The sequence below is a fragment of the Odocoileus virginianus genome, chromosome 9 (assembly GCF_023699985.2).
Source record: "Odocoileus virginianus isolate 20LAN1187 ecotype Illinois chromosome 9, Ovbor_1.2, whole genome shotgun sequence".
Lineage (NCBI taxonomy): Eukaryota > Metazoa > Chordata > Mammalia > Artiodactyla > Cervidae > Odocoileus > Odocoileus virginianus.
Genome location: NC_069682.1, coordinates 56,445,644 through 56,517,732, shown reverse-complemented (window position 1 = coordinate 56,517,732; position 72,089 = coordinate 56,445,644). Strand labels below are relative to the sequence as shown.

The window sequence follows — 72,089 nt, the reverse complement described above, 5'->3', positions numbered from 1 at the left end:
AATTAGAGAAGAAACAGAAAAAAAGGAATCTAAATAGGATAATAAAAAGTAAAACTGTTACTGTCTACAGATGACATGACACTAATACATAGAACATCCTAAAGATGCTGTGAGAAAACTCCTAGAGCTCACCAGTGACTACAGTAAAGTTGCAGGAATACACAGAATATAGACAGAAATATACAGATGTTTTTCACATTCCTATACACAAACTAGCAAAGATCAGAAAGAGAACAGTAACTACAAAGAAGAAGAGACAGTAACTACAAAGTTACTGTCATTAAGACAGTATGGTACTGGCACAAAGACAGAAATATAGATCAATGGAACAAAATAGAAAGCCCAGAGATAAATCCACGTACCTATGGACACCTTATCTTTGACAAAGGAGGCAAAAATATGCAATGGAGAAAAGGCAATCTCTTTAACAAGTGGTGCTGGGAAAACTGGTCAACCACCTGAAGAAGAATGAAACTAGAACACTTTCTAACACCATACACAAAAATAAACTCAAAATGGATTAAAGATCTAAATGTAAGACCAGAAACTATAAAACTCCTAGAGGAGAACATAGGAAAAACACTCTCTGACATAAATCACAGTAGGATCCTCTATGACCCACCTCCCAGAATATTAGAAATAAAAGCAAAAATAAACAAATGGGGCCTAATTAAACCTAAAAGCTTTTGCACAACAAAGGAAACTATATGCAAGGAAAAAAGACAGTCTTCAGAATGGGAGAAAATAAGAGTAAATGAAGCAACAGAAGAAGAATTAATCTCAAAAATATAAAAGCAGCTCATGCAGCTCAATACCAGAAAAATAAATGACCCAATAAAAAAATGAGCCAAGAGCTAAACAGACATTTCTCCAAAGAAGACATACAGATGGCTAACAAACACATGAAAAGATGCTCAACATCACTCATTATCAGAGAAATGTAAATCAAAACCAGAATGAGGTACCATCTCACACCAGTCAGAATACTGCTATCAAAAAATCTACAAACAAGAAAAACTGGAGAGGGTGTGGAGAAAACGGCACCCTCTTACACTGTTGGTGGGAATGCAAACTAGTACAGCCACTATGGAGAACAGTGTGGAGATTCCTTAAAAAACTGGAAATAGAACTTCCATACAACTCAGCAATCCCACTGCTGGGCATACACATTGAGGAAACCAGAATTGAAAGAGACATGTGTACCCCAATGTTCATCGCAGCACTGTTTACAATAGCCAGGACATGGAAGCAACCTAGATGTTCATTGGCAGATGAATGGATAAGAAAGCTGTGGTACATATACACAATGGAATATTACTCAACTATTAAAAAGAATGCATTTGAATCCGTTCTAATGAGGTGGATGAAACTGGAGCCTATTATACAGAGTGAAGTAAGTCAGAAAGAAAAACACGAATACAGTATACTAACACGTATGAAATTTAGAAAGATAACAATGACCCTATATGTGAGACAGCACAAGAGACACAGAGATAAAAAACAGACTTTTGGACTCTGTGGGAGAAGGCTAGGGTGGGATGATTTGAGAGAATAGCATTGAAACATGTATATTACCATATGTGAAAAAGATGACCAGTCCAGGTTCGATGCATAAAACAGGGCACTCAAAGCTGGTGCACTGGGACAACCCAGAGGGATGGGATGGGGAGGGAGGTAGAAGCGGGGTTCAGGACACATGTACACCCATGGCTGATTCATGTCAACGTATGGCAAAAACCACCACAATATTGTAAAGTAATTAGCCTCCAATTAAAATAAATAAATCAATTTTTAAATTTTTTAAAATAAATATATATATATAATTTTTAATGAGTAGAAGATATAAATAGACATTTCTTCAAAGACATAGAGATGACCAAAAACACATGAAAATATGCTAACATCACTAATTATTAGAGGAAGACAAACCAAAACTACAATGAGACATCACCTCACACTGATCAGAATGGCCATCATCAAAAAATCTGCAAACAATAAATGCTGGAGACGGTGTGAAGAAAAAGAAACCCTCCTACACTGTTGGTGGGAAAGTAAACTGGTATGGGTCCTATGGAAAACAGTATGGTGTTTCCTTAAAAAACTAAAAATAAAGCTGCCATATCATCCTACAATCCCACTCCTGGGCATACCCAGGAAAAAAACAACAACACATAATTCAAAAAGATACATGTATCCCAATGTTCATTGCAGTACTGTTTACAATAGCCAGAATATGGAAATATCCTAAATGTCCATCACCAGAGGAATGGATAAAGAAGTGGTACATATATACAATAGAATATTACTCAGCGATAGAAAAGAATGAAATAATGCCAATTGCAACAACATGGATGGACCTAGAGACTGTCATACTGCGTGAATGAGTGAGTCCACCTGGCTTCTCTGTCGATGGGGATTCTCCAGGCAAAAATACTGGAGTGAGTTGCCATGCCCTCCTCCAGGGGATATTCCCAACCCAGGGATCAAACCCAGGTTCCCAGCATTGCAGATGGATTCTTTACGGTCTGAGCCACCAGAGAAATCCAGGAATACTGGAGTGGGTAGCCTATCCCTTCTCCAGGGGAACTTCCTGACCCAAGAATCAAACTGGGGTCTCCTGCTTTTGCAGACAGATTCTTTACTAGCTGAGCTACCAGGGAAGCCCTCAAAAGAGCTGAGGAGAGGGTAAATGGGGCATTACTAATCAATAGGCATAAAGTTTCAGTTAAGTGAGATGAATCAGTTGTAAAGATCTACTGTATGACATTGTACCTGTACTATATTATACTGTACACTTTTGTAACAATATAATAAGCACACACACATATTTGCTAACAGGGTAGGTAAATGCTAAGTATGGCTTCCCTAGTAGCTCAGATGGTAAAGAATCTGCCTGCAATGCAGGAGACCTGGATTCAGTCCCTGGGTTGGGAAGATCCCCTGTAGAAGGAAATGGCAACCCACTCCAGTGTTCTTGCCTGGAAATCCCATGGGCAGAGGAGCCTAGGAGGCTACAGTCCGTAGGATTGACAGAGTCTGACAGGATTGAAGTGACTTAGCACAGCACATTCTTACCACAATAAAATAATTTAAAAAAATAAAGATGTGTTAAATATTTAAATAGAAGAAATCAAATAAGTTTAGATTAAAAATTCAAAAGTCCTGCATGTAAAAATCATAAATAATGAGCTGCTGTTGGTTTAGGAGTAGAAAAGTAGAATCATGAGAATAGATGAGGGAGTCAAGAAACAGACCCAAATGTACATGGGAATCTAATAAATGACCGAGACGGCATATTAAGTGAATGGATTATTTGGTTGAAAAACACTTAATGGAAAATCAATAAACTTTGATCCATACCTTATATCCTATGTACAAACAAGTTGAATTGGACTAAATGTTTATTTACGTAATAAATTTTGTGAGGGATAGGAGGTAGGAGGAAGAAACAGAATAGCTCAATTCCTACTAATCTCCCTGTACTTTTTAAAAAATAAATTTATTTTATTTTATTTGGCTGCACTGGGTCTTAGTTGCAACATGTGAGATCTTTAGTTGCAGCATGCAAACTCTTAGTTGCAGCATGTGGGAATCTAGATTCTTGATCAGAGATAGAACCCAGTGCCCCTACACTGGAAGCATGGAGTCTTAGCCACTGGACCACTAAGGAAGTCCTGGGATCAAATATTTAAATGTGAAAAATATCATAGAAGCACTAGGTCCCAAAAAGCTATAATAATAAAGAAATTATGATGGTTTTTTAATAGAAATGTTAGGTAGATATGCATATATACATCAGAATAGAGAGTACAGAAACAAACCCACCCATTCAATAGAAAAAGGATACTATTATCAACAATCATACTGAGACGACTGGACAGTCATAAATGAAAAAATAAAGATACCTGACTCCTACCTCACATCTTCTAAAAATTAACTCGAAAACTGAACAGTGATTTAAAAGAAAGAGAAAAAACTTCTTTCTAAAGTTTCCTTCTGAAAATCTAGATAATGTATGTGACCGTGGGTTTAGCAACAATTTCATAACAATAACACAAAGAGGGCCAAAACTATAAAACTAAAAATTAATAAATTGGATTTCATCAAAATAAAAATAATTATTAAAATATAGTACTGATATGAAAATGACAACACAAGTCACAGACTGGGAAAAAATATTTACATATTATATAATCCAACAAAATTCTTCTATCTAAAATAAACAGGACACTTGGAATTTAATAATAATGAGAATTAAAACCTAAGCAAAATTTGGGGAAAAGATATAAACAGAATTCACCAAGGAAGATATGTGGATGATAAACATTACATGAAAACCTAGTAAATATTTTCATCACTGACTGCATACTCACTAAATGGCTAAAATTTAAAAAAAAAAGAAGCTACATGTGCCAAGTGTTGATGAAAAATGGATTCTCATATACTTTTGGTGGAAATGTAAAATAGCACAGCTATTTGGAAAACAATTAGGTAGTTTAGCAAGTAAAATATGTACCTACCCAGTGAGTCTGTCACTCCACGTCTAGGTATTTACCAAAAAGTAATAAAAGCACTTGTCCACTGAATGACTTGCACAAAAATGATCAATAGTAGCTTTATTTGCAACAGTTAGTAGCTGGAAACAATCAAAATGTCCACTAAGAGATGGCAAACAGATTGTTATAAAATTGCTATAAAAAGGAATATTAACAATAAAAAGGAAAGAGCTATTAATACACACAACGGTGAGAATGAATCTCAAAAAGATTACCTTGGATGAAAGAATCCAGGCACGAAAAGATGCGTACTGTATGACTTCATTTATATAATAGTCTAGAAAATGTAAACAAAGCTATAAAGACAGAGAGTAGATCAGAGGGGACTAGGTGTCATGGAGCTGAGAGGAGAAATAGGTAGAGGAAGGGGTGAATATCTAAGGGACATAATGAAACTTTTTAGGATGAGTGTATGTATTATGTTGATTCTGGTGTTGATTTAAGAGTGCATAATTTGTTAAACTCATCAAACTGTACACCTTAAATAATTCAGTTCAATGTACACCAATTATATCTCAGTAATTTTTAAAAGGAAAAATAAAAACCACAAAAAGAATAAAATCTCTAGGACTTTATGTCTTCCAGTCACAATCCACTGGGCAACCCCTGCTCCTAAAAAAATTCTAACACAAATAAAATCCTCTTTGAATGCCTGCCTTAAACTCAGTCAGAAAACAACTATTATTAGAATATCTGCTTTGCACTCTAGTTAAAGCATTTACTAATACAACGGATACTTTTTCACATAAATTTTTTCACATAACTTTTTCACATAAATTGAATCATGACTATGCATGTTGTACAATATTGCTTTTTCATCCAGAAATATATAGAGATAAAACCTGCTGCACTTGTGTTAAGACATACACAGCATTATATCATATGGATGCACTTCAATTTATGATGCTCTGTCGCTAGATCCAAGTGGGGATCTAAAGAAATCTTAGAATATAATCTTTGAGTATTGTTTATTTCTTTAAAAAATAGAACACTTTAAAAATAAATAAATAAATAAAACACTTTATAAATTGCCAGATTATCAACAAAACATCAATTTTTTCATTCCTCAGAGAATGACTTAGATACTTCTCTATTGCCCAGAACTAATATATAGGAAATAATAATATGTAGTCAGTGTTCAAAAATACATTGCATTTTGGGGAGAGAGACAGACAGATGATGAGATTGTCACAGTGTGCTAAGGTAAATACTCTGGCAGAAACAACACAGGAGACTGTAAAAAAATAAAAAGCAGATAGGGGTACCCAGCCTTAGGGTATCCACATAAATTCTTCCTCTAAGTATCTTTCTCTCCTGTCACACATTTCAGCAGGGAGTGCGCCTTCTCTTCTAAGTCTTTCTCTTTCCCCCAAGGCATGCCTGGAACTGGACTCTTGAATAGTGATGCCTCAATTACAGCTGCTGGCCAGTGGACTGAGGTTATGTTTGGCACAATATCCTATATCCTTCTGGTACACTGGTTGAGCCCAACTCCACCTGGGGAGGACAATTAAGACCTGTGTTCAGAGTCACACTATATAGAGTGTTCTGGATTCCGCAGCACCCACTGCCTACTGTCTTTCGGAAGTAATGAAGTCTCTATTGTTCACACTTACACTCTTTATCCTTCTGGTCCAGTTGGTCTCAGGTAAAAGAGATTCTGTTTGAATCTTGGGGAAGTAGAAATGTTAGTCTGAACTAGGGTCCTGCATGTGGAGTCCCTATTACCAAACATGCATGGGAGTGAGGCAGGCCTTCCACTGAAAGGGGGAGGTGGGCTGAGATTTGCCTTACTTCTTCAGAACACCTATTATAAGAGACCTCAAGACTCTCATGATAGAACAGTGACTGTAATGGAAGCTGAAGGAGGGAAGAATGAAACCTGTAAAGTTGCCTCCAAAGACTAACATTCCAAACTTCCCTTTATTCTATCACTTAAGGCCAGCTCGGTCCAGCCCTGTCTCACTTCATTTTGTATGACAACCTCCCAAAGTTAAAATTCTATAATATTACTTCTCTCAATTTTCTTGGTCTTATAAAGAAGATTTCTCTCTCTCTCTCTTTTTTTTCTTTTTGTTCTTGGATTTGATTAGAACAGGGAAGTTTACTCCTAAATATCTATAGGAATATAATGTGGAAAAGGGAAAAAAAATATTCTGAGTGAACATGGGGAAAGAATTCAAGACTGTTGGAAATTGTATGTCTGATTTTAGTTCTGTTTGTGTAAGCATTTCTTCTTGTTAAGTTCTAGAGTTTATATTTACAAAATTAAGAACACTGAAGGCATTTTAGAAATAAATGCCACCATTTCTTCATTGTTTATATTTTAAAAATTGGGACCAACTGATGTGTAAGTTTAGAACCTGCCCTTTTTTAACTTAATGTTTTATCAGGGAAATTTTCACAGATCTTTAAATATTTCTTCAAAGTACAACTGGTAGTAGAAGCCTATTATTGTATCATTTTTCTGTACCAATATTAACTTGGAGAATCCATTATTGTTTGTCATTTGGATTATTTTTTTCCAATGTGTCACTATTATAGATGATGTTGTTAATATATCATTGTGAGATTCTCTGGTTATATGGGTAAATTTTAGAAGTTCCATTGCTTGATCAAAAGGTATCTAAATGAATCCTAGGAAACTAGCATGTATTTCCAAGTCTTACTAGTGTATGAGTATTTTCAGTATTTCTATTTCATATTTCTTCCAAATATTTAGCAATATACTGATTATCTCTAAAAAAAATTTTATTGATTTCTTTAAGGAACAAGTTTTTTATTTTCATGTTGTTGAATCTTCTGGCACTTTTTTGCATTCTCCTATTAGCTTAGGAGAATTCTCCTCTCCTTCATGTTGAGAAGAGTTTATTCACTCGTGTTTACTGCTGTTTTTTTGAGATTTACTTATTTAGTTATTATTATTATTTTGACTGTGGCGGGTCTATTGTTGCTGCTGTGGGCTTGCTCTCGTTGTGGCAAGCGGGGGGCTGCTCCTTCCTGCTCTGTGTGGGCTTCTCGCTGCAGTAGCTTCTCTTGTTGCTGAGCACAGGCTCCAGGCACTCAGGTTTCAGGAGTCGCAGTGCGTGGGCTCACTGGTTGCGGCCCGCAGGCTCTAGAGCACTGGCTCAGCAGTTGTGATGCACAGGCTTTCTTGTTCCATGACATGTGGGATCTTCCTGAACCAGGGATGGAACCGGCAGATTCTTAACTGCTAGACCACCAAGGAAGCTCCACCACTGGTGTTTTTTTTTGGGGGGGGGGGAGGGGGATTTCCCAGGCAAGACTATTTGAGTGGGTTGCCATTTCCTTCTCCAGGGGATCTTCCCAACCCAGGGAACCCATGTCTCCTGCATTGCAAGCAGATTCTTTACCATCTGAGCCACCAGGGAAGTCTACAGGTGGTCTATTTATATGAAATTTTAGGAAAGGCAAAACTATAGTGACAGAAGCAAACCAGTGGTTGCCAGGGCCCTAAAAAGGGATTAACTGCAAAGAAACACAAAATAACTTCAACCATTGGTTTTTTATTCTGTGTTTTACATTGGACTCAACCCCACATTTTAATTATGACATAAAGTGGGAAACTAACTTTTTTGAGGTAGAATTGACTAGAAGGTAGAAAGTTGTATAACTCTACAGCCTGCCTCTAGAGATAGTGGTTTATGTCCTCTAGATTTTTGCCAAACTATTCAAACTGATGACAGATAAGAGAAAATTAAGGGTTTCTCAGAAGATGGTTCAGATTTATGGAATCCTTGAAATTCTGGGTTTAGATTGCATGCTTTCTCCTTCTGTCTCTGGGATTTTGATTATGTACAATACATGGTCGCACGGTGTCCTCTTTCTAAACAAACAGCCTAAGAGAATTCCTCAGTTCCCTTTCTGTTAACAGACAAACACAACAATTCAGGACTATTCTGTAAAAGTATGCAAGTCTAATCCAAAATCTGAAGGCATTAGAAAGGCAACTCTTAGGATGTTTGGAAGAAAAATCAACAAACATCAGGGCCCAAAGAAAATCAGGATGGAAAGGAAGGAGACTTGTTCAGAGGTCTCCATCCACAAGTCCTAGCTGAAGGAAGCTAAAGAAAAACATTTCCATGGAGATGTTTGGGAGAGTGAGACAGAAGGGGATCACAGAGGGAATGACTAGAGAGGAAGCTCAAAGCCAAGGACTATTATGGAGAGACACTGCAGAAGACAAAAGATAAAAAGAGGAGACAGTAAGAAAAACCATGAAAACAAAATAAATCAATCAATCTTTCTGTTTCTCAGAAATATCAAGTTCTTACCTGGCTCATGGCTTTCACATTTGTTATTTCTTCTTCTGCTTTAAATACTCTTCCTCTAGCTCTTCATATAGCTGGAAACTTGATCCTTTACATCTGGGTTTGAAACATCATTTCTTGAGGTATAGTTTCCTTAGTGACTGTACATAGAATTCTGATTTTAGGCGTCAGAGGCCCATGCATGCATCTGTACGTCTATGGATATAAATGTATGTATGTAAATATCATGCATGAGAATCTCATTTAATTCTCAGAGGAAGATGAAGCAGCAGTTAAGAGATAATGGTATCAGCAGTAGCACTCAAAAATGATTACTCTATTCATTTACCCTCTGTTACACAGCATTATTGTTTTCATTTGCTGCACTTATCACAATCTGTAGTTATTTTCTTTATTAATGTGCTTATTTATTTTCTTTCTCACCCTCTCTAATATAATCTTCTTGACCTTGTCTCCCTGTTCATTATTTTATTCTCATCATCTTGCCAAGTTCTTGACATGGTGAAGGTGAAAAGGAAAGTCACTCAGTTGTGTCCGACTCTTTGTGACCCCATGGACTATACAGTCCATGGAATTATCCAGGCAGAATACTGGAGTGGGTAGCCTTTTCCTTCTCCAGGGGAATCTTCCCAACCCAGGGATCAAACCCAGGTCTTCTGCATTGCAAGTGAATTCTTTACCAGCTGAGCCACCAGGGAAGACTTAGGCATGCATTATATATTTGTTGGTTGACTATAGGAATGACAACTAATTTATAAATAAGGAAAGAAATGATTCAACTATCCCTTCAGGGCTTTCTCTGTGTTATACCTTGTGATGAGATAATTTTTATCTATGTATATAATATGTACAAATATACAGGAACATCCTACAGAATGCCTTCCTATTGAATATATTTGGTTTTTTATTCCCAAAAATTTTCAGAATATATTTACATCTTAATATTATATAGATATATAGATGTCTATATACATAGATATATGCGAAATTTTTATATTTATATTTAAGAAGACAATATATAAGGCAAATCTAGAGTTATATTTCACATACAGTTTGTAGGACCTCAGAAACATGTAAAGATATTTTTAAAATCTCACCGAACATCAACAAAATCCAGGTACATTAGGTAGTAAATAGAAACATTACAGCAATAATTTGAGCATTTATTTTAAAATTGTAGTTTTTTTACTTCTATTTAGGTGTTTATGTGTGTTTAGGTACATCTTATGAAACTGGTTAGAGGTTTTGTATTCATGAGTAATCATGTGTTATATATTTTCCATTTAAAATAATGGGAAATAGACACCTGGTGAGTGTTTATATGCAGAATTTTATCTCTTAAAGGCTCATAATTTACATATTTAAAACTCTACATATACATATTTATAAAATCCCATGTAACTCTCAGAGCAGGACTTTATGATTTGGAAAAATATAACAAAACAACTTAAGGGACTTGAATAATCAAAGTTCAAAGAACTATGCTTTCAAACTGTGGTGTTGGAGAAGACTCTTGAGAGTCTCTTGGACTGCAAGGAGATCAAACCAGTCAATCCTAAAGGAAATCAGTCCTGAATATTCATTGGAAGGACTTATGCTGAAGCTGAAGCTCCAATACTTTGTCCACCTGATGCAAAGAACTGACTCTTTGGAAAAGACCCTGATGATGGGAAAGACTGAGGCAGGAAGAGAAGGAGGCAACAGAGGATGAGTTGGTTGGATAAAATCACCAACTCGATGGACATGAGTCTGAGCAAGCTCCAGGAGATGATGAAGGACAGGGAAGCCTGACGAGCTACAGTCCATAGGGTCACGAAGTCAGACACGACTGAGCGAGTGAACTGAACTGAATTGATTGTTATTTTAATCTTTTTGTGATAGATCTCTGGCTTAAACTATCTATATTTGCAGGTAATTGGTATGTGAGAAAGTGTGCAAACAAAACTGGAAATTGCAGGAGCACATGCAGAAATGGAGAGAAAGTGATAAACCCTCCTACCGGGAAGTGCAGCAAAGAAAAATCATGCTGTGTTCTGGATGATGGCTGTTCTGAGCATTTGATGAAACCCACTCCCAGTGATGGTAGTAGTAGGACATCTGCAGCTACAGGAGGATCTATAACAGGCAGTCTTTGAACATTTCAGCCTCTGTCTCCTGACCTAGGATCCTTGATTTATTAAAGCACAGGGCCTTATTTTGGTGTCAGTCTATTCACTATACCTGCCTTCCACTACCCCTGAGCTCAGCCCTGTTTGGAAGGGCGTCACATCTCTGTAGTGCCAACAATTCCATGGTAGGGATGAAAATAAGATAGAAGCCAGGCACAAATTAGTATAAAACCCTCATTCTGTCTGACTGATGGACAGAAATGGTGTCATCCTCGAAAACAGTTCCCAGCCCATAGGCCCACAAGCTGCCTTACCAGTAATTATCAAACTTTAAAAGGCATCAGAAATATCTGTAGGGCATGCTGAAACACAAATTTATGATTCTCACTTCCAGTTTCTAATTCTGTGATGGAGCCTGAGACTTAGCACTACTCTCAAGTTCCCAGGTGATGCTGATGTTGGTGGCCAAAGGACCACACTTTGAAAACCACTGTTCTGTAATATGGAACAACTGAAGGCCTTCTCCTACAGATTGAAGGCATTTGCTACATACTTTTGAAGTGGTTAATCATACAAAATCATTTCTATAGAGTGCTTTCCTATTTATTTTCTAATTGGGTTTCCCACAACATTTTTGGGATGTAGGTATTGTGACCTCACTTAAGAGAAAAAAAAAATACTGATTTGTAGCTCTTACAACTGAGACAGACTCAATTGTCTACTAAGATAACTTTGATATTATGCAATTCTCTTCTCTCCCTGAAAATCTACATTCACATAAATTGCCAACTTAGGATAGAAGGGAGATCAAGAGCTCTGTACTGAGCGAAATAAGCCAGAAAGATAAAGACCATTACAGTATACTAACACATATATATGGACTTTAGAAAGATGGTAACGATAATCCTATATGCAAAACAGAAAAAGAGACTCAGATGTATAGAACAGACTTGTGGACTCTGGGAGAAGGCGAGGATGGGATGTTTCAAGAGAACAGCATTGAAACATGTATATTATCTAGGGTGAAACAGATCACCAGCCCAGGTTGGGTGCATGAGACAAGTACTCGGGCCTGGTGGACTGGGAAGACCCAGAGGGATCGGGTGGAGAGGGAGGTGGGAGGGGGGACTGGGATAGGGAATACATGTAAATCCATGGCTAATTCATTTCAATGTATGACAAAAACTACTGTAATGATGTAAAGTAATTAGCCTCCAACTAATAAAAATAAATGGAAAAAAATAAATAAATTTAAAAAAAATAAAATAAAAGATGGTATCAGGATGCTAAAAAAAAAAATAAAATAAAGGGAGATACAAATCAGGGCAATGTATTAAGTCTGTTTACCAAGAGAAAGCAAAATCTTGTGGGTTTTAATATGATTTGGAGCATTTTTTTAAGTTAAATCTGTGACTAAATTACTGAACTCTATTTTTTCAAATTAAAAGCTCTGAAACGGTAAAAAAAAAAAAAAAAAAAAGAGCTCTGTACTGTAACTTAAATACTGGGATAGGCACTTGTATTTAGCCATAGGACTTTTCCCATAAGAGTTCTGCACAGACAAGTCAGAGAAGGTAATCAGAATGAAACACCACCTTCATTTATTCTCATCACCAGGAAACAGGCCTCTGCCTCCTTCAAGAGATAAATCATGATTTGTCATTATCTAGTAAAAGATACTTGAGAGATGAATTGTCCCAACTAGTAGAACATCATGGTCTTATATACTCATGGCTATCACTGTAGCTAGAAGTCTTGAACTCACTTTGGAAAGTAGGAGGACAGAGGCAGATCATTGTAGCAGAGAAGGATAGTAGAAAAAATAATGAATTTTATGGTCAAAAATGCATTGAGTCTTTCATGTTCCCACCATGAGTGTATACAGTCTTGGACTATGGACAAATGATTTTCCATCTTTGAGCCTCAGTTTACAAGAACAGAAAAACATTTACTCCTCCTCAGAGTACTTTGAAGGTGGCTAGAATAGTATCTTCAAATTTACTCACATTATATGGACAGCTGTAGCAGGTTGCTGATTCCTGGGTGAACAGAAAGGCACGTTGCCTGAGGGCCCTGCCCACTGGACCTTGGCAACTCTGTGTGGTTATGGGTTATAAGCCATGTTTCACCTGGGGGGAAAGTTCATTACTATGCAGAGAAGAGTGTGACAGAATTTAGGCTCATAGAATCTCTTTGAACAGCCAGGTGGGGTTTAAAGGCTTGTGGTAGAACTCACTGTGCTTTCTCCTCAATAATCACCTTGATCGCTACCTTGACAACCTCATAAAGCTGTGATCACTGAGATTACAGATAGGGAATATAATCTTAGAGCTGCAACATAAACTCCTGTCTCATGCCTTCAGTCCATTCCCTCTTCATCTCATGCTTGAAATAAAGTGGTAAATAATCTTTAGCTGCTTTAGGGTTTGAGGGAGAAAAGGCATCTTCATGGTATGAGAACTCAAAACATGCCAAGCATGTTGATATAGTCTCATTAAACAAAAGCATTTTATAATAATTATGATAACATGATTAAAGCTGAATAAACTGGAATAAAATATATCTAGGGTTATATCTAGGTTTGCTCACATTGCTTTTACTCATCACGTGACACCTGCCTCAGTTTTGACTGGTAATACAGGTATAATCCTACACCTATCCTAAAATCACTCTGAAAACTAAAATAGTTAAGACATATAGAACACCACGGTCTCTTGCACCTGTGGAACTGTAAGACTTATACTAGTGAGATATATTATTCCCATTTAAAATATGAAGAGTCTGAGATTCATGGAGGAAGAAAATCTTTCACAAACACAATCACATATTGAAGGCATCTCTGCCTGCTTTCAAGACTACAACATCTCTAAGCCATTTCATTCCAATTCTGAAGATACCCTCAAAGGTTTACCTTGATATTCTGCATAGCCACACAGTTCTCAAGTATGATCTCTGCAGAAGGCAGGGGAAGTGGGTTTGACCCCTGGTTGGAGAATTAAGATCCCACATGCCTGGGGGCAACTAAGCCCACACACCCCAACTACTAAGCCCATGTGCCTTAACTAGAGAAGCATACATGTGGCAACAAAGACTTAATGCAGAAAAAAAAACTCTATAGGTTATTTGTATTTGTGAAATATATTATAGAAACTTATACAATGGGAAAGACCTTCAAGATGGCAGAGGAATAAGACAGGGAGATCACCTCCCCCACCCTGACAACAAATACATCAAAAACCCATCCGCACTGTGGAACAGCTCCTTTAGAACATCTTCAGAACACTGCCAGAAGACCCCAGATTTCCAAAAAGGCAAGCCAGTCTCCTCAGAATGAGGTAGGGCAGAAGAGAAAGATCTTAAAAAGAGACAACGCATTTCAAGACAAGGACCTGTGCCCCAAGGAGGGAGCAAACGCAGATCATGGGCAGGGTCAGGGGGGAGCTTCAGAGCCTTAGAGGGGAGCTTCAGAGCTTCAGAGGGGAAGGCAGCAACAGGTGATCAGATGGTAAAGTGGAGAGAGTTCACCGCAGGGATCAATGCCCAACAGCACTTCCCAGCCAAGAAGTGGCTTGCAAGCTCTTCGCAGCAAGTAGAGGCTGGCTGCTGAGGCTCAGGCTTCGGGGGTTGGACCCCAGGGAGAGGACTGAAATTGACTGCTATGAAGATACCCTGAGGGGGCTAGTATGACACAGCTGAGAGAGTCCAGGGAAAAGTCTGGGTCCGCCAGAAAGGCAAGAGATCATTGTGCCAGGAACACTGTAACTCTGAGTGCTTGCAGAACATAGGACCCTGCCTTCACAAGCACCCTAAGCGAATTCTCGCAATCTGAAAGGAGTGAGAACCACACAGTCAATATATCCCATGTTTATGGGTTGTAAGAGTTAGCCTTATTAAAATGTCTGTAACAAAGCAATCTACAGATTCACTGCAAACCCTAACAAAATCCCAAGGACATTTTTCACAAAAACAGATGAAAAATTCTAAAATGTATATGCCAGCCAAAGCAATCTTGAAAAAAAAGAACAAAGCTGAAGGTATCCCACTCCCTGTTTTAAAACTCCTATATTACAAAGCTCTAATAATCAAAACAACACAGTATTGGCAGAAAAAAAAATAGACACATAAATCGATGGAAGAGTTGATATCCCAGGAATAAACACATGAATATATGGACAATTTATTTATGACAAAGGAGCATAGAACATACAATGGAGAAAGAAGTGTCTTCAACAAATGATATTGGGAAAACTGGACAGTCATATGAGAAAAATTGTAAACTGTAGAAACACTATCACACACCGTATTTTAAAGATGTACTCAAAATGGATTGAAGACTTGAATGTAAAACCTAAAACTCTAAAACTCAGGCCTTGGAGGCTGGACCCCAGGGGGAGGACCAAGATTGACTGCTATGAAATTACTCTGAGGGGGCTAGTATGACACAGCTGAGGGTGTCCAGGGAAAAGCCTGGATCATAGGAAAATATAGGCAGTACTTTCTTTGATGTTGGTCTTGGCAGTACTTTCTGGATATGTCTTATCAGGCAAAAGAAACAAAAGCAAAAATAAAAGATGAGATTACATCAAACTGAAAAACTCCTACACAGCAAACTGTAACAAAAATGAAAAGACAATCTACCCAATGGGAGAAGATATTTGCAAATCATGTATCTAATATGATTAATATTCAACATGTATAAAGAAGTCATACAACTCAACAACAAAAAAATCTAATAACCTGATTTAAAAAGGGGCAGAGGACCTAAATAGACATTTTTCTGAAGAAAATGTACAGATGACAAATAGACACAAGAAAAGATATTCAACTTCAGAACATCGTGGAATTGCAGATCAAAACCACAATTAGCAACCCAGAGGGATCGGATGCGGAGGGAGGTGGGAGTGGGGTTCGGGACAGGGAGACACATGTACACCCATGGCTGATTCATGTCAACATATGGCAAAAACCACCACAATATTGTAAAGTAATTAGCCTCCAATTAAAATAAATAATTTTTTAATCTTAAAAAAAAAACCCACAATGAGATACCAGACATCAGAAAGATTACCAAACAGACAAAAAATAACAAGAATTGGTCAAGATATGGAGAAAAGGGAACCCTTGTACACTGTTGGTGAGAATGTAAACTGGTGTAACCACTACGAAAAACAGTATGGGAGATCTCTCAAAAAATTAAAAACAGAACTACTGTACAATCCAACAATTCCACTTCTGGGCATTTTTAAAAGGAAAAACATCCACTAGTTTGAAAACATATATGCACCCCAAGTTTGTTATTTATAGCATTATTTGCAATATTACTTACAGTAGCCAAGATATGGAAGCAACATAAGTATTCATCAATAAATGGATGGATAAAGAAGATGTGGCATATCTAGGCAAAGGAATATTGCTCAGTCATAATAAAGAATCAGAGAAAGACATATTATTTCACTAATATGTGGAATCTAAAAAGCAAAACAAATGAACAATCGGAACAGAAACAGACTCAGGTACAGAAAACGAATTCCCAAAGGGGAGAGGTTTGGGGGGACTAGAGAAATTGATGAGGGAGAATAAGAGGTACAAACTTTCTGTTATAAAATAAATAAGTGATGCAATGTACATTCTAGGGAATAGTATGGTGATAACTTTGGTGACAAATGGTAAGGAAAATTATCACAGTGATCATTTTTTATTGTATAAAAATCTCAAAATTTTTTTGAGCTGTTGAACACCTGAAACTAATATAATCCTGTAATCGACTATACTTCAGTAAGAAGGAAGGAAGCAAAGAAAGAGGGAGGGAGGGAGGAAAAGAGAGAGGAAGGAAGAAAGGAAAGAAAGATCGAGCTCCATAAAATTTTTTAATTAAAAAATAGCAATAAAATTGTCAGGTTAAAAAAACAAGAAGTTCAATGATGTCTTCCATTCTATAGAAAGTTATTGATGTAAAAAAAAAAAAGAAAGAAAGTTACTGATGTTACTGCCAAGTAATTACCTTCTCAGTAGCTCTTCTTCTCAGTCTTGTATAAATTCTGCTAAATTCCAAACTGCTTAGTATGTGTGATTTTATTTTTGCTAGAAGTTAAAGAGGTTTACAGAAAGGAGGGTGGATATAGTGCAGGTCAGAGTTAACATGAAGACAGAGAATTCTGAAGGCCAGTGTATCCCTGATAAAGTAAACATCTCTGGAACGAGCAGAGGTCTGAAACTAGCAGAGGCTTTCAAAAGTCAGGCAATTGGTGGAAGTTTGAGACAGTTTTATTGTATCTTTCCTATTAATCAGGAAAATCCCATAAACTGATATTTAGGTTAAACAATAAAGCAATTTTAGTTCAACTAAAGAAAAATTTAGAATGATATACAGTATATTCCCAGGTGTTTCCTTTAGATAGTAGTAATGGTGCTAGTTGTTTTCTTTCTTCTCTTTGTCTTTATATTTCCAGATTCTTGCTAATAATGTATGTTACACAATAAAACTCTTTAAATACTATTTTAATTGACATAAGAAGAAAAATAAAACAAAACTTTCAAACATGCCTCCTGGCTGACCCACTTAAACAGTCAAATGTGCTCTCTTAACTCCTAACTCAGTAAAGCTTGGTGGATGAGTTATCCAGAAATTTATTACACTCATGTCCTTTTTAAAGTAGTATATTGAAACAATCTGTACTTTTAAACCCCCCAGTGGACTTTAAGGTCTTTAGATTTAGTACTGATTAGTGATGTCTTCCTCTTTAAGAATCGTCATGTTCTTCATTCCTCCGCCTCACTCATGGGAACAACTACTCCCTACTTTATGGGATCGATCTAGGAGATTTTCCAGGTGCATAGACTGTCTGGCAGTAGGGACTAGAACAGATGTACACATACATATGTGCATGTACACATGCAAGCACACACATACATTATTGAAGTGAGAGTAAAGAGACATCATTTTTTCTAAGATGCTCATATAATGTTACCTGTGGGACAAAGAGATATGAGTTTTCTAATCAAAAAGTTGGTGAAGAAGACAAAGCAAGTTAGATATAGAATGTTCTCTCCATTGTAGAGGCAATATATTTTATTAACATAAATAATCTCTTTCACCTTCAAATCTCAAAGATCATTTTTCAGCCCCTCCCTCTTTATATTCTCTCCCTATCTAGAATAGAGTACATTATTTACTTCAATAACTCTTTAGCTAATAACTAGAACTCTTTTGTTCCTCTTCTTTTAGTCGTTTGAGTCTTTGGCATACTACAAACCTGTATTGACCCAACTCTCTGTTGTGTACATTTCTGTGTTTAGATAGACAATTGTTGCTGAGGGTATTACACAGAAGAATGTGTTGATACTACTTAAATTAATGATAATCAATCTCAGCTAGTTCATCTACACTGTCCAGAAGCTATTAATTGTATCTGCTCACAGACAGAGCCTGAATGAGAGATTGTTAGGGGTGTTAGGGGTATAATCTCAAAAAGCTTATTCTATAGATGATATTAGTGTCCTGGTTGGGATCTAAAATGAGCTGCCATTATTCAAAAAGATTTCTGAGTTGGTCTTAGACATGAAAATGACTGAAAGCAATTGAAAGGAAAGTCTGTTAACTTTCTGCTAATCTTTCCAAAGAGTTATAATGTCATAGAAGTCAAAGCCTGAATAACAAAATCATTCACATAGTTTCCTTAGTTCAGTTCAGTTCAGTTCAGTCACTCAGTTGTGTCCGACTCTTTGTGATCCCGTGAACTGCAGCACGCCAGGTCTCCTTGTCCATCACCAACTCCCAGAGTTTACTCAAACTCATGCCCATCGAGTCGGTGATGCCATTCAGCCATCTCATCCTCTGTCGTCCCCTTCTCCTCCTGCCCTCAATCTTTCCCAGCATCAGGGTCTTTTCCAATGAGTCAGTTCTTTGCATCAGGTGGAGTTTCAGCTTTGCATCATTGGAGTTTCAGCTTCAGCATCAGTCCTTCCAATGAACACCCAGGACTGATCTCCTTTAGGATGGACTGGTTGGATCTCCTTGCAGTCCAAGTGACTCTCAAGAGTCTTCTCCAACACCACAGTTCAAAAGCATCAATTTTTCGGTGCTCAGCTTTCTTCACAGTCCAACTCTCACATCCATACATGACCACTGGAAAAACCATAGCCTTGACCAGATGGACCTTTGTTGGCAAAGTAATGTCTCTGCTTTTTTAACATTGTTTCCTAAACCTGCATTAATAAGAACTGTGTTGTTAAAGTAGAACAATCCCCAGAAGAATTCTCTCCCAACCTCCTCCAAGATACCTCCACAGAGATCAATGGACAGGGAAGTCTTCCCAGAAGATAGAACAGGCAAGATTACTGCAATGGGTTGCCATTTCCTGCTCCAGGGGATCTACTTGACCCAGGGATCAAACCTGCATCTCCTGCACGGCATTGGCAGGTGGATTCTTTGTCATTGAACCACCTAGGAAGCCCATATTGCTTGTCTGTGAGTAATTAAATTTAGCTAGGATATAGGAATAAAAATTGGCTACCATTTGGACTGGCTAAAGTGTTAGACACAATAGTTAGAGACTTAGACTTAGATGAATGCAGTCAGTCAACAGAATAGGCTTCATTTATTTTATGTCCTTATTCATTCTTAGAAGTAAGTATAGGTCTACCTGTCTATCTAGGCAGACAGCCAAAGTAGAAAAAGCACAGACTTTTCTCACCAGCAGTCTACAGCCTACAGAATGGCATCAGGTGTGATGAGATGGAACACACTGTGTCTCTGAATCCCATGTGTGGGTTAAGTGAGTAACCAAATTTCCTGTGTCTGCCCACATGTTGCAAAATCCGCAATTCAGAAATTGCAGGGCATACTTCATATCATACCATCTGTTCTGGTTCATTGCATAAGAATCTAAGGCTCTGAGGAAGGTGACATAGTGGACCAAGAGACCTGGTTGTCACCTCCCCTGGGAAGGTTGGCCATGAGGACCCTCCTGATCATTGCAATTCTGCTGTTCCAGAAGTTCACAGGTAATCCAGAGATTTTCAGGGGCTCACTCAAACCACATTGATGGTATAGTGGTGAGTGTAGCTGCTTTCCAGGGGTTCACTCAAATCAATAATGGATAGAGTACTTTCAAGAACTCAAGGGAATTTTATAACTCATAGTAGGAAAAGACAAGGCCCTAGGAATAGCTGAAGTCTCTCAAATGTCATCAAAAATTCCCTCTTCCTGAGTGCTTCTACTATGGTAGTATTCTTAAAAGGAGTATTCATAGAGCTAAAAAGAGGTCATAATTTCCTCTGAGAAAGACTCACTACAGAAAGACATAAGAGCAATAACTGGGAATACCCTTATTTCTTTGGATACAGTTTTCACTCTAGCACCCAGCCTTATTTTCTTCCACTCTGGTACTGTATATATATTTTTTAATCTATCAATATTATACTATATACTATAGTATACTATATAGTATATAGTATACTATATACTATATTATATACTATAATACTATCAATATTATATGTGTGAATAGTGAAAGAAGAAACTTTGGATTCAGTCTTAAGAAACATGCCTTCAACATCTACTACTTTATCAACTTTGGATAAAAGGTGAAGACTCACAGAACCTTAGTTTCCCCATTTGTGGAGATAATGACACCTCGATCATGGTAGGTAGGTTTGGTCGCTCAGACCACCATGGACTATAGCCCACCAGGCTCTTCTGTCCTTGGGATTCTCCAGGCAAGAATACTAGAGTAGGTTGCCATTTCCTCCTCTGGGAGATCTCCCTGACCCAGGGATCAAACTCAGATCTCCTGCATTGCAGGCAGGGTCTTTACCGACTGAGTTACCAGGGAAGCCCCTTGGTTCATGGGGAATTTATTAAGTGATAAAAACATCCAGCATAAGGCTTGGCACACACTAAGAATTTAAAAATTAGCTTCCTTTCCTCTTTCACAACCAGATCTCTTGTATTTGCTTGTTGTTATAGAGTAAAAATGGCCTACTTCTAGCCCCTTAAATTTCTAACAGTCAAAGGAACTCTGGAACCTGGTGTTGGAGGCAGCATCTTTGTTCTCAGCCTTCATCCTCTGGGGCTAGTACCCAGAGGATAGTACAAGCCTTAAAGCCAAAATATGAACATCCTAAACTCTTAGATTATTGAAAATATTTAGGATCACTGAAGGATACAAGACATATCATGGTGAGCAAAGGTCTGGAGGAATTCCTTCCTCTGGAAGTAGAAAGAGAATGGGGAGTCATAGAGGAATAAAACAAATCTAAAATTATTATGATGACATAGAAGCCAAAGGAAGATATGCACTGATACAAATGTACAATACTAAGAAGCAACAGGGGAGGAAGAATGTTGAGGGGGGAAAACATCTAACTGTACCAAAAAAAAAGTCATTCTTTATCATTGTATCAAGTATGAACCCAAGAGCAGAGTCTAAGTCAGACATAAATACACAGTAACAAATTATTGTATTCTGAGCAGTGGTAAAGAAGTGGTACACTGTTATGTTAATGTTAAGTCACTTCAGTAGTGTCAGACTCTTTGCGACTCTATGGACTGTAGCTTGCCAGGTTCCTCTGTCCATGGGATTCTCCAGCCAAGCATATGGAAGTGGGTTACCATTTCCTCCTCCAGGAAGTAGTACCTTAGAAGCATTCAAATAGAGGCAGCTTTACTGAGGTTCTCAGATGGAGCATAGCATAGTTCCATAGCCTGAACTCAAGGATTCGACTTCTTTATTTCCGTAAATAAGACCCACTGCTCTTGGCGAAGTCCATCAGATGTTGGGTGGAAGCCCAGCACTCTAGAGGAACAAAATACGAGTGATCAGCTAGACATAAACATTGAGGTTCACCCTCTTGGAGGGTAATACCTGTGGGACGTTACTGATATATGCTCTGTGAGTCTCCCATATACGTTATCCTTACAAACATCCCCTGTCTTCCCCATAACCAAAATTGTCTTTTGTCTCAAATTCTGACCTTGCCCTATTGTTCTTTATGTGAACAGTAACCGAACAACTTAAGAGATGCTGGAATCAATATATACATGGATACTGCAGGAAAATATGCAGAAAAACAGAAGTACGTGAAGTACTATGTGAAAATGGAAGATATTGTTGCCTCAGTATTGTGGAACTAGAAGAACGTAAAAAAATTACCAAACCACCTCGTCCAAAGCCAGTGACAGTGGCACTTACTTTGCCTCAAGATTATTTCCTAGAACAGAATTCTACACACGTCCACAGAAAGCCTACATAAATCAAACACAATTTTCTGTTCGTTTCTCAACCTATTTCATTGATCTAAGATGAAGTAGTCCACATCCTCTCCTTTCTTGTCCCTAGATTCCCATAATGATCTTAAAGAATAGTCTAATAAAGCTCATTGCCAGTTTTCTGACTCATTGTTCTTTAACCAGGGATTAAAAACTCAATAATATATCAAATTATGAATTGATAAGGACAACAGAGAACTTACCCTTGAAAGGGGGATATAATCAATACACTAAAAAGTCTACAACATGGAAGACTGGAAGGAGACAGGTGGACATGTAATTCAGGAGAAGAAATATGAAGCTGAGGATTCAAGAGAATTTGTGAGTGAATTTAGGATTAAAGTGGTGCCTTGTGAAATATGTAGGATTTCAACATCTGAGTGTTAGTAAAGAAGATAATTTGAGTGAACAAAATGAAATCAACAAATAGAAGGAAATTAGAAAGGACAGGACATTTTAGGAGAATATACGTGCACTTTGTTTGGTTTAAGAATAGAGTACCCAAATTTGAACTATGGGTAAGTCTAGTTTCTCTAGTGTGTAACAGCAATGAACTAGGAAGATGGAAATGAGTAAGTTTCCACTATTATGAAGCCCACTACATAAAGAGGAGACAGACACAAGTATATAACTATAAGACTAAAGTTTATATTTTCTTTGCTGTTGTCGTTGTTTAATGTGTTACCACTAGTAATGCATCCTTTCTGTGACTGGGGGCCCTTACGAGTTCGGAGGAAATGTAAAGGACCTAGGAACTGGTCTGAATTGCACTATTGTATGAGACCTTACCGATGTCTCGATATGCAAAGTGACATAATGACGATTCATTTATACATTCCACCTAATTCTTAAAGATATACATTTTGGATAAGATTAACATGAGTAGTCATGTATGGATGTGAGAGTTGGACTATAAAGAAAGCTGAGCGCTGAAGAATTGATGCTTTTGAACTGTGGTGTTGGAGAAGACTCTTGAGAGTCCCTTGGACTGCAAGGAGATCCAACCAGTCCATCCTAAAGGAGATCAGTCCTGGGTGTTCATTGGAAGGACTGATGTTGATGTGAAACTCCAATACGTTGGCCACCTGATGCGAAGAGCTGACTCATTGGAAAAGACCCTGCTGATGGGAAAGACTGAAGGCAGGAAGAGAAGGGGGCAATAGAGGATGAGATAGTTGGATGGCATCACCAACTCAATGGACATGGGTTTGGGTAGACTCTGGCAGTTGGTGATGGATAGGGAAGCCTGGCGTGCTGCAGTTCACAGGGTATCAAAGAGTTGGACACGACTGAGCGACTGAAGTGAACTGAACACGAAAAATTTCCTTTCCAACTCCTTTCCACACTATTTTCCCGTTTTGTTTCTTATTTCACCGCTGTAATATTCATCATGAATCTGTGGTATATGTTCTCTCAGTTATCCTCTTCTCTCCTGTTCTAGGACTGGAGCACAGAGTATACAAGATGCCCCCAAAGTATTTTGTGGTGCCAGAAAGTAAGGACATGCTATAAAAATCAGAAGGATGAGGCATGTAAATGGGACATAGGAGCCACTTTGAAACAGTTTTAAATGACCAAAATTGGGACAATTTGAGTAATAAAATAAATAACATAACATTGGATTATAAATACAATGCAGAAGTTAACATCCATGAGTCCATGAATAAATAGATGAGAAGAAACAGATTTTTCTGTACAGAAGAATTCCAAGTAATTAATGTAAATACTTCCTCCCTGAGGAGGTAGAGCTTCACCTCCCTCTCCTTTGAATATGGGCTGTTTTTAGTGAGTTGCTTCCAAAGTATAGAGAATGAAAAGGAGCAAAAAGTCACTTTACAGTGGGTAAACCGAATGAAATCATGCTGTAGGTTTTATGGGGAAAGCATGATAGCATGAACATATGATGTGATGAAAATGGCACTTCACCTTTGCTGTCTTCCTCCCAAAAACCCATAACTCTGGTCTAACAGTGAGAAAAACATCAGAAAAACCCAAATTGAGTGGCAATCTGCAAAATATTCAACCAGTACTCATCAAAACTGTGAAATTCATCAAAAACAAAAAATTTCTGAGAAACTGTAACAGACCAGAGGAGGATCAAGGAGACATGACAGCTAAAGGTAATGTGATATCCTGTGTGGGCTCCTAAAACAAGAAAAGAATGTTAAAGAAAAACTATTGAAGTTATAAGAGCAGAGCTTAGTCAATGTACTTAACTGTGACAAAAGCATCAGGGTCATGTAAGATGTTAACAACGGGGAAAACCGGGTGAGGAGTATCCAGAAGCTCCCTATACTGTCTTTGCATTGCTTTTCTATAAATAGAAAATTGGTCTAAAATTAAAAGTGTATTTCAATTAAAAAACTAAACACAAAATCAATCTGACAGTAGTTTCTCTTTTCCTACTTATCTAAGAGCCTCTCATGTTATATCTTCATTAAACATTTCATAGAATCAACTAAGATTCAACTCTGATAGGAAGTGTATAAATCATAGGTTGTTTCTTGATGACTTAAAGGATAATTCCCATTGTCTACTTCTGTCAATCATCTTTTGTATTTTTGCTTTGTTGTTTTTCCTATGTTTTAAGATTTTCAAATGTATTTACCTAAAATAACTTGCAATGTTTTTTTTTTCTTTTTAACATCTGTAAGATATATGGTGACTGACATTTGCTTTGTGACCATTGTTTGTGTCTTTGCTTTTCTCATGTCTCATTATTCACTTATTAAACAAATTTTCTTCATTAATTTTAGTTGAGTTTTCACTTCTTCAATGTCTTTACTTATGTTCTTACTTTCACTTGTTTTTCAAACAACTTCACATGCAATAAAATCACCTGTTTTTTATTTTTTATTTGGTGGAAAATTGTTTTACAATACTGTGTTTGCTTCTGTCATAAAGCAACACAAATCAATCATAATTATATATATATATATATAAAATCCCTCCGTCTTGACCCTCCCTCCCCTCCCCTCACCCCACCCCTCCAGGTCATCACAGAGCACCTGGCTAGACTCCCTATGTTACGTAACAACTTCCCACCATCTATCTATTTTACACATGATAGTGTATATGTCGATGTTACTTCTCTATTAATCTTACCTTCACCATGCCCCTCTGCATCCATAAGTCCATTCTCTACTAGGTTCATCAGTACTATTTTTCTATATTCCATATATATACATTAATAAATGATACTTATTTTTCTCTTTCTGACTTCTTCACTTTGTATAAGAGGCTCTACGTTCATCCACCTCACTACATTTTACGTGTGTGAGATACAATGTCTTATTTCTACTTTTTCAGTTTTAATATGCCCTTTTTTCCTAACATTGTTAGATGAGTGTTTATCTCTTTTTAGTCTTTCTTCATTCCATACATGAGAATTTTAAAGCTATAGATTCACCTCTCTACAAAGCATTAACAATGTCCCACAAATTTTTAGCAGATAGTATATGTTTATTATTATATTAAAAACCTTCTCACTTTTCTTAGACAAGAGTGCATAAATAGAACCTAGATTACACAAAGATTATAGGGACAAATACTGACCATGAAATTTTCTCAATTAATTGTAATTACAAATACAGTAATATTGCTTTGTGCTGTACTTAGTTGCTCAGCCTTGTACAACTCTTTGCAACCTCATGGACTGTGGCTCACTAGGCTCCTCTGTCCATGGGGATTCTCCAGGCAAGAATACTGGAGTGAGTTGCCATGCCCTCCTCCAGGGAATCTTCCCAACCCAGGGATCGAACCCAGGTCTCCCACATTGCAGGTAGATTCTTTACCAGCTGAGCTACTAGGGAAGCTCTAAAAAGAGCAGAGGAGAGGGTAAATGAGTTACTAAACAATAGGCATAAAAGTTTCAGTTAAATGATATGTTTCAGTTGTAAAGATCTTCTGTGTGATATTGTACCTATACAATAGTATACTGCACACTTGTGTAACATTCTAATAAATGGACATACATATTTTCTAACAGGGTAGGTAAATGTAAAGTATGGCTTCCCTGATGGCTCAGATGGTAAAGAATCTGCCTGCAATGCAGGAGACCTGGATCGATCCCTGTGTTGGGAAGATCCCCTGGAGGAGGACATGGCAACCCACTCCAGTATTCTTGCCTGGAGAATCCCATGGACGGAACAGCCTAGGAGGCTGCAATCCATAGGATCACACAACGTACTGGAGCTTCAGCTTCAGCATCAGTCCTTCTAATGAATAGTCAGGGTTGATTTCCTTTAGGATTGACTGGCTTGCTCTCCTTGCTGTCCAAGGGACTCTCGAGTCTTCTCCAACACCACAGTTCAAAAACATCAATTCTTCAGCAACTCAGCCTTCTTTCTGGTCCAACTGTCACATCTGTACATGACTACTGGAAAAACCATAGCTTTGACTGTATGGACATTTGTCAGCAAAGTGATGTCTCTGCTTTTGAATACACCATCTAGGTTTGTCATAGCTTTTCTTCCAAGGAGCAAGCATCTTTTAATTTCATGGCATCAATCACCATCTACAGTGATTTTGGAGCCCAAGGAAATAAAATCTGTCACTATTTCTGTTTTTCCCCATCTATTTGCCATGAAGTGATGGGACCAGATGCCATGATCTTAGTTTTTTGAACACTGAGTTTTAAGCCAGCTTTTTCACTCTCCTCTTTTGGTTTCATGAAGAGGTTCTTCAGTTCCTCCTTGCTTTCTGCCATTAGGATGGTATCATTTGCATATCTGAGTTTGTTGATATTTCTTCTGGCAATCTTAATTCATCCAGCTTGGCATTTCACATGATGTACTCTGCATATAAGTTAAATAAACAGAGTGACAGTATACAGGTGGCACTAGTGGTTAAAAACAAACAAACAAACAAAACCCACCTGCCAGTACAGGAGATATAAGAGACACAGGTTCAATCCCTGGGTCAAGAAGATCCCCTGGAAGAGGGCATGGAAACTCACTCCAGTATTCTTGCCTGGAGAATCCCATGGACAGAAGATTCCATAGGGTTGCTAAGAGTTGGACACGACAGAAGTGAATTAGCATGCATGCACATGGAGAGATAAGGCTCATTGATTTCTTTACCCAAGATGAGTAAATGTTAGCTTCATGAAAGCTACTTATGACTAATACTTCAACCAAGCAACATCAATGGATGTCACCACAAAAGGTTCAGTTCTGTTCATTTAGAGAGCATTTCCTACAGGCATGACTTACTAAAAATTTTACCTAGTTCATGAAGAGCTTTTTAAATATGTCCTTCTCAATTTATAAGGCTTTAAATTTTATTCATTTTTTAAAGTTTTTAATTTCAGCTTTATTGAGGTATAATTGACATAAAATTGTAAGACATTTAAAGTGTACATTGTGATGATTTGATATATGTATACATTATGAAAAGAATCTCCCACCTTGTTAGTTAAGATATCCATCACCTTCATGTTCTTTTGTTTGTTTTGGTGAGAATACCAGTTCCACTCTCAGCAAACTTCAGTTATACAGTACAGTATTATCAACTATAGTCACAGTATTTTCTATTAGAATTGCAGATGTCATTCATCCAAATAGCTAAAAGTTTATAAATTTCACACTACTGAAATAAATAGACTATGAAATTCTTTCAGAGATCCTAAGTGTAATATTTTCCCAGTTGTGTCAACTGGATGTTCAAATTGCTACTAAAAAGGGAGATGGAACATGAACATTAAATGAGCTTCAAATGATGTATTGGAATTACCATTAGCTGTTATCACTGCCCATTACACCTGCCCCAAAAACTATTTGTGAAAATGTTCAAATGCCTTGCCTTTTCCTAATAAGTTTTTGGTTGCTAGTCATTTCTCTCTATTCATTAACAAACACACGAAGTTGAGACATTCAGATCTGTTTAGACCTAAGAAATTTCATTAAAAAGAGCAGTAATACCCGAAATGCTATGAAATACTACCTCACATAGAAAATGGAGGGACTAACTGCCACTCCTACCAATATGTTCACTTCATATCTGTATCAGCCATGTTGCTAGCATAATGCCCAAAACACGAAAAATATTCGTTTAAGTTTGGAGTGTTACCAAGGAAACCAGATCTGAAAGAGACACATGTACCCCAATGTTCACTGCAGCACTGTTTATAATAGCCAGGACATGGAAGCAACCTAGATGCCCATCAGCAGACGAATGGGTAAGAAAGCTGTGGTACATATACACCATGGAATATTACTCATCCATTAAAAAGAATACATTTGAATCAGTTCTAATGAGATGGATGAAACTGGAGCCCATTATACAGAGTGAAGTGAACCAGAAAGATAAACACCAATACAGTATACTAACTACATATATATGGAATTTTAAAAGATGGTAACAATAACCCTATATGCAGGACAGAAAAAGAGACACAGCTGTACAGAACAGACTTTTGGACTCTGTGGGAGAAGGTGAGGGTGGGATGATCTGAGAGAATAGCATTGAAACTTGTATATTATCAAATGTGAAACAGATCGCCAGCCCAGGCCGGATGCATGAGACAAGTGCTCGGGTCTGGTACACTGGGAAGACCCAGAGGGATCAGGTGGAGAGGGAGGTGGGAGGGGGGATCGGGATGGGGAACACATGTAAATCCATGGCTGATTCATGTCAATGTATGGCAAAAACCACTACAAATTGTAAAGTAATTAGCCTCCAACTAATAAAAAATAAATTGAATAAATAAATAAATAAGTTTGGAGTGTTAAAAGAAATGAGTGAATACATGAACAAATAAATCCAGGGGAAAGTAAAAGACTTTATTACGTGGAAAATCAAGTTCACAAAAGAAGTAGATCAATTTCTTGCCCCTCCCCATAAGATTAGGTGGCACTTTTGATTTAAGAAGAAGAGAGGAGACCAGTGGAACAGCACTTGGTTTATTCTGGAAAAGTGCCAATTGTGACAGTGGGTAAGATAATATAGTCCAACTTCAAATCAGGCTTGCTTGAAGGTTCGGGCTTTTGTATGGCTTGCTGCTGTGTTTTCTTTTTGCTTTCATTGATGCAACATAGTTTTCCTCTTCTGCATTGTTTGTCATATATTTCCCCCAACATGCATTTCTTCTTGCAGTAACCTGCTATGGTACTAAAGCATTTTCTGGACCACACTCTGTCTGTGCACAGAAAACAGCAATGAACCAGATTAGTTCCTGAGGCAGAGAAGAAGAGTTATATGGTTCCCCACAAGCTATGGCTTCCAGTGGTCCCAGAGTGAACCTTATAATGAGAGAAAACTCAGAGTCTCCTCCTTGAAAGTCATCCCAAATTCAGACATGTAAAATCCCAGGTTCCCAGCCAGTACTCAGAGTCAGCAACCCATCAGCCCTAGACAGTATCAACTTGTCACCACGGCACAATTCAAACTAACCTTTAAAAGAACATCACAGATAGAACTTTTAAAGTTAACAGTGTAGTTAGGTTTCACACTCATTGATATAGGCAGCAGAAATCTCCCTTGGCTGATACTTCATAGGTCTCAGCATATTGCTGTTGAAAACTCCGTCTTTCATTCTTTTCACAAATTGGCTCCTCCTATCTCCTCTCTTCTCCTCTCTCTCTCTCTCTCTCTCTCTCTCTCTCTCTCTCTCTCTCTCTCACTCTCTTCCCATCCTTCTTTTGATCTCAGATAAATATGTTGTCCACAGATCAAACTCAATTCCATGTTTGCCTGTTTTCCCACACATTCAAATCGTCACCTCTTCAGAGTATTGCACGGAGGTTGTAAAGTTCCTTATCCTATTCTTTCTTTGCCCTTATGAAGATGAAAACAAAGATATGATTCTCCATATTCTAAATTCCAGAACCAGGATCATCTTTGAAGGTTAAAAGGATATTTATAGGGCCACAAAAAGACAACCTACAACAGCAAGGAAGAGGATTCTCATGGTCAGAGCTCCTACCATGAATTCGGTGCTGCACTTTAGTAAGCTCATGTAATCCTTGCATAAATACAGTCATTGTAGAACTGAGTCATTATCCTTACATGATAGATGAGAAAACTGATTTTCAAAAGGAATAATTAACTCATGTCATACAACTAGGCAATGAGGAAAATGTATTTTAACCTCACATCTACAGGACTCCACAGCTTCTACTGTTCACATTACTGTTGTAATATAGGCTGAAAATGAATTTAAATGGAAAAAGAGATGGCCAGATTCCTGGGTGAAAACTATGTTCACCATCGTAAAAGTAATGCTAGATGATGGAAGGAGAGGACTTCTGAGAGTTCAGCCCCAATTTCTTACCTTCCTGGAACCTGTCTTCTAAGACAGACTAAAGTCAGGCACCCAGGACAGTGGGTCCTTTTGATGATCTCAGCAAGATATCAACTATCTTGAAGGCCCTGCCCCTAGTCCTGTGAATAGTAGTATTTCCTTGAATTTCATGGTGCATTTGGACAAGTTACCTTCAGATATCTCAAACAGCAGGATAATGAGGACCAGAAACAGCTTCATGTTTACAGACTTTCCAAGACAACTAGCCAGCAGAATTTCTTTGTCCAGTGATCTGTGTCACACAATCACAGAGAGTCTTTCAAGATGAGACATGGCTTTGGATGCTACTAGTGTTCTGAGCTCTCATTTTAACCCACATGGAAGAGATGAAATTCAAGTCCACCCCCACTTTCATTCCCAAATATGGAGTTCACAGTCACCGAATGTTTCATCACATCACATTTACTCCCCCTTCCTCAGGACATGAGCTTCCGGAGAGCAAGAACAGTGATTTCTCCACCTGGGCCATCAGCCCACTTGGGTCAAAGTGGGTTGGCCATATGTCTTGGTTTGTGTGGGTCAGTCCTAGTTCATTCTTTCTCTTCCAATGTCCCATCCAACTAGTACCACCTTTCACTCACGAAAGTAATTCACCTGGAAAATTGAATCATTAACTAATTCAGGTAAACACATAAGCGTGTGCAATAACAATTGTATTCATTTATTTATTTTTGGCTGTGCTGGGTCTTCACTGTTGCTTGCAGGCTTTATCTAGTTGCAGTGAGGGGTGATGCTCTCTAGTTGCGGTGCACAGGATTCAAATTGTGATGGCTTCTCTTGTTGTGGAGCACAGGTTCTAGAGCGTGAAGGCTTCAGTAGTTTTGGCACAAGGACCATAGTGCACAGGCTCAGTGGTTGCAGCACACAGGCTTAGTTGCCCCCATGGTTTATCTTCCTGGAGCAGGGATCAAACCCACGTCCCCTGCATTGGCAGGTGGGTTCTTAACCATTGGACCACCAGGGAATACTTTTTTTAATGTATGAAACTTTCAGAAAATTCTCTAAGAGAAAGATTACTTTTAGGCTTGACTTGATAAATTGATGTTATTTCAGTTTCCCATAATGTCTTACCCATACAGTAAAGTTCAATTCCAGGGCTTCCCTGGTAGATCAGTGGTTGGGGGGAAAAAAAAAACACCTGCCAATGCAGGAGATGTGGATTTGATTCCTGGGTAAGGAAGATTCCCTGGAGAAGGAAATGGAAACCCACTTCAGTATTCTTGCCTGGGAAATCTGAAGGACAGAAGAGTCTGGTGGGCTACTGTCCATGGGGTCCCAAAAAAGTCGAACACAACTTAGCAACTCAAACAACAACAAAACTCAATTCCACAACTAAAATCTTTCAAAGATCAAGTCTCTCTGAACTGGTGCTCACTCTCCTCTCTTGGGTGGTTTTTTTTTTATTATGGAACCAGTTACATTTCTGCCAAATTAGTGTTGATGCCCCTACTCAACTTGTTACTTCCATAACTTGTTGTTGTTCAGTTACTAAGTTGTGTCCTACTCTTTGCAATCCCATGAACGCCAGGCTTCTCTGTCCTTCACTCTCTCCTGGAGTTTACTCAAACTCATGCCCATTGAGTCAGTGATGCCATCCAACCATCTCATCCTCTGTCACTCTCTTTTTCTCCTGCCCTCAATTTTTTCCAGCATCAGGGTCTTTTACAATGAGTTAGCTCTTCACATCAAGTGGCCAAAGTATTGGAACTTCAGCTTCAGCATCAGTCCTTCTAATGAATAGTCAAGGTTGATTTCCTTTAGGACTGATTGGCTTGATCTCCTTGCTGTCCAAAGGACTCTCAAGAGTCTTCCCCAACACCATAGTTCAAAAACATCAATTCTTCAGCAACTCAGCCTTCTTTCTGGTCCAACTCTCACATCTGTACATGACTACTGGAAAAACCACAGCTTTGACTATGCAGACCTTTGTCAACAAAGTGATGTCTCTGCTTTCTAATATGCTGTCTAGGTTTGTTATAGTTTTTCTTCCAAGAGGCAAGCATCTTTTAAATTCATGGCTGCAGTCACCATCTGTAGTGATTTTGGAGCCCAAGAAAATAAAGTCTGGCACAGTTTCCACTTTTTCACCATCTATTTGCCATGAAGTGATGAGACTATATGCCATGATCTTAGTATTTTAAATGTTGAGTTTCAAACCAGCTATTTCACTATCCTCTTTCACCCTCATCAAGAGGCTCTTTAAATTCTTCTTCACTTTCTGCCGTTAGGAGTAGTGTCATCTGCATATCTGAGATTGTTGATATTTGATTCCAACACATTTAAATCTCTCTTTACAAATATTACCCTATCTCATCTACCTAATTGTCCCTGTTGAGCTCCTAATTTTCCTTTAAATCCAAGTTCAATTTTCCCTACATCTGTGAAAGTTTCCCTAGCCCAGTGAAATAGAGCTGCAAACTCCCTTTTTGTGCCACCACTGTGTTTTGTAAGTATTTTTGTTGCTGGACACACCATGTCATGTTCCAATTATTTGCAATAACTTTAGGGGATTCCTCAGTGGCTCAGTGGTAAAGAATCCACCTGCAATGCAGGAGATTCGGGTTTGATCCCTGGGTAGGGAAGAGCCCCTGAAGGAGGGCATGGCAACCCACTCTAGTATTCTTGCCAGGAAAATCCCATGGACAGAGGACTACAGTCCATGGAATTACAGAGTCAGACACAACTGAGCTACTGAGCATGCACGCACATGAACCCCTTAAAGAGAGGTCACTGGTCTAGTTCAGTTTGGAGTTCTCAATACACAGCACAAAACTCATACCATACTTTCAGTATATAATAACAGGATGATTTCAAATTACTGAAAATTTATTGCTTAATAAAACACCCCCAAGACAGTAATAATTTTAGACATTTCCTAAAGAAAGTTGCTTACCTTGTTTTATAATTTGTGGACATCATAAGCTTGAATTTATAGTAATTAGGGCCCATCCAAAAATCTTTCTCTGACAGTACCTGGAAGAATTTTGGAATTTGTGAAGGTGATATAAATATATGTTGAAGATGATTAAACTAGTATCATAGCACAAAGTTAGGATCAGGGTTAAGAATAAGTATTACATATAGCTTAGTATGGTTTTCCCTGGTAGCTCAGCTGGTAAAGAATCTGCCTGCAACGCAGGAGACCCTAGTTCAATCTCTGGGTTGGGAAGATCCCCTGGAGGAGGGCACAGCTACCCACTCCGGTATTCTTGCCTGGAGAATCCCCGTGGACAGAGAGCCTGGCTGGCTACAGTCCCTGAGGTCACAAAGAGTTAGACATGACTGAGCGACTAAGCACAGCACAACATATAGCTTATTATGTTTACCAGTAACCAGAGTGAATTAAGTTTATCAGGGAGGAAAGATTGTCAAATATCGCTCATATATCAAGATGAGCAGTGAGAATTGACCAATGGCCCCACCAGATTTGCACTTGCCCCATTGGTATCCCACTTGGTCTCAGCTCATTTCTCAGCTCCACCTCTTTTTTTTCCGGCTATACCACACAGCATGTGGGATCTTAGTTCCTTGACCAGGGATGGAACCCATGCCGCCTTATTGGGAGCACAGAACCTTAAACCTTGAGCTTCAGTGAAGTCCCTGGTGGGTTTAAGAAGTCCACGACCTCTTAATATGTGTCTGCATGCACACATGCTAAGTTGCTTCAGTCGTGACCAACTCTGAAGGACCAACCTAAGGACTGTAGCCTACCAGGCTCCTCTGTCCAGGGAAGAATACTGGACTGAGTTGCCATTTCTTCCTCCAGAGGATCTTCCCTACCTAAGGATCAAACCCTCATCTCCTGCATTGGCAGACAGGCTCTTTACCACTAGTGCCACATGGGAAGCCCCGACCTGGGTCTACTAGATGACAAATGCATTTTATGTGCATTACTTACTTTTATCCTTGCAAGAACACTATGAAGTAGGAATTGATATTAACATCTCTTTTTAAAATTGTTGAGCCACAATTTAGAGAATTGGTAATGTGGTCAATGTCACACAGCTAGTGAGGAATGGGCTAGGATCAACACAGGTATGTGTAAACCTTAAAGTAAAGGTCTTAGCCATTGTGCTAACCTACCTCTCTGACTGCCTTCTTTGAGTCAATCTTTGGAAGACTGAAGACAAAACATTCAAATACAAGATGTTGCTTTGTTCACAAAATTTATTAGTAATGCACTTGGCGGGACATCCTTCCCCCATCCATCTCCTTATATCCTACTCACAACTCAGAGAGGAACCTGTCTTGAGAGAAAAATCTGTATTGAGAGAATTAACATTTATGATTTCCGAAGATGACATTATTATTTCCTGAAAATGGTATCACCTACCTAGTTCAACAGATTCCTAAGTCTGTTGATCTGTTCAGCTGTGTCAACTCTTTAATATCCAAGAGGCTTTATGCAATCTTGGCTAGGCACAAAAAGCCCATAGTCTCCTCATTTTCAAGGTCCTTTGTGGCTAAACAATAGATTTTCCCTTTGAGTAGGCTGGAATGGATAACGAAATGTTGCTTTCTAGTCATGACCAGTTAAAAAAAATCACCCATCCACATTTATTGTAGCTCCCACTGTAATCCGTAGCAGTAAAAATTGCTTTTAATACCTTACTTATAAATGACCTTTAATGTGCTTCATTACTTAGAAATATTCTCTGAATCCTACTTAAGATGTTATCTTTCCAAACAGGGGAGGCTGGCAGGCTCTAGTCCATAGGGTCACACAGAGTTGGACATGACTGAAGTGACTATGCACATACACATGCCATTTAACTATTGCTCTCCTTTTGTCCAGAGCTATTGAAAGATTAAACTATTTTAAATACACAATGTCATGGTTTTGTCTCTCTGTTATAGTGGGTTTCAGGTTATTTCATAAAATCAAAGTGAATCAAAGGCTTGATTTGTTTTTCTTATGTATTGATAGTTAAGTAATACTATGATAGATGAATCTAAAATAGAAAGGATAGAACCTTGGCCTTGATGCAGAATTCCGTAGCATGACAAAGTAAGAATTTTCTGCAGATGAGATGATGTGTGTGTGTGTGTGTGTGTGTGTGTGTGTGTGTCTCCCCATGTCTGCCTGACACTTACTCTCTGACTGATGAAAGTTGCCAGAGTAAAGAGAAAGATCATAGATTAGTCTTGGGTGACTCAGATTGACTTTGTTTATGGTATGATTTGAAGAGAGAATCACATACAGGTCCATGATAGGTAGGCTGTGCCCAGGGCTAGTTGCTCTAAATACTTTTGTATTTTGGACTCTAGCTAAATAAAAACATGAAGAAAGCAGACCTGTCAATCAACAAGTGATATGCCAGATGCCTTCATGTTTCAGCCTCTATATATCAAAACCCAAGTTAAGCTCAATTAAATATTATTTTCCTCCCTCAACAATAAAAAATTTACAACAGTAAAAACAAATAAGTTATATGTACAGTTTTGAGCCAGTTCTAAATGCAGAAAAATCAAAGTGTGTTGATATTGGTATTTAAGGTAGGTGGAATAATGGTCCCCTAAAGATGTTCACATTCTAATAACCAGAACCCATGAATACGTGATGTTACATGGTAAGGGAGAATTAAGGCTGTAGATAGTATTAAGGCTGCTAATCATCTGACCTTAAAATAAGGAGATTGTCTTAGATTATCTGGATGGGTCCAGTGTAATGACAAGGATCACTGGGGCGGTAGGACAGTCAGTGTCAGGGAAAGTTTGACAACGTCACACGGCTAGATGTGAAGATGGAGGAAAGGCCCATGAGTCCAAATATTCAGTCCTTTAGAAGCTGGAAAAACAAGGAAAGATTTGCTCCTAGGCTCCCCAGAGGGAATACAGCCCTGCTGACATCTTGCTTTTAAACCCAGTGAGATTCATTTGGGATTTATAACCTTCACAACAATAAGATGATAAACTTGTGTTGTTTTAAGCCACTAATTTTCTTTTGTAACTTGTAACAGCAGCAATAGGAAATTAATATAACATTAAATTTCATACCAAGATGTCAGCATTCCTTACAATGATCTAGAAAAGCTTCATGACTGGTCCAAGTGATAGTAAAAAGAGCATGGACTGTCAGAAAGGACAATACTTTTCACAAGTTTCCAAACCTGAACTGAGACTCTATTCACAGAGGATAATCAATATCTTCTAGTCTAGAAAATAAATCCTGTGATAATGCAGTTTGGGGATTTTTCTGGAGAGTTTCCTAAGGTTTTAAAATCTAAACCAGAGATACATTTCATTCTTTGATAAGACACTCCAGAGAGATCAGAGTTATCTCTAGGCCAAATTACAGCTGGATACAAGAGAGGAAAGCTAGTAAGTCCAGAAGGACCACCTACACCTTCAGATGTCCAGAAAAATGAAGAAAAAAATTTTCTCTAAAAATAATTTCAGTAGTTCCTTGGTGGTCCAGTGGCTAAGAATCCTCCTGCCAGTGCAGGGGACATGTGTTCAGCACCTGATCAGGGAAGATTACATATGCCATGGGGCAGCTAAGCCCATGTGCCACAACTACTGAAGCCTGTGCATGCTAGAACTCGTGCTCCACAACAAGAGAAGCCATTGCAAGGAGAAACTAAAGAGTAGCCCCCAACCTCTGCAGCCAGAGAAAGTCCACACAGCAACAAAGATCCAATCCAACACAGTCAAAAATAATAAAATTATTTTTTAATAAATAATTTTAGTGTAAAAATGTTATCTTGAAAAGCTATCCATTGAGAGAAAATTGTGTACGTAGGGAAGGGCTCAACAAAATACTTACCTCAGTTAGAGTTACTCCTGATTTTTTAAGTATAAAACAATAGTTACAGGAACAAGCTGGATTTAGAAAAGGCAGAGGAACCAGAGATCAAATTGCCAACATCTGCTGGATCCTAGAAAAAGCGAGGGAATTCCAGAAAAACATCTACTTCTGCTTCATTGACTACACTAAAGCCTTTGACTGTGTGGATCACAACAAACTGTGGAAAAGAGATAGGAATACCAGACCACCTTACCTGCCTCCTTCAAAACCTGTATGCAGGTCAAGAAGCCACAGTTAGAACCAGACATGGAACAACAGACTGGTTCCAAATTGGGAAAAGAGTACATCAAGGCTGTATATTGTCACCCTGCTTATTTAATTTATATGCAGAGTACATTATGCAAAATGCCAGGTCAGATGAAGCTCAAGCTGAAATCAAGATTGCCAGGAGAAATGTCAACAACTTTAGATATGCAGATAACAACACCCTAATGGCAGAAGGCTAAGAGGAACTAAAGAGCCTCTTAAGGAAGGTGAAAGAGGAGAGTGAAAAAACTGGCTTAAAACTCAACATTCAAAAACAAAGATTATGACCTCTTGTCCCACTGCTTCATGGCAAATAGATGGGGAAAAAATGACAACAGTGACAAATCTTACTTTGTTGGGCTCCAAAATCACTGCAGATAGTGACTGCATGAAATTAAAAGATGCTTACTCCTTGCAGGACAAGCTAGGACAAACCTAGACATCATACTAAAAAGGAGAGACATCACTTTGCCAACAAAGGTTCATCTAGTCAAAGCTATGGTGTTTCCAGTAGTTTTGTACAGATGTGAGAGTTGGACCATAAAGAAAGCCAAGTGCTGAAGAATTGATGCTTTTGAACTGTGGTGTTGGAGAAGACTCCTGGATAGCAGAGATCAAACCTGTCAATCCTAAAGGAAATCAACCCTGAATATTCATTGGACGGACTGAAGCTGAAGCTGCAATACTTCGGTCACCTTATATGAGGACCCGACTCATTAGAAAACACCCTGATGCTGGGAAAGATTGAAAGCAGGAGGAGAAAGGGCTGAAAGAGGATGAGATGGTTGGGTGGCATCACTGATTCAATGGACATGAGTTTATGCAAACTCCAGGAGACAGTGAAGGACAGGGAAGCCTAGCATGCTGCAGTTCATGGGGTTGCAAAGAGTCAGACATGACTGCGCGACTGAGCAACAACAAATTAGAAAATGTTTGGAGCAATAAAATTGATAAACTTTAGAAATTATGGATAAACTTTCAGGTTAGTCAAAATTGTGTTCTTAATCTACCCATTATATCAGACTAAGAGGCAATCGAGGATATTAGGCATTTTTCCCAGTTAAAACACTCCATGTGATATTCCTGCAGACTTTGAAAAACCCACTGCAGTCATGCATCTTTCCCCTTTTCTTCAATCATAAGCTCCATGAATGGCTAAGTTCTGGTTTTCATTGACTTCCATTCATGTTAAATTCAGGCATTCCAGATTTCAAGTGTCACCTAGTGGACAAAGCAAATTTTCTTACTAGCTGTCCAAATATCATGAGTTTCAAAACTTTAAGAGAACTCCTAGGAAATGACAAACATCATACTTTCGTAATCATTCTGTAAGACTCATGCACATCTAGAGACTTCGAAATATTGACCAAAGAATTCTCTAGTATCAAGGAAAATCTTAAAAATTCAAAAGGAAGTCGAGACTGTTAGAGTTTTTACCCTGTGTGTGCAATTCTCAAAAAAAATGCATGTGCACTGTATCTCCCAAGATTAAAAATCACCTGAGAGAATTCCCTGGGGGTCCAGTGGTTAGGACTCAGCTTTCATTGTTGAGGTCCTGGGTTCGATCCCTGGTTGGGGAACTATTTAATAAGATCTCAGAGCCATGTTGCGGAGTCAAAAGAAAAAGAGAAAAATCACTTCTTGACACACCCATGTCAAGCAAATTTGATGTTAACTTAGAGAAAGCTTCAAATTGACTGGTCCTGGAGTGAATATTAGTGTGAACAAATCAGTTGTTTAAAAAAAAATTTGGAATAATTAAAGATATTTGAAAATAGACTGAGTAGTAATTGTTAAATATTATGGAAATTTTATTAATTTTGCTAAGTGTGATGATATTATGTTGGCCATGTTGCAAAATAGCCTATTTAAAAAAAAAAAAAATGTTTACTACAGATCACCAGCCCAGGCTGGATGCATGAGACAAGTGCTTTGGCCTGGTGCACTGGGAAGACCCAGAGGAATCGGGTGGAGGAGGGAGGTGGGAGGGGGGATTGGGATGGGGAATACATGTAAACCCATGGCTGATTCATGTCAATGTATGACAAAAACCACCACAATATTGTAAAGTAATTAGCCTCCAACTAATAAAAATAAATGAAAAAAATGTTTACTAGAATGTATAGAAATGAAATATTGTATTTATAATTTACCTTGAATTGTGGCTCAGCTCGTAAATAATCTGCCTGCAATGTGGGAGACCTGGGTTCAATCCCTGGGTTGGGAAGATCCGCTGGAGAAGGGAAAGGTTACCTACTGCAGTATTCTGGCCTGGAGAATTCCATAGGGTTGCAAAGAGTCAGACATGACTGAGCGACTTTCACTCTGAAATATTTCAGCAAAAAATAATGGGTCAAGTTCCAAAAAGAAGTGTAAAAAAAGAAAATATTCTAACCAGCTAAATACTTGTAGAAATATTGGACCACTATTTATTAAGAAGCCTGAATTTTGCTGTGAGAAGCTGATGATCTGAGCCACAGTCAGCTCCAGGTCTTGTTTTTGCTGACTGTATACAGCTTCTCCACCTTTGGCTACAAATGGTGTAATCAATCTGACTTCGGCACTGACCATTTGGTGATGTCCATGTGTAAAGTCGACAATTCCACGCCAAGAAAAAGATCAATTAAAAAATGGGCAGCGGATCTGAATAGACATTTTTCCAAAGAAGACATACAGATGGCCAACAGGCACATGAAAAGGCATTTAGGAAAATGCAAATCAAAAGCACAATGAGATATCACCTCATTGATAGATAGAATATCTATCACCAAGAAAACAAGATAAGTGTTGGCAAAGATGAGAATGGCAAGGAGAAAAGGGAATCTATGTACACTGTTGGTAGAAATGTAAATTGGTTCAGTCACTGTAGAAATAATATAGAGGTACCTCAAAAAGTTAAAAATAGAACTTCCATATAGTCCAGCAATTCCACTTCTGTGGATATATACAGATATCAAATCATTCCCTGGCGGATCAGACAGTAAAGAATCTGCAGGAGACCTGGGTTTGATCCCTGAGTCAGGAAGATCCCCTAGAGAAGGAAATGGCAACCCACTCCAGTGTTCGTACCTGGGAAATTCCATAGACAGAGGAGCGTGGCGGGCTACAGTCCATGGGGTCACGAAGAGTCAGACATGGCTGAGCGACTAACATCTTCACTTCTACTTGAAACTAATATAATGTTATATGTTAATTACATTTCATTTTTTTAAAGAAGCTAAAGTTATGCCAAGAACTGCCTCCCACAAACTCATTCAACAAATATGTATTGAGTTCTCATGTTAATTCGGCACCCATGGAGAAAAGAGTGCAGAAAAGACAAAATCTCTATCCCCCAGGAGTCTATGGCTATAGCAAGCTCTGCTCTTCTGAATCTCATACATTAAATGCCTTAGGCCTAACTCTAGGCTCACAAGGGGGAAAGCAGATATACTACTCTTGCCCTACATTAATCTTAAGAGGAAGAGATCTAAAGAGCTTGTGTTCTCTTTCATGTTTTATGTGTCTTATAATTCCCCCCAGGATTAAGAACAGGAAATTTCTTGCATGAGGTATTCAGGTAGTCCTTCATTGGAAGTACTGATGCTGAAGTTGAAGCTCCAGAACTTTGGCCACACCTGATGCGAAGGGCTGACTCATTGGAAAAGGCCCTGATGCTGGGAAAGATTGAAGGCAGGAGGAGAAGGGGATGACAGAGGATGAGATGGTTGGATGGCATCACTGACTCAGTGGACACGAGTTTGAGCAAGCTCCAGGAAATGGTGATGGACAAGGAAGCCTGGCGTACTGCAGGCCATGGGGTCACAACGAGTTGGACACAACTGAGCGACTGAACTGAACTCATTCTCAAACAGAATCATAGAAAACACAATTGCCGTGAGCTTTGGCTGCACTTGACTGCTCAGAGCCTAAGGCCATGAAGATGCCAATAAAGGCTGGAGCTCAAGAATACGAACCCAGATCCAAGGCTTCTTCTCTGACACCCAGCCATGAAGCTCCTTTTCCCTATCTTTGCCAGCCTCATGCTACAGTGGCAGGTGAACACAGGTAATGTGAAATCCTGGGTCTAAGAGGGAGTGGTTGGAGGAAGCAGAGATTTGGCAGTCCTTGATAATGGAAACCCAAAGAGACACTGAAAATGAGATGCCCAAAGATACAGCTGAAAAGTTCATATTGCATCAGTCATTTACCATCCGTCGTGTAGTCCCACAGGCTCCAAACCCAGACTGTGTCTGATGGTGATACACATGGAGCTACAAAGGAAGTAGGGTATTGTTTGTGAACTCAGAAATTATTCAATATATACAACTGCCTCCTTGCCCTCTACATAGTTATCACCTGGGATTCAGGCCAAGTCTATCCCATTTTTGCTCTATTTCTAATTTAAACCATCTCTAAGTAAAAGGTCTGATCAGTTTAAACTTTGGTGTAATAAGAAGGAAGACCTTAAAGTTATGCTCAAAAAAAAAATCTACTCTCAGGATTCAGGGAACAGATCTATGTTCTCCATCTCAACTTTTTCAAACTTCTACAGAGTTCCATTCCTTTTCTCAGCCTTTGTTTTACTGGAAACCCCCAAATTACCCAAGAGTCTCTAGGAACACATCAGGGCAAATGGCTAAGTCAGAAGATTGGCCATTGTTTTCTGCAATGGAGACAGAAATATTGAGACTTGTTTCAGAATACAAGAATTATCCAGATTTTAAATGGGCAATGGGTCAAGGAAGGGAAAGTAAAAGAGTAGCCAAAGATGTGTCTAATTTTTTTATCTTGGGACCCTAAGAGAAGGGTTATAAGTAAGTATGGTTGTGTCATCTCCGGTAAAGTCAAATTTGACTCTCAAAATCCACGTAAGATAAGGTTAATCAGTGTAGCTGCTTAAAATACAAGTATTTTACTGTGTTTTCTCTGGTGAGGAACAATATTGAAATGCCTGTGGACAGTAGGTGCTACATAAATCTCTTGTGCTTTATGGAAAATCTGTTGAATTGTTGAGTGAAGAAGAAGCTTCTGGATTTGGAGGAAAAAAAAAATAGATGAACCATTGGGATGGAAAAACATCCAACAGATGAAGATGAGATACTACACTAAGCAGGGGATTTAGAGATAGAGATAACAATGCAGGAATTATCTTCATAGAGGTGAGGTTAAGGCTATGACAATAAATAAGATCTCTGAGGGACATAGTGTCCAGAGAGGATGAAAATGATAGAACACCATGCTGCAGGAACCACAGGTCAAGTGATTGTCAAGGAGGGTGAGGTCATAGACCACTGAGTTTGGCAAGAAGCCAGATCTTCTGAAAAGTCCAGTTGGTTCTCTTTTGAAACTCTTTCTTGGGTTACTTTTGTGAGAGATTTTACTCTTCTCCATATTTCCTAGGATCCTGGGAAGAGATAATGATACTCAACAAGGGTCTAAGATGTTATATATTAGAGATCTAAAATCTTAACCCTGAAGCAAATGAGTTTCCTTTTCTTCTTAAGGTTTTAATTATTCAATGAGAAGAGACTAGAGATTTATTTTGGATTTCAGAGATGTACAAAGACTCTCTTGGCCTGCCTGTTGCCTTCATCAACGTCCCTAACCACTGTACTTTTAATTCAGCATTAACAAATTCACTCTGACCCTATTCCTCTCGCTCTAGCAATTTTAATATCACATCTAGTTATTAACCTTAGCACATTGTTTTCTCTTTTATTTGTGCAGAATACTTTGGCTTGAGAAGATGCGTAATGGGTTTGGGGAGATGCAAAGAGCACTGCAGCATGGACGAAAAAGAGTTAGATAAATGCAAAAAGAAAAAATGTTGTATTAGATCAAAAGTGGTTCAAATGATAAAAAACTACATACAAAATGAAATGCTCCACATGCTTGAAGAGGACTCTCAGAAAATGCTAAAAATTACAAAGAATGTTAGTGTCATGATGCAGACCAAACATCATAATTTATCTGTTCTGCCCAAAATCAAAAGTGCCAATGCTTTTGCCAGCATCAACACCAACATCTTCCCAAATGCCACCGTTGTGAACTCGGCCACCGCCAACTCCGCGAACTCGGAGAAGATAATACACACTGCTACTTCTACCAAAAAAAAAAGAGATTCGGCCACTGACTCCCCACCACCAGCACCACCTCCATCGTATACACTTCCGACAGCATGACTGGAGCTGGAGAAGCAGCTGGGAAAGACCCAGGGATTCGGGTCTTTCCCTTAAAACACGAAGTTCCTCTTTATCTATTCTATCTATAAACTGAGACATAGAACTGTTTCCTCTGTTATCAGTCATTCAATAAATACTGTTCAAGCACCCACAGTTTATATAACTTTATCTTTCTCACAGGAGCCTCACAGAGGAAACGGAGCTAGAAAGTAATAGAATTTTCGTTTACATGCTCAGGAGAAAGTGAGCAACAGAAATGCTGACTGTGTTGAATTTAACCCATCGATGGGCCAAAGTAAGCCTCTGTAACAAAAATTTATGGCTCTCATATTATGTGCTTTTCTTGGGGTGATAGGAATGAAAACAGCAGACATATTTTCTTTTTCTATAGATTTTTTTTTCCCATAGAAAGGCCCATATAATGTGGGGAGACCAAGTTTACCTTCTCCACAGAAGAAATTCATGAGGCCACTTAAGATGAAAATATGGGGCAGGGAGAGGCGGAAGATATGACTTCTGCCTCTGATCCAAGACATTTTCAACCAGATTCCCAAAGGGACAACAGGTAAAGCTGTGCTTCCAGTGGATACAGGCTACAAACCACAAATGCAAACCATGGAGGTAATTTTTAATTTTCATGTAGCCACATTAAAAAGGTAAAAATAAATAGGTGAATTGAATGTTAATAATACATTTTATTTAATGCAGTAAGTTCAAAGCATTGACATTTCAATATGCAATTAATGTAAAAATTATTTGAAATATTTTGCCTTTTTTTTGGTATTATGTCTTTGAAATTTCTTGTGTACATTACTGTTACAGCATATTTCATCATACTAGTCATATTTCAAGTGCTCAATAGTCCCATGTGGCTTAAATTTCCAGCCTCTAAAGGCGAGGGTGGGATGTTTCGAGAGAACAGCATCGAAACATGTATATTATCTAGGGTGAAACAGATCACCAGCCCAGGTTGGATGCATGAGACAAGTGCTCGGGCCTGGTGCACTGGGAAGACCCAGAGGGAAAGGGTAGAGAGGGAGGTGGGAGCGGGGATCAGGATGGGGAATACATGTAAATCCATGGCTGATTCATGTCAATGTATGACAAAAACCACTACAATATTGTGAAGTAATTATCCTCCAACTAATATAAAAATAAATGGGAAAAAAAATTTTCCAGCCTCTAGAACTATGAGAAAATTCCTCTCTGTTGTTAAAGTCACCCAACCTATGGTATTTTGTTATAGCAGCTCAAGCTGACTAGTGAGTCATAAAGAGATGGTATTGGGACTTCCTTGATGGCCCAGTGACTAAGATTCTGCACTCCCAAAGCAGGGAGCCCAGGTTCAGTCTCTGATTACAGAACTAGATCCCACAGGCTACAACTAAGTGTTCACACGCCACAGCTAAATGTCCTGCATGCTGCAGCCAAGATCGAAGATCCCAAATGCTGTAACTGAGACCCAGCACAGCCAAATAAATAAATAAAAATAAATACTGAAAAGAGTAAGAGAGAGAGATGATATCCTTTTCCTCCTTCTTGCTGAGCTCTGGGTAAAAATTAAAGGTAGGAACAACAGATGCCTCTTAAAAGACTCCAAGCCTCTCTGCCTTCATTCTGGGTTTGTCACTAAGCAAAATTGAGTAATCTTAGTAGAATTTGTATACTTAAATCGAAGATATCAGTTTATATAAAGTTATAGTAAGATGTGAGGAGATGAATGACTTTCACTTTTCATTCACTTTCATAGTAAGATGTGACTGTTTATTGTTAACTCTGAGAATAAAAGCCACAGAATGCATAGCTTTTACTATTATTGCCTTTTAGCAATAAGCATGGAACAATTTGTTTAATAATTGTCAGACAATTTGAATTTTTACACACAAACTGGGTTTGAATTTACTAATAAATACCAAAAGTTTCTATTTTAGGGTGAAAATAAATGAGTCCCTTTGTGCTCAGTGCCCTGTGCACACACTTTGCACAAATTGGAGTTTGACTTCAAATTCCAGCATATGGGTTAAATTGTGTTCATTCATGTGCTACTCTTCACAACCCCATGGACTGTAGCTTGCCAGGCTCCTCTGTCCATGGGAGGAGAGAATTTCCAGGCAAGAATACTGGAGTGAGTTGCCATTTCCTCTTCTAGGGGATCTTCCCAACCCAGGGATTGAACCCACGCCTCCTGCATCTCTTGTGTTGGCAGGTGGATTCTTTACCACTGAGCCACCTGGGAAACACTAGGAGTTGAAAGGATCACGCGATTATCATTGCTTTTGGAACAGCTACATTTGGCTATCTAGCTGACAAAAGATTTTATATTAAGATTACTGCAGCAAATCTATGGTAAGCATTCACAACCAGAAAAGACACCTTCAAGATAGTATATGCTTTTAACTTGAAGATTTAGAAAATAAAGCTGTATGGTAGCTGTTTCTTTAAATTTAGAATAATAACCTTTGTCAGCAAAGCGATCTCTCTGCTTTCTAATACGTTGTCTAGGTTTGTCATAGTTTTGTTTTGTTTAATTTTGCTTTGGAGATTGGATGTTTATCAACAAACTGCTCTCTAAAGTAAATTGTATCAAGTCAGAATCACAGGAACAGTACAGAGCTGTCCCTGTTTTGCTTCCCCTTTGCCAAGTAGCTAGAAGGCACATTTTCAAAGACTGGGAGCTAATCTTCTAGATATTCTATGAGTACTCAGTAAGTTTACCCAGTAGCCAGTTAGACAGACTAACCAAATCTGTTTGACCTGATGGCAGAGCTTTCTGCTTTATCATCTGCCCACTGCCCAACTTCAGATCTCATCTGAAGTCTAATAAATATTGGAGCTCCAGGCAAGTAACACAGGTAGCTCTGTCCTACCCACCCCACTGCACTCTCCCCAGGCATGTCCCCATCCTTCAGGCAAGAAGTTTTTGCCTCTGGCTTTTGCTGCTGTCTTGTTCCTCACTTCAATAATCTTAAGTAACCTGAAATTCTCCATATTGAGCAGAGAGTGATGGAGGCAAGGAGAGACAGAAACAAAAGCACTATGTACATCTGTTTTTAAATGGAAGGAAAAATTTTAAATGGCCATCTATGGGAAGAGGAAGAAATGAGAAAAGAGGAGAGGTTTTTAAAAGAAGCTAGACTTCTCTGAATATATCCTGTGTTGAAGATTTGACTTGGGAATTATTTAAATATTTGACCTAATATAAACAGGTAAAGTGTGTATTGAATTGATAGCATACCCACAAATAGAAAAGCTGTTTGAAGTAACAGATATTTGAAATAATCTCTCCCATTTTGTTTGTAAAAAGAAAAGATAGGAAAAGTAAAATACATGTTCATCAATAGGAAGTACTAGTTGCTCAGTCGTGCCCAACTCTTTGCGACTCCATGGACTGCAGCCCACCAGGCTCCTCTGTCTATGGGATTTTCCAGGCAAGGATACTGGAGTGGGTTGCCATTTCCTTTCTCCAGGAGATCTTCCCGACCAGGAATAGAACCGGGTCTCCTGCACTGCAGGCAGATTCTTTACCTACTGAGCTATGATGGAAGCCCCAATAGGGTTCATCAATAGGGTTTAACTAAACCACTGTATGTTCATATATATAAAGTTATATAAAATTAGAAAAAAATAATGAAGATCTATATTTTTGGATATGAAAAGAGCTCTTAGGCATGTTAAATTTTAAAAAGGAAGCTGAAGAACAATAAGTATAGGATGATGCAATTATTTATTTTCTATAATTTATTATAAAAAGTGAAGTGAAAGTCACTCAGTCATATCCAACTCTTTACAACTCCATGGACTGTACAGTCCATGGAATTCTCCAGGCCAGAATACTGAAGTGGGTAGCTGTTCCCTTCTCCAGGGAATCTTCCCAACCCAGGGATTGAAACCAGGTCTCCCACATTGCAGGCAGATTCTCTCGGATTCCTTATCATCTGAGCCAGCAGGGAAGTCCATAATTTATTAATATCATGGAGTAAATTTGGCTGTTTTTCCTTTCAGTGTACAATTCTATGAATTTTAACATCTTTAGATTCATGCAACCATCACCACAAACAGGACATTGTTTCATCACTCTAAAATATACCACTTTGTATTCAAACTCTAATTGCACCATAACTCCTGGCAACTAGTGATCTATTTTTCATCCCTGTAGTTTTGCCTTCTCTGAGAATATCACAAAAATGGAATGTTTGAGGCTGACTTCTCTCATTTAACATGGCTTTAAGATTCATCCAAGTTTCCCAAATACATTAATATCAATAATACATTCCTTTTTACTGCTAAATAGTATTATATTCTAGACATTTAATACTGGTTTTTTATCCTTTCACTCACTGAAGGACATTTGGTTTGTTTGCAGTTTTTTGACTAACACAAGTAAAGTTGCTAAAAACATTTCTTTATAGATTTTTGTGTTATTAGAAGTTTCCATTTCACTAAGGTAAATACCCAGGTGTAAGACTGCTAGGTTCTATGGTAAAGGTATGTTTAACTTTAAAGGAAACTGAAAACTATTTTCCAGAGTGACTGTGGCATTTTGCATTGCCACCCCTGAAAATGAATCAATGGAAACCTCTTGCAAAATGGAGTCGGGAGGTCAGAAGGGGGAGGTCTCATACTCTACCACTCAAGGTTAAATGCATTATCAACAGAAGAAAGTTAATATTTTACTACTTTACTACCCAATAGGAAAAGGAAAGAATTTCTCCTTGCCTGGCTATAGCCTTACCAATGAAAAAACTGTCACTATTCAGCCAATGAAAAAGCCACTATGCTTTTCAGTGGCCTTTCAGTGCCCAGTTTACTCCCACAAATGATTTTAACAGCCTCTCTCAACTCCCCCTTCCTCTCTATAAAAGAATGTTTTCTCTACTTTTGTTCTCTGGACTTGCCTGTGGTTTGCGATAGATTTATGCATCTCACATTGTAATTCTTTGCTGTTCCTGAATAAACCCATTTTGCTTGTAAGACAACTGGCTGTTTTATTGCTTTGTTGCAGTAAGGGAACCCAGGGGAACTACTCTGCCCATGAGGCTTGCAGCCTTGAGTGTTATGGTAATTGGATTGATTTCCAGGTTGTCTCTGGCCAATCACTCTGACTTAGGGTCCTTTCTGGTCGTGTGCATGGTTCAGCCAAGATGGATTCCAGAGAGGATTCTGGGAGGTTGGCAGGACAAATGGACTGGAGATTCCTCTCTCTTTTTGACCTATCCCCAATTTTTCTGCTTGGCGGTAGCTTGTTAGTTCTTCATTCTTTACCAGGACCTCCTTTTGAAGGTAACTCATGAAAGTGGCTACTATCTCCCGTGGCCAGGGCAGCTGGTTTCAGTCAGTGCTTCCTCTAACAGTTTTAGGTCAACACCAGCAATGGGTGAGATTTCTATTTGCTTCAGATCCTTGCCAGCAATTAATGTTGTCAGTGTGAAATGAAAATATGTCCTGCCATATCAATAAACAAAACTCTCTTCCAACAACACAAGAGAAGACTCTACACAAGGACATCACCAGATGGTCGACACTGAAATCAGATTGATTATATTCTTTGCAGCCAAAGATGGAGAAGCTCTATACAGTCAGCAAAAACAGGACCGGGAGCTGACTGTGGCTCAAATCATGAACTCCTTATTGACAAATTCAGATTTAAATTGAAGAAAGTAGGAAAAACCATTAGACCATTCAGGTATGACCTAAATCAAATCCCTTATGATTATAAGTGGAAGTGAGAAATAGATTCAAAGGGTTAGGTTTGATAGACAGAGTGCCTGAAGAACTATGGATGGAGGTTCATGACATTATACAGGAGGCAGGGATCAAGACCATCCCCAAGAAAAAGTAATGCAAAAAGGCAAAATGGTTGTCTGACGAGGCCTTACAAATAGCTGTAAATAGAAGAGAAGCAAAAGGCAAAGGAGAAAAGAAAAGATAAACCCATTTGAATGCAGAGTTCCAAAGAAAAGCCAGGAGAGAGAAGAAAGCCTTCCTTGGTGATCAGTGCAAAGAAACAGAGGAAAACAATAGAATGGGAAAGACTAGAGATCTCTTCAAGAAAATTACAGATACCAAGGGAATATTTCATTCAAAGATGGGCTCAATAAAGGACAGAAATGGTATGGACGTAACAGAAGCAGAAGATATTAAGAAGAGGTGGCAAGAATACACAGAAGAACTATACAAAAAAGGTCTTCACGACCCAGATAACCACAATGGTGTGATCACTCACTTAGAGCCAGACATCCTGGAATGTGAAGTCAAGTGGGCCTTAGGAAGCATCACTATGAACAAAGCTAGTGGAGGTGACAGAATTCCAGTTGAGCCATTTTATTTATTTATTTATTTTTTTCATTTGAGCCATTCTAAATCTAAAGGATGATGCTGTGAAAGTTCTGCACTCAATATGTCAGCAAATTTGGAAAACTCAGCAGTGGCCACAGGACTGGAAAAGGTCAGTTTTCATCCCAGTCCCAAAGAAAGGCAATCCCAAAAAATGCTCCAACTACCGCACAATTGCACTCATCTCACACGCTAGTCAAGTAATGCTCAAAATTCTCCAAGCCAGGCTTCAACAGTACATGAACCATGAACTTCCAGATGTTCAAGCTGGCTTTAGAAAAGGCAGAGGACCCAGAGATCAAATTGCCAACATCTGTTGAATCATCGAAAAAGCAAGAGAGTTCCAGAAGAACATCTATTTCTGCTTTATTGACCATACCAAAGCCTTTTGACTGTGTGGATCAAAACAACCTGTGGAAAATTCTGAAAGAGATGGGAACACCAGACCACCTTACCTGCCACCTGAGAAATCTGTGTGCAGATCAAGGAGCAACAGTTAGAACTGGACACGGAACAACAGACTGCTTCCAAATCGGGAGAGGAGTATACTGTCACCCTGCTTATTTAACTTATATGCAGAGTACATCATGAGAAACGCTGGACTGGATGAAGCACAAGCTGAAATCAAGATTGCCAGGAGAAATATCAATAATCTCAGATATGCAGATGACACCACCCTGATGGCAGAAAGTGAAGAAGAACTAAAGAGACTCTTGATGAAAGTGAAAGAGGAGAGTGGAAAAGTTGGCTTAAAGCTCAACATTCAGAAAACTAAGATCATAGCATCCGGTCCCATCACTTCATGGCAAATAGATGGGGAAATAGTGGAAACAGTGACAGACTTTATTTTGGGGGGCTCCAAAATCACTGCAAATGGTGACTGCAGCCATGAAATTCAAAGATGCTTGCTCCTTGGAAGAAAAGTTATGACCAACCTATACAGCATATTAAAAAGCAGAACCATTACTTTGCCAACACAGGTCCATCTAGTCAAGGCTATGGTTTTTCCAGTAGTCATGTATGGATGTGAGAGTTGGACTCAGATATTGAGGTTATTGATATTTCTCCCAGCAATCTTGATTCCAGCCCAGCATTTCTCATGATGTACTCTGCATACAAGTTAAATAAGCAGAGTGACAATATACAGCCTTGACATACTCCTTTTCCTATTTGGAAGCAGCCTGTTGTTCCATGTCCAGTCTAACTATTGCTTCCTGACCTGCATACAGGTTTCTCAAGAGGCAGGTCAGGTGGTCTGGTATGCCCATCTCTTTCAGAATTTTCCACAGTTTATTGTGATCCACACAGTCGAAGGCTTTGGCATAATCAATAAAGCAGAAATAGATGTTTTTCTGGAACTCTCTTGCTTTTTCGATGATCCAGCGGATGTTGGCAATTTGATCTCTGGGTCCTCTGCCTTTTCTAAATCCAGCTTGAACATCTGGAAGTTCATGGTTCACGTATTGCTGAAGCCTGGCTTGGAGAATTTTGAGCATTACTTGACTAGCGTGTGAGATGAGTGCAATTGTGCGGTAGTTGGAGCATTCTTTGGGATTGCCTTTCTTTGGGATTGGAATGAAAACTGACCTTTTCCAGTCCTGTGGCCACTTCTGAGTTTTCCAAATTTGCTGGCATATTGAGTGCAGCCCTTTCACAGCATCATCTTTCAGGATTTGAAATAGCTCAACTGGAATTCTGTCACTTCCACTAGCTTTGTTCATAGTGATGCTTTCTAAGGCCCATTTGACTTCACATTCCAGGATGGGCCTTACAGATGCTAATAAGAGCATTAGAATATCAACAAACAACTTGGAGGGAAAAAAATAGTCTAGCTATTATTTCAATGAGGTAAAAAAATATTTTTAAGGCATTACCTAAAATGAATAAAAAATTCTTTGGATGATTACTTAGAATGGGATAAATAGACATTTACGTGATTAAACAATTTGATATTACTACACTACCCAAGTTAATGAGCCAAGAGGGACACCCGACTGGTCCCCAACAATAAAAACTAACCAAGTCTGTTCTATTACCCCAGTTTAAGTTATATATTTAAGGGACTAGAAAAATTTACACTGAGATATCCTACCAATTATTTTTGGACAGTTAGGCCAAAAGGCCTGACTTTCTCAGCTCTATCCAACTCTGGGGATCCCAGAGCCCTTTATATAAAAGCAAAGTAAAATAGGGAACAAAAAGAAAAAGCCTTCTAAATTCTCCCCTAAGACCAAAGTTTTGTTGATTGGATCCTTATGAAAACTAAAGTATATATATAAATTGGTATATTTAAATGGGCTTTATATAAGGTGGTTACAGCTCTTATTTAATTATATTGTGGGATAAATAAGGCATATAAATTGCATTGAGGAAATATTAACTAAAAGTACTGAGGAAATCTGAGCCATATAAAATAAGTAAAAACTGAGAATTAACATACAAGGGCTCATAAAATAAAAATAGTGATTTTGCTTTGATTTAATTTATAAACTCAGAAAGATCTTTGCTAAATGCCTTATACAAACCTTTGAAGATGTGATAAATTAAAGCTGTAAAGTTATAAAATATAGAACTTCGTAAATTACATTTCAGCTTGATAAAAATCTTGCCACTGATTTTAGTAACTTTAGACAACAAAACTATTTGAAAAACTAAGCAACTGCCTTTGTCCCACAAATGTCTAATCCAGAGTATGAATATAGGCCACGAGGACCTAGACTAAGCCCAATTAAGCAGGCAAGACCTGAAAGACCAAGGGGGGAAGAAAAGTGGCAATTTTAAATCTAAATTGCTGAGACTGTTCCCACTGCCAAACGTTACAGATGATTACTGTTCTTCAGTCGCTGGGTTGTGTCCGACTTTTTGCGACCTCGTGGACTTCAGCCTGCCAGGCTTCCCTGTAACAGATAGTAAGCCTTAATCATCTGAGCAAGAAACTTTAAGATATTCCGACTGTTTGTTAACTAGTAAGTTTATATCAATATTTTGATACCTAGTTCATATCTAAGCTTTTACTAAAGCCATGAGATCTCTGGTTTGTTTATGTTGTGTATACTTTATATGTATGAGCTATCTCTACTTCTAAAAGGTAATTAAAGCTGAGACAGGGAAACACCCTTAAAATTTCCCTTATAATTGTAAATGTCTCTTACAAAAATGTAACTTCTTAGTTTTCAGAGCTTTTCATATGTCTGATGTTTTCTTAAAAATAATCAACCTAGAGTAATCCTTCTGTCAAAGAGATATATTTTGGGGTGGCAAACTCTGCTACCCTTTCTGTAGTGAGCTGTGGGTCCTCTCAACCCAAATATATTATTCCACTCTGCACCATCCAAACCAAAAACACAGCTCCTAAGTTACTATTCTCATAATTCATTTTATATCAAAACTGTAATAAAAAATCTTCCAACAAACAAAGCCCAGGGCCAGATGGCTTCACAGGCGAATTCTACTAAAAGTTTAAAAGATCTAAACTAAACCCAGGGGCTTCCCTGGTGGCTCAGATAGTAAAGAATCCACCTGCAATGCAGGAGACCTGGGTTGGGAAGATCCCCTGGAGGAGAGCATGGCAACCGACTGCAGTATTTTTTCCTGGAGAATCCCTATGGACAGAGAAGCCTGATTGACCACAGTCCACGGGGTCACAAAGAGTCAGACATGACTGAGCGACTAAGCACAGCACAGCAAACTAAACCTAGCCTGCTAAACTTTTCCTGCTTAAACTCTTCCAGAAAATTTTAGTAAAACTAAGAAGTAAGCAACTATGAACTGTCTTTACATGGCATTTTATTAATTAGTGAAAATAACTATCTGAAGACCTGTTCTGCCAGACTTTCCCCTGAGCACAAAGTCCTTCATTTCTGCTCTCCACACTGAACTCCTTTCAGGGGATGGGTCAGTTGCAGCAGCATATGACTTAATCCTTGTAAAGTCAGATGGCAAATGCCAATTTGTAGTTGACAGGGAGCCCCTTTCACATGGACACCCAATATAACCTTGTTGCAAAACCAGAAACAGATCAAATTTGCTGTCTCAGTTTCCCCTCACAGGTATGCTTGCGTCCTAAGTCACTTCAGTAGTGTCTGACTCTGTGACCCTCCAGGCTCCTCTGTCCATAGGATTCTCCAGGCAAGAATACCAGAGTGGGTTGCCATGCCCTCCGCCAGGGGATCTTCCCGACCCAGGGATCGAACCCACGTCTCCTATGGTTCCTGCCTTGCAGACAGATTTGTTAGGGGAAGCACACTGACTGAAACAGCCCGCTCTGGCCAGGCACCATAGTAACCATTTGCATGAGCTGTTAGCAGGTCCTGGTAAGGAACACGGAACTAATAAGCCACCAGCGAGAAGAGTTTGGGAAAAGTCAAAAGGAGACACCACATGTCCAACCACCTCCCAGAATCCTTCTCGCTGGCATCCATCTTGGTTGAGCAAGGCGTGCACCACCAGGAAGGACTCTGAGTCAGAATGACTAGCTGAAGACAACCCGGAAACTAATCCCATCACCATAAAACCCGAGACTGTGAGCCACGTGGTGGAGCAGTTCTCCTGGGTTCCCTTATCCTGCTGCTCTCCCCTCCCCACCCCCGGAGCTCTTTCCCAATAAAGTCTCCTGCCTTGTAAGCACATGCGTCTCTTCGGACAACTCATTTCTGAATGTTAGACAAGAGCCCAGCTTCGGGCCCTGAAAGTGGTTCCCCTTCCTGCAACAGATTCTTTACTGCTGATCCACCAGGGAAGCCCCCTCATAGGTATAACAGATGCTAATAAAAACATTCAAGTAAGGAACAAGAGAATGGGGAGAGGCTGAGGAGAAGTTCCAGGAACGCTTCCCAACAAGATTGAAAATTTTCAAGAGTTATTTAAAAATAAGGTGAGCAAAGCAAATATTGATAGCAATGAAACAAACAGGAAACAGAAAGAGGAGAGTCTTGGGATTCATCCCAGCAGGTGGAAGTCTTTAGACTCTTATTAAGAAATAGAATTGTTGCAGTAAAAAGGAAAAAAGAGGAATGAGTTTTCTCTTTCCCTTTCCTGAGAACAAAAATAAACAATACAGTGAGCTAGTTCTGATTTCTTGTCTTTTTTTTTTTTACTTTAACTGCTCCTAACTCTGAATGTCTATAACTAAGTTTCCTTTTCTGTCCCCTAACTCTGCAGGAGCTATAAATTCACATTTTTTCCTTGGACTCTATGCTAAACACATCCTGTATCTGGGGTTTACCCTTACAAACACCCTTCCTGTTGTAGTTACATATCAGAAAGAAGGCTGCTGAGTCACCAAACTGCCAGACTCCATTACTGGGTTACTGACACCAGTCTAGGGCTGTCTTTGAAATAATGCAGGAGGAAGAAATCAAGATCCTACCACATTTGTTCCTCATCACGACTTCCAGCTGATTCCTGACTGCCAAGCCCTTGCCTAGTATAAGCCTCTAGACTCCTCACAGAGCGAGGGGACAGTTCTTGAGACACGAGCCGACCACGTTCCCCTCTCCGTCGGCTGAGAATTAAAGCCCCCTTTCTATTTTTTGTAAACTCTGTCTCTGTCATTTTTATTCGGCTTTGGTTTCCAGAGAAAACCAAGATTTTGGCCAACATCAGAATGACTAAAATGGACATGGATGAGTTAAAACAAAGGTTTAATGCAGCACTACCAAAGGTTGGGTGACAAAGGGACCCCCTGCTGGTCCCCCAACATTAAGGACCCCAAACAAGTCTTCTCTGTTTACCCCAGTAGAGTATAATTTTAATATCTGGAAGGCAGATATTACAATGGGAAACCTGACCCACAACCCCTTGGGAAAAGGTTAGGCAGATTAATCAAAATAAATATCAACAAAAGAGTCCAGGATAGGGTGCCTGGGGGATGTTGTGTGGTCTATCTTAGTTCTCAAAGAACTTCTCAAAGATATGTATTAGATTATTATGCATATCCCTTGAGGAGGAACTAGGACTCTTATATTGCTAAACTATTGTCATTACATTTCTTGTTTTCTTGCTTTTCCTGTGTTTTCTGCATTCCCTCCTTTCCCTAAATAGTAGCTGCCTGTGCCTGCTCTTTGGAACTCAGGAAAGGCCCAGGACACTAAAACTATTTTTTTAAGAAGCAGGGAATAGAGGGACTTTGTATCTGAGAGGGCCCCTGAGGGCCCTGCTCCGTTTCAATGAGAGTATTCATATTGAAGGGGTCTCCCAGGTGACTCAGTGGTAAAGAAATTGCTGCCGAAGCATGGGATGCAAGAGAGGCCAGTTCTATCCCCAGGTCAGGAATATCCCCTGGTGTAGGAAATGGCAGCCCACTCCAATATTCCTGCCTGGAAAACTTACATGGACAGAGGAGCCTAGCAGGTTACCATCCACGGGGTCACAAAGAATCAGACATGACTGAGCACACATGTATTCATATTGAAACAGGCAAAAAGTAATATTCCTATAGATAAATCATACTAGGTATATATCTTCTTTCCATAGCTTGTTTTTACCATCAGTTAGGTTGCTTTTAGCTTTCTGCTACTCTGAACAACGTTGAGATAAACCTCTCTGTGTACTTGTTTATTTCATCAGACAGAAGTCCCAGGAACAGAGTCTCTGAGTCAAAAGGTATGCATTATTTTTAAGACCTCTGATGCCAAATTGCTCTACAAAAGCAAAACTCCCAGCAACATTTCAAGATTACACAAGTTTCCCCATAGCCTCACCAACACTGGCTAGAAGATAGTTTCAAAGATGGGTACTCTTTGTTCTGTTTCTCTCTCCCTGCTAATAGCCTAGAATACAGGTGCTCAATAAATCAATCCAGGCTACAGTCTATTAGATACTCTGATCTAACCTGTCTGTTCTGAGTTTCAGAGACTTCTCCTGGTTCACTGCCCAGGAGCCTGGCATTGTGTAGACCCTATAAAGGCAGTAGCTTCCAAGCAGATGACAGTTGAGGGCCCTGACTCCATTAAACCACCACCTACTCCCCAGGCCAGCCCTTCAGCCATGAAGCTCCTGCTCCTGGTCTTTACAGCCCTGGGATTCCTGGTGACCCCAGGTAAACTGGATGGAGAAGAGTGAAGGGACTGGGGGCCAGGAACACCAGCAGATGTGGTTGCTCTGGTGACAGACAAGCCAGGTTGGAAGTAGGCAGGGCTCAGTCCACTGAGCTCTGACCTAAAGTGGGGATCTCCCAGCATCCACCACTGTCCCCAATACCCCTTATCCATCCATCACTTTCTATAACCCTATACCAAAACCAACCCGCCCCAATTTTTTCCCATTCTAAAACAAGAGTCAGCTTCCTGGTTCAAAATATCTCCCTTTCCCTTTACATGAGCTCTCGACATCTAAGCTCCTAAAACGCTGAAAAGGCATCTCTCTTCAGCACATTTGCGTCCTCTGAGATCAGACCCAGGTTTGTGCTCAGTGGAGAGACCAAGCCCTGGGGTAAGAAATTCAGGAGCACCTGCCTACGCCCAAGAGGGCTGGCAGGGAGAACAGGAGACCTCTTAAGAAGGTAAGTTTACGTAAAATGTCAAACAAGGTGCTCAGCTCAAACCCTGGGGGAAGAGAACGAAGAGCCAGAGGGAAAATTCAGAGAGCCAGGCAATGGGTGTGAAGAACCAGAGGAGAAGCCTCTCAAAAGATGCCTGGGCTGTGGGCCCATGGTGGACACAGAGCACAGAGACAAAGCCCTCAGGTTTGATGAGAAGGTTGTACTTGGTAACAGTGTTATGAATGCAAAATAGCCTGTCATAGCAACCATTATTTTCTCTTTAATGCTTCTGGAGAATGAGTCAACCTTTAATATTGACAAGTTCATATTCCCTAAGAACAAGTGAGGCAGGAACACCTTTAAAAGGAGATGTGGGGTGCATTGGGACAACCCTGAGGGATGGGATGGGGAGGGAGTTGGGAGGGGGTTCAGGATGGGGGACACATGTACACCCATGGCTGATTCATGTCAATGTATGGCAAAAAAACACTACAATATTGTAAAGTAATTAGCATCCAATTAAAATAAATTAATTAATTTTTTTTTAAAAAAAGGAGCTGTGGGATGAGTAAGAACAGCCACAAGTCCCCCTCAGAGTGTTCAAATGCCTCCCCAACAATGAAGACCTGGCTCCCCACTCCCCTTTTTACTCAGACATTCTGTGATACCAACTACAGCAAAAATGAGAGACTTTAGCTGTTGCAAAGATGTAGAAGCTGGCAAAGACAAAGAGCTCTTCTGCATTCCCAGAGGCCATCCATCAAGGGAAATTCTGTCTCCTGAGTCCTTCTCAAGACACATATCTCGAGCATACATTTGAGGATAAAAAGTTCCCTTTAGGGACTTCCCTGGCAGTCTAGTGGGGTGAGGGTTCTATTCCTGGTCAGAGTTCAAGATCCCACATGCCCATAGTGGGGCCAAAAAAAAAAAAAAAAGCCCCAACCCCTCGGCAGTGCCTCAGTTGTTTCTAACCTTGGATTCTCCATCTTTTCTTCTCCCTTGCAGCCAAAGGGGGCGGGACAATTTGTGGGCGGAAGATCGCAGGACACTGCAAGCTGAAATGCGGCTCCCTGGAGAAAACGATGTTCATGTGTGACAGGTATAAGCAGTGTTGTGTCAAAGGCCTCTTCATAGCAAAGCCCGTGATGCAACCACCCATCCAGAACCTTAACAAACCATACAGAAAATACACAGTTGGCCAAACCAAGGACCAATGGGTAAAACAATAGAATCTTCAAGGAGCCGAAGGACTATCATGACTTAAAGCTCCTGTTTTCTCTATCTCTCCGGCTTTCACTCAATAAACAGTTTGGAGTTTGTATCTATCCTACAGGAATGGCTGCTCTGTGGACTCATCCGTGGGGTGTGCGTCAGCTTGGGTCTTCCAAGAGCCAATGCCAAGACAGAATTAGACACGAAACCGTGTATTAAGGGGGAACTCCTATGATGGAAGGAGGTGAGGAGGAGTAGACAGGGAGAGTCCTCATACCACATTACTGGTCTGACACCTGTAAAAGGAAAGATGGGCAGACAGAGGACTGGATAGGAGGAGGCTGAGGCTGAAGAAAAGTCTCAGCCAAGCCCATCAAGGCCCCAAAAGAGGAACTGCTCCTCCGAGGAGCCCCACCCAGGGCAGGGATGGCTAGGCACTGGGTTCAATCACTGGCTGGGAGCAGTCCCTGGAGAACACGACCTTGGGGAGAATGCTACCACACATCTGGAAATATGGCAGCTGAAGGCTCTCCACCAACTATATCCTCAAGGCAGTTCTCCCGGTGGGAGATCTGAGTGGGGCATCCCATGCCTGCCGCAAAGCATGGGAGAGAAAGGAGCTGAATGTGTATATTTGGGCTCCATGTGGATTGACAGATGAGGTACTCATTTGCCTAGTGAAATGGACAAAATACATAGATCTGACATTCATAGCACTATCTGAAAGCAAGGCAGTGATGTTGGTTACTTGAATGTGCCCAGCCATATCATATATATATTATATCAGTTCATTCGCTCAGTCATGTCCAACTCTGCAACCCCATGGACTGCAGCATGCCAGGCTTCCCTGTCCATCACCAGCTCCCAGAGCTTGCTCAAACTCATGTCCATCGAGTCAGTGATAGCCATGTCATGTAAAGTTGGCTTAATCCTACCAAAAGGCTGAGTGAAAACAAGTACAAAGAAACAGGTCTTTTATTCATTTAAACCAGTTAATGCTACTTCTGGAAGTCTATATCCTTTCTAAAAAATATTTTAAAAGTTAAAAACCTTAAACCTTATTCATGTTCTCTGGCTGAGAGACTCTAATTTTAGGAATGACTGTATTCTGAGGAAATAACCAGAATCCTTAGTTTAAAAATGATGGATGGTGATGTCCCTGGTGGTCCAGTGGTTAAGACTTCACACTCCCAATGCAGAACTAGATCCCACATGCCACAACTAAGATCCGGTGCAACCAAATAAATTTAAAATAAAAATGTGTAAACAGACATAATCTTAACAGCATAGTTTAAAATAATGAAAAACCAGAAGCTGCCTAAATGTCCAGGGATGAGAGAAATGTGAAGTAAAGTAGCTATAGATTCATAACATGGATAGTATGCACCTCTTAAAAAGGATACGTTTAGGGACTTTCCTGGTGGTCCAGTGGTTAAGAATCCACTTTGCAATGCAGGGAATGCAGGTTTGATCCCTGATCAGGGAACAAAGATCCCACACACTGTGGGGCAACTACTGAGCCTTCATGAAGCAACTAAGACTAGATGCAGCCAAATAAATAATAAACAATTTTTTTCTTAAAGGATAAGTTTAGAGTTCTTTCAGTCATAGAGAATAACTTCGATGTGCTATTAATTTAAAGAGCAATTTTAAAAATCATATGTATAAGTTGATCCCATTTTACAACAAAAATACAAGCACACACGCAAACCGGTACCCAAAACATTGGGATGCTCTCAACAGCTAGTTTTTGCTTCACAGCCTCCTCAAAGATGAAATACGGGGCATCCCAAAACAGATTCAACTCCACAATAGAGTCATGAGAAATACAAACTGTACTGAAGACAGCCTGGGGAGATGTGGGAGAAATTTTGCATCACCCCTATCCAACAAAATTTCATAACAATTCACTTTAAAGTTTGTTGGTTTTTTTTCAAGTTCTTTTTAGCCACTGACATCTCAGCCCATGGATCCTGGGTCTTGAAGTCACTGTACTTCTCCACTCAGTACCCCCACCCCATCTGATTCTCCCCTTCTTTTGCCATTTTACCCTCCCTCTGCTTCTCCTAGTCACATCCTTATATTCCTAACTAGATCAGTGAACAATAATGTTTCATAGCATTTCATCATTTTAGAAAATAGCATGGATTATAAATATATTTTTATCATATAAATGCATTTCTGATAGCAAGAGGCCCTAAAGTGATACAAAGATATGGAATTATGAATAGTGTTTTTTATTGATTACTTATATGTATAATTTTTCTACAGTAAACACATTAACAGGAAAAAGTAATATTCTAACAGAGGCACAATAATTATAAAGCATACCACAATTAGAATTGGCCACATGTCTTCCAGTTTTCTACCCTTTCCCCTACTCTCTGTCTAGGATTCCTGAGGAAGATGAAACAGAGTGTGTGTATGCATGCTAAGTAGCCAGGCTCCTCTGCCAAGGGGATTCTTCAGGCAAGAATCCTTCAGTGGGCTGCCATACCCTCCTCCAGGGTATCCTCCCAACCAAGGGATTGAACCCATATCTCCTGTAGCTCCTCCATTGCGGGCGGATTCTTTACCACTGAGCCACCAGGGAAGTCCCCATGAAATGGAGTTATTTACTGCCATATCAATAAAGAAGGAGGATGTCATAGCCATCTTCGATTCAGGCTCTCCAAATGTGAATTTCTGAGCCCAGAGGGCACCCAGGGAGAACAATGCCATCTATCTGGCAGCCATTAGCTACTCCCCATGGTGACTGTAAGCACTGGCCCTAGATAGCTGAGATGCATATGAAAGGAATGATTTCAGAAAGCCTAGACTATTGCATCTTCCCATACGTAGGAAAATGTTAAATTCTTTAACTTGTTCACTCACTCAGTCGTGTCTGACTCTGCAATTCCATGGACTGCAGCACAACAGGCTTCCCTGTCCTTCACTGTTTCCTGGAGTTTGCTCAAATTCATGTCCACTGAGTTGGTAATGCCATCCAACCATCCCATCTTCTGTCATCCCCTTCTCTTGCTTTCAATCTTTCCCAGCATCAGAATCACTGATGGTGATTCTGTGATGAATGATGGTGAAAAGTGATGGAAATCACTTTTCCAGTGAGTCAGCTCTTTGCATCAAGTGGCCAAAGTATTGGAACTTCAGCATCAGTCTTTCCAAAGAATATTCAGGGTTGATTTTCTTTAGGATTGACTGGTTTGATCTCCTTGCTGTCTGAGGGACTCTCAAGAGTCTTATCCAGCACCACAGTTCGAAAACAATTCTTCAGCATTCAGCCTTTTTTATTGTCCAGCTCTCACATCCATATATGGCAACTGGAAAATCCATAGCTTTGACTATACGGACCTTTGTCAGCAAAGTGATGTCTCTGCTTTTGAATACACTGTCTAGGTTTGCCCCAAGGGGCAAGTGTGTTTTAATTTCATGACTGCAGTCACCATCCACAGTAATTTTGGAGCCCAAGAAAATAAAATATGCCACTGTTTCCGTTTTTTCCCCATCTATTTGCCATGAAGTGATGGGACTGGATGCCATGATCTTAGTTTTATTAATGTTGAGTTTTAAGTCATCTTTTCCACTCTCCTCTTTCACCTTTATCAAGAGGCTCTTCGGTTCCTCTTCACTTTCTGCCATTAAAGGGGTATCATCTGCATATCTGAGATTGTTGATATTTCTTCTGGCAATCTTGATTCCAGCTTGTGAGCTATTCAGTCCAGCATTTCCAGTGATATACTCTGCCATTCCCTCCTATCACGCCCTTGTAGTTGGCGACAGGTTCATTTTATTGGGCCTGTACCGCCATCTTCTGGCGATATTCAGTATATACAAGCCATGGTCAACACATGGGCTTATTGTGGGGATACATCTGACATTCAGTGTGAGATGCGACTGCTCTGGGGCCCTCCAATTCCCACATGTGCCTTAAACTAGATTCAGATCAAGGCTCACAATGCACTTTAAAAGATACACAGAGATGGGCCTTTAAACAGGAAACTTCCGGAACTTCGCTGGTGGTCCAGTGGTCAAGACTGTGTTCCTAACTCAGGGTGCCTGAGTTTGATCCCTGGTCAGGGAATTAGGTCTCACATGCCGCAACTAAGACCCAGTGCAGCCAAATAAATAAATAATTTAAAAAAGGAAAAAAAAAAAAACAGGAAACTTCCTTTTGTCCAATTAGCTGGCCTCACTGAGCGCCAGAATAGGCTTTTCAAACAACTCCTACTAAAACTTAAAAACAGTGTCTGGTCATCTAATACTTAAGCGTCTAGTTCATGCCTGCCCACAATTCTCACCCTGTTAAATTCTCCCCCTTCGGAGATACCCAGCAAAACGCTCAGAAGACACCCCCAATTGTCTGTTCTTGTCATCAAAGGTGATACCTAGTCATTTTCCCCTCCTCTGGTTCCCCTACACATCCTCTCTAGGTCCTGCTGCCTTCCAATACTCCAGGAAAGGGTGATGGACAGACAATAGGGTGGGATTCTTTCATTACGGAGTGCTCCACCTCCCCCCACCCACGGCCCCAAGTATGCTGATTTGGAATCCTAATCTGCTTCAGGCAGAAGCTTTGCCTAAATTCCAGGATACAAGGGCTGACTCAAGCCAGTAATAACTATGAACTTTCACAGGAAGAGAAGGTAATTGTACCCAGCCCTGCAGACAGTATGGTATGGCTAGTGATTAGGGGGCAGAATAACTTAAAACTGACACATGTGGAAAATACCCTCAAATAATATGGCCTGGGAACTCCCCACAAGTGGTGTCACTCTGGATGTATTCCTGCTGAGCCCGGGGTGACTGCCCTGGCCCCTGTCTCCTTCCCATGCACCTGACGACAGTAAAGATCTCCAGGGGATCTTCTCAGTCCAGGCATCGAACCCAGGTCTCCCTCATTGCAGGTGGATTCTTTACCAGCTGAGACACAAGGCAAGCCCAAGAACACTGGCGTGGGTAGCCTATGCGTTCTCCAGCAGATCTTTTCAACCCAGGAATTGAACCGGGGCTTCCTGCATTACAGGTGGATTCTTTACCAACTGAGCTATCAGGGAAGCCCCCCCACCCCTGCACCAGACAAATGGGGACACTAACCTATGGTGTAAATGTTAGTGGATCTGCGACCCCTCCCCAACAAGGCTCTATGTCTCAAGGTCGTTCAGAGGTCAATTCCCAATTATAACTACACTCTAGACTCAACCAGGCCCTAATGGCCTCAATTCAGGGCATCTCCCCTCTTGCACCTGAGCATATGAGAGAACATCACCTCTCCACAAGATTTCACCTAAGGTGACATCACCCCTTTGGAAGACTCCACAGGAAACGGCATTGCCTAGGACACCACCATGAGCTGGGACCCTAATTTCAACCTTGGCACAGAACAGACCCTGCCTCACGTGGGCCCCATGCAAGCTCTGTCTTTCCTCTTGTTGGGTTTGCTCGCCAGGTGACACCCTGGGACCACTGCAGCGCTTAGACTGCCCCGGCATTTTTCTCAACCAATCTAGGCAGGTCCCACATCTCTGATGATGGGGAGTGGCCCCCAACACACCCCAGCATAAACACATTCAGTTAAGACAAGCAGAGTCCAGGCACAACTGATCGCCAGCCCTGCTGCCCCAGATCAATAGTGACACTTTGGTGCACTGGACCATTGTGTATTTAAGCTTTGGCTTCTGCACTTAGCCTCTGAATATGTGTCTGCCTCCCCACCCAGAGTAAGTTAATCTCTTCTGTGCAAAATTCTGAATTCTCTGATGAAACCCCTCCATGAACGCAGCAGTCTCTAGGCAGAGAGAAGAAAATGGACGAAGCAGACCCACTCAGGCTAATGACTCCCCGCTAGAGAGCTTTACACAAACCTGTTTCATAAATCTACCCCACAAGATCTGAGGGCTTTTAAATATTTGGAGGCTGAAGTAGATTCTCTAGATCAGGGGTCCCCAACTCCTGGGCCAAGGATTAGTATTGAATGGGGGGAGGGGGCACACACAGCAGGAGGCAAGTGACAGGCAATTGTATTCATAGTCTCTTCAATGCTCACACTACCTCCTGAGTCTGCCTCCTGTGGGATCACAGCATTAGAGTCTCATATGCATAGGAACCCTACTGTGAACTATGTTCATGAGGGATCTAGGTTGTGTGCTCCTTAAGAGCATATAATGCCTGATGATCTGAGGTGAAGCCAAGGTTGTGATGCTAGTGCTGGGGAGCAGCTGCAAAATAAACGTAATGTGCTTGAATCATTCAGAGACACCATCCGTGGAAAAACCGTCTTCCGCGAAACCAATCTTTCATTCCAAAAAGCCTGGGGACTGCTGTTCTGAATAATCTAGATCATCCCCACCCTTTGAAGAGCAAATCAGTGGCACCCCTCTCCTGGGTGGATGATTTCCAAAAATTAAGAATTTCCACAACTTTTGCCCTTCTACCCCCCATTCTTTGCAGGCTATCAAGGACCGCTTGACTGCCGACCAATGCCCTGCCCCCGCATGGCCTCCCCAAAACACTCCAGCTTCTTCTTCTGCCCCCTTCTTCTATTTTTAAGGACTCTGTGATGATACAAGCCTAGAGGATTATTCCCAAGCCTAGAAAGCAGTTGAATTTTGAAATCGCTTGGGACCAGTGGCTCCTTTTTTCCTTTCATTTTCTCCCTTTTTAATGGGAAAGTCTCTAACTTTTATCTAATGTCTACCCCGCCACTGCATTTTGTGAGCAAATAACTTGTTTTTTGAGTTTCACAGGTTCACATGTGGGAAGGAATTGTGTCCAGAGATGAATAAAGTCTTTTCAGAGCCTCCCTCTACCTGGTTTAAATGATATTTGGGACTTTTGAAGTGATGGGTTTTAGATGAGATGCTTTTCCTTTGAGTTGATGCGATAACAGGATGAGGCTTTGGGAAGAGGTGAGTATATACTTTGCCTGTAGGATAGACATGAATCTTTGGGGTAGGAGGAATAATAGCCCCCTAAAGTGAAAGTCGCTCAGTTGTGTCCAACTCTTTGAGACCCCACAGACTATACAGTCTATGGAATTCTCTAGGCCAGGATACTAGAATGGGTAGCCTTTCCCTTCTCCAGGGGATCTCCCCAACCCAGGGATCGAACCCAGGTCTCCCGCAGTGCAGGTGGATTCTTTACCAGCTGAGCCAAAAATAGCCCCTTAAAGATGTCCACAGACTATCCCCAGAATCTGGGAGTGGCAAAGAGGAATTATAATTGTAGATAAAACTAAGGTTGCCAGCCAGCTGACCTTATAATGAAGAGATTACTCTGCATTATCCTGGTGGGCCCAGTGTCATTACAGAGTCCTTAAAAGTAGAAGAAAGGGCAGGAGAGGAGGCCAGAGTGATGTGATGGGAGAAGGATTCAACCTGCTGTTACTGGTTTTGAAGATGGAGGAAGGACCCACAAGCCAAGGAACACAGGCAACTCTAGAAACTGGAAGAGGCAAGAAAATAGAATCTCCCCTAGTGCCTCTAGTAAAGAAGACAGCCCTGATGACCCTTAGATTTTAGCCTTCTGAGATCTGTGTCAGACTTAGGACCTACAGATAGGTCAGATAATAAATTTGTGTTGCCTTATTTAAGATTGAAACAATTTGTTACAACAGCAATAGAAAACTAATGCCAGGAGCTCAGTCCCTGCCTCTATAGACAGAAAAGCATGATCGTCTAGTTTACTGTTCGGCACACATCCACTCGCCTCACCCTTGCATGGGTAGGTGAAGGGAGGTGTGGCGGGGGGATTACCTCCCTCCCTAAGTCATTTGGGCCCTGGGCTTGCGACCTCCTTTGCCCAGAGAAATGCTCGCACATCTGAAAGCAGAGGTCTTAAGTGAAGACCTCACTCATTTGCTCCTGGGATCCTCCTTGAGAAAAGCACACCCCAGATAACTCCAGAGCCCAGGAGTATCCTTGAGCCTGATCCAGTCTGGAGCCAAACCCAGCTGACCCCCAACCTGAAGCAGAGCTGCCCAACCAGCCCAGCTGAGTTCAGCCAAAGTGCAGTCGACCTGAGGACCCTGAGTAGAGGATAAACTTTCCTTGCTGCAGTCCACTGAGCCCTGCAGGTGCTTCGCATGCAGCCGTGCCAATGGGGACAAAGCTGACTGACACAGAGAGTTCTGGACAAGACACACAATCAGTCCTTTTATTGATAAGGGCCGTCCTGGTGTGTAACTGTGTGCACATGTGCACATGAGGATCCACCCATGTGAAGCTCTGAAAAGTGAGAGAACATCCATATACAGCTGTGCACGTATGGGGTCACTCTCTGTCACAACTGGAGGCACCACAGCTGTGCTTGACATCAGGGAACCCATGTGGTTTTCCCCCTCAAAACTAATTCATCCCCTCACTACAAGGAATCCAGCTTCTGGCCAAAAACTTATGCCTGACTTTTTTAAAGTATTTTTTTTTAATTGAAGTATAGTTGATTTACAATGTTATATTAGTATCTGGTGTACAGCCAAGTGAGATATATATATGCATGCATATATGTGTGTGTGTGTGTATATATATATATGATATTTATAGACGTTAGTTTCTTTTCCATTAAACGTTGCTAGGAGATATTGAATATAGTTCCCTGTACTACAGGGTAGGTCTTTGTCATTCATCTATTTTTATATAGAGTGTGCATGCGTGTGTGTGTGCCGTCAGTTGTGTCCGACTCTTTGCGACCCCATGACAGTAGCCCACCAGGCTCCTCTGTCCATGGGATTCTCCAGGCAAGAGTACTGGAGTGAGTTTCCATGCCCTCCTCCAGGGGATCTTCCTGACCCAGGGATCGAACCCACTTTCCTTATGTCTCTAGCATTGGCAGGTGGGCTTTTTACCACTAGCACCACCTGGGAAAGCCCGAAGAGTGTGTGTGTGTGTGTATGCGCGCGCACGCATGTGTGTGTGTATGTTCAGTCACTTCAGTCCTGTCCAACTATTTGTGACCCCATGAACTGTAGCCCACCAGGCTCCTCTGTCCATGGGGTTTTCCAGGCAAGAATACCGGAGTGGGTTGCCATGCCCTCCTCCAGGGGGTCTTCCCAAGCCAGGGACTGAATCCTTGTCTCTTGCGCTGCAGGCTGATTCTTTACAGCTGAGCCACCATGGAAGCCCCATAGACTAGTGCACACCTGTTCACTTCTCAGGCACAACCAGAGGCCATTATAAAGGCTCTCCCCGGCAGGCCTGGAGGGGAAGTCTGCCCACCCCCAACACACCAGCGTGGTGCCCCACCAGTGCATGCAGTCTCTGAGGGGTCACAGCCAAGGACTCAAGCCCCTGGCCCATCCTACATTCTTTGTGCAGCTTCCTCCAGAGACCTTCAGCAAGGGAGGGGGTAGGCTCTGGCCAAGGCCCCCCTCAGGTGCCTCCCCCTTATCAGGGGTAGAGGAGAAACCTCGAAGACCCTTGTCTCCACTCTGACTCAGGACTCAGGACCTTCCTGCTCCTAGCCCTCCCTACACTCCCTTCCCCACTCCACCCACCCCCACCCCAATCCCCAACTCTGGCCCCCAGGTTCCCAGGCCGCCAGCAGTGAGAACATCCCTGGTGCTGACCCACCCCACCCGATGGTGCCATTCAGCCCAAGCAGAAAACTCAAGGGAGTGATGTCAGTGCTTCTCCAGTTTAGCAGCCTCTTCCTCATGCTCCAGAAGTGAGCAATTGAAGCTGGACTGTTACTTTCATTTGGACTCTTTTTTTTTGGCTGTGCTGGGTCTTCACTGCTGCGCACGGGCTCCGCATCGTGGCAGCTTCTCATGTTGTGGCACATGGGGCTCCAGGCATGTGAGCTTCAGTAGTTGTGGCTCACCGGATCTTCGCAGACCAGGGATCGAACCTGTGTCCACTGCACTTAACCACTAGACCACCAGGGACGTCCTGGACTTGTCTTAACTGGCTCCTACGACTCCTGGTGGCTCAGCTCTCTCCAGCCCGCTGAGCTTCTGCCCCTGCACTGATTAAAAGTGAGCTGCCTCTACCACTTTCAGCCTGGTGACTCTAGAAAAAGTCACTAAACAGCTTTATGCTTTGGGTTCTTCCTCTGTAAAAATGAAAATGCTCACAATACCCACCTCCTAGGGTTGTTCCTGTGAGGATTTGATGAGTTGACAGATGAAAGAAGTTCCAGCTAAGCATTTGCTATGATGATGTTCAACACTGTCCATTTCTGTTTGGAGATCCACATGCTTCTGGGGGTGCCTGTTGGCTTAGCCTGGGTTATGTGCCCAGCCCGTCCATACCTTCCCCTGCTCCAGGGGTCTAGACTAAACTAGCAGGTGTTCTCCACCTCCTAGGCTGATTCCTGGTGGGCTTGTGATCTGATCTAGTCATAGTGACTCTTAAAGACACTGGCTGAAAATTCTGGGATACAGACACTCTCTCTTTCTAGCAGGACATGAACAAAGAATCATAACACCCGAGGAGATGCTGGCAGCCATTCTGGGACCACAAGGAGTGCTGACCTCAGCAAGGGGAAACACGTGGAAAACTAAGGAGAAAGGGGGAACCAGGTCCTTGGTGTCATCACTTGATTTCTGGTTAAAGCCTCACCTCATCTAGACGTATGTACCTGAGCCCTTTACTGTTTAGGCCAATTTGACTTGGGTGTTCTGTCACCTGTAATCCAAAGTCTCCCAACACACAGAGTGGATCGGTGAGACATCAGAGGCTCTTGGGAATAGGGGGTAGACTAGGTCCCCAGGGAGGCCAACTCTGAGACAGAGCATGGGGTACAAGCTTTGATTACTGAGTGTCCTTGGGATCAGCTGAGGGAGAGAAGAGAGGGCTAGGCAGGGCTAGGAAGACAAGGAAGTTGAGCTACAGTGCAGACCCAGGGGCAATTTCCACCAACCCTCCAGAGAGCTGTGGAGCCAGAGGAGCCTTTGATGTTTGCACATTGAGCATCATCAGAGGCGGGAAGGGGCCGGGCTCTCTGCACCTCACACAAACCCCGATGGGACTGGCAGCTGGAGGATGCCTGCCAATGCCCCTCCCAGTAACCCGAGCAACAAGCCCTTGCTTGAAAGGGGTCCAAGCATCACCCCTCTAAGTTCACCTTGGAAGACTATGTGGTGGGGAACGGTGCTTGACCAGGCACCTGAGGGTCCATGTACAGTGAGAATACAGGCGGTGGACAGACAGACGACTGGACTGTAAGAGAGATGGACAGCAGCAGTGAAGGTTCAGCAAGTTCCCAGGGGTATCAAATTCCAGGCGACCCCTCTCCACCCAGGCACTGGTCTCAAAAGATCTGGGCACAAATCAGAGGGAAAACTGGGCTCCCACTGCACCAGGGAGGGGGTGGCTGGGGCCACAGAACCATGGAGACTCAGGCAGGGGGGTCCCTCCAGCACTTGTTGAGAAGTTCTGAGTCCCAGGTGCAGGCAGCACAGTTATCCGCCTTTTATCTTAAGACGAAATCTATTCCTACCATGCCTTAGGAAGCCCCAGGCACTGGCAAAGACCAGGGCAAGCCCAACTTTATTGGTAAAAAGGACTCGCCTAGGAATTCCTACCTGGCCCAGTAGCAGCTCCAATAAGAAAGAATGAGGGGCAGGAGAGGAAAGAAGAAAGGAAGGGAGAGAGGGAAAGAAAGTGGGGAAAGAGGGAGGGAGTGAGGAGGGAAGGAACAGCAGGCTGGCCCCCATTTAGGGACATGGTCTTAGGAGAGAACTCAAGGCTCCAGGAAGGGGGAAGAGACCAGGGAAGGAGGGTTGGCCCCCAGCCCCACCATCTAGAAGGGCAGCAGCTCTTCCACAGGGATGTTGAGGATGACATCCATGTCGGGGGTGCACCTGTAGGGAAGAGCAAAGCGGGGGTGTAAAAGGCCAGGCACTAGAGCTGCAGGTAGGGGCGCATGGCCTCAGGGGAAACCTGACCTTTAGAACACTGGTACTGGGGAGCCCCATTCCAAAACAACCTGTGCGCACGCACACACACACACACACACACACACATCAAAATGAAACAGGAATTGGTTTGGCAGGACTCATGTTCCCCTACAGAGGTCTGAGGTCAACAGGGAGCAGGAGCTCAGCTCTCAAGTGCTGGGGTCCTTCAAGATGCGCGCTCTCTCTGGAGTCAGAATGACCATCTTGCGAGCCTGGCTCTGTGTCGCCTCAAACACACTGCTTTTCCTCGCCAAGCCTCCCGCCTTCACTGGGGACAGACCCCAGGCGAGACTCTGTTTCCTCACCTGGCAAATGGGGAGGGTCTAGAAGAAATGAAGATGAAGCCAACCAAAATATAACAAATTCTAAAACTAGATGGGTAACTGGGTACTCATCACAGTATTCTTTCAACTTTTCTATACATTTGAAATCGCTCAAAGTAATAGTAAAAAAAAAAAAAATGCATCTCTGCACTGTCGTTCAGTCTCTCAGTCACAGTTCAAAAGCATCAACTCTTCGGCTCTCAGCCTTCTTTAAGGTCCAGCTCTCACATCCATACATGACTACTGCAAAAATCATAGCTTTGACTATATGATCCTCTGTCAGCAAAGTGATATCTCTGTTTTTGAATATGCTGTCTAGGTTTGTCATAGCTTTTCTTCCAAGGAGCAAGTGTATTTTAATTTCATGGCTGCAGTCACTGTCTGCAGTGATTTTGGAGCCCAAGAAGATAAAATGTCACTGCTTTCATTGTTTCCCCATCTATTTGCCAAGAAGTGATGGGACTGGATGCCATGATCTTTATTTTCTGAATGCTGAGTTTTAAGCCAGCTTTTTTACTCTCCTCTTTCACCTTCATCAGGAGGCTCTTTAGTTCCTCTTTACTTTCTGCCATAAGGGTGGTGTCATCTGCATATCTGAGGTTATTGATATTTCTCCCAGCAACCTTGATTCCAGCTTGTACTGGCATTGTCAAAATTTCCATTTCCAGCCAAAGTCTGTCTTCTGAGATCTACACTTATACCTCCAGCTCCCTACCTGTCAGCTCCACACTCAGGTCTCCATAACTTAAACTCAGTGTCCAAATCAAGTGCTGATTGACCTACATATGCATCCTTTTCCCCTAGTCCCAGTCTTCCCTGTCTCTGGGTTTGGTACCACTACCCACCCTGTTACAAAAGCCAGGAACACAAGGGTCATTCTTGACACCTCCCTGTACTGTGCTTCCCATATCCAAATATCACCAAGTCCTACAGATTTATCTTCTTAAATATTTCTCCACTCCATCCATCTCTCCTCTCTCTTCTGCCATCCATCCTGGCCAAGTCACTCCCAACCACCCGCTCCACACACAACCGCCATCACAACCAACTGGACTCCCAACATGGCCTCTCCAATATCTTCTCCATATTCTTTTCAAAGTGTC

General features: G+C 40.6%; 4 protein-coding genes across 8 annotated transcripts in view; 2 read left to right on the top strand and 2 right to left on the bottom strand.

The window, feature by feature from the left end:
• The first annotated feature begins 19,910 nt into the window (after positions 1–19,910).
• On the top strand, positions 19,911–22,209 carry DEFB127 (defensin beta 127). Its single transcript, XM_020916201.2, has 2 exons — positions 19,911–19,959; positions 21,959–22,209. The coding sequence occupies exons 1-2, from the start codon at positions 19,911–19,913 to the stop codon at positions 22,207–22,209; spliced, it is 300 nt and encodes a 99-aa protein (XP_020771860.2).
• Positions 22,210–27,270: 5,061 nt separating this feature from the next.
• DEFB129 (defensin beta 129) lies at positions 27,271–43,922 on the top strand. The gene is made up of 2 exons (XM_020900846.2): positions 27,271–27,391; positions 43,291–43,922. The coding sequence occupies exons 1-2, from the start codon at positions 27,373–27,375 to the stop codon at positions 43,743–43,745; spliced, it is 474 nt and encodes a 157-aa protein (XP_020756505.2). The 5' UTR covers positions 27,271–27,372; the 3' UTR covers positions 43,746–43,922.
• On the bottom strand, positions 29,113–30,707 carry DEFB128 (defensin beta 128). The gene is made up of 2 exons (XM_020900852.2): positions 30,659–30,707; positions 29,113–29,363 (listed from the first exon to the last, which is right to left on the bottom strand). The coding sequence occupies exons 1-2, from the start codon at positions 30,705–30,707 to the stop codon at positions 29,128–29,130; spliced, it is 285 nt and encodes a 94-aa protein (XP_020756511.1). The 3' UTR covers positions 29,113–29,127.
• A 26,278-nt stretch (positions 43,923–70,200) lies between the features above and the next one.
• The window catches only part of C9H20orf96 (chromosome 9 C20orf96 homolog), a 21,762-nt gene continuing 19,873 nt past the window's right edge, over positions 70,201–72,089 (bottom strand). For all 5 annotated transcript variants that reach the window (XM_020900856.2, XM_020900853.2, XM_020900857.2 and 2 more), the window contains one exon: positions 70,201–70,567. In XM_020900856.2, the coding sequence (XP_020756515.2) occupies positions 70,507–70,567 (61 nt within the window). In that variant the 3' untranslated portion in view covers positions 70,201–70,506. The remainder of the gene's footprint in view (positions 70,568–72,089) is intronic.

Excerpts from the sequence above, each read along its gene's own strand:
- DEFB127 (XM_020916201.2), top strand. The coding sequence starts at position 19,911 with ATGAGGACCCTCCTGATCATTGCAATTCTGCTGTTCCAGAAGTTCACA. Across the intron at positions 19,960-21,958 it reads GCTGTTCCAGAAGTTCACAG|TAACCGAACAACTTAAGAGA; the intron begins GTAATCCAGAGA and ends TTATGTGAACAG.
- DEFB128 (XM_020900852.2), bottom strand. The coding sequence starts at position 30,707 with ATGAAGCTGTTTCTGGTCCTCATTATCCTGCTGTTTGAGATATCTGAA. Across the intron at positions 29,364-30,658 it reads GCTGTTTGAGATATCTGAAG|ACAGAGTGTGGTCCAGAAAA; the intron begins GTAACTTGTCCA and ends TTCTGTGCACAG.